The sequence below is a fragment of the Lithobates pipiens genome, unplaced genomic scaffold (assembly GCF_037356315.1).
Source record: "Lithobates pipiens isolate NorthernLeopardFrog02 unplaced genomic scaffold, aLitPip1_a1.2 Scaffold_1, whole genome shotgun sequence".
Classification (NCBI taxonomy): domain Eukaryota; kingdom Metazoa; phylum Chordata; class Amphibia; order Anura; family Ranidae; genus Lithobates; species Lithobates pipiens.
Genome location: NW_027507685.1, coordinates 1,041,800 through 1,113,888, shown reverse-complemented (window position 1 = coordinate 1,113,888; position 72,089 = coordinate 1,041,800). Strand labels below are relative to the sequence as shown.

The window sequence follows — 72,089 nt, the reverse complement described above, 5'->3', positions numbered from 1 at the left end:
TCAGGTACACACAATTCTCAGGTACTCACAATACTCAAGTACACACAATATTCCGATTACTCCCAGCACTCAATAATATACAGTGTCCCCACTACACAGTCAAACTTTTCTGTTAATTATGACTTTGACTGCTCTGTACCTGATATCTAACACTTGCACGGCTTGTCAGCCCCTGCAGTCTCTCGTGGTCAGCCTGCCTGTTCCTGCTCAGTCCGCTCCCCTGTTTGCCTGTCACTCTCCCCCTCTGGTTTGCAGCACCCTAACCTTCCGCTTCCCAGTCGGACCTCGCGGTCCCCTGGTACTGTCCTCCCGCTCCCGATGGCCCGTGCCCACCGCTGCTCCTCTCCGCTCTGCTCAGCTCCTCTGTCCCTCTGCTGATTTGGTTTATTACTTATCCTTTTAATAAATCATTTATACTTTACCTGCATTTTGGTTCACTCTATCTCAGTCCACACATTTCTGGTCGCACTGGTCCCTGACATATTGTCTCTGATCACCACCACAGCAGTACAATGTCACCAGACTAGTACAGGCAGTCAGTGTCCCCAGTCACCGCTGCACCAGTCACAGTGTCCCTGATCACCCCCACACCAGTCCCAGTGTCACCATAATAGTGCACCCAGTCACAGTCTACCCAATCACCACCGCACCAGTTAAAGTATCCCCAACCATCACAGCACCAGTCACAATGTGTCACCAGACCAATGTAAGCCATCAACAGTTTTTTCTGATCACCGCCACGCCATGCAGATAGTGGTCCAGGTCAGGATTCAAAATGTGGAACCCAGCACTCCAAGCTGGGAGTGCTAACCACTGAACCACAGTGCTGGAACAGGATACACATCTGATTCCACCCACCATATCTCTATTATGCAAAGAAAGGATTTTTTTTTCCTTTTATACATAACTTGGTCAACCATTGTCAAATCATTGAGGACATGAAACAAGATTTTTGTCTGGAGTTCCACTTTTAGTTATCTATATGAAGTGAGCCGGTACTGAAAACACATGACAGCTACCATTGCTGACCTCTGAAAATCCCCAATCTAATGTACTGATTGATTTGCTCTATTCACCCAGATAAAGCAACATCTAATCACCCTCTGATGTCTTTCCGATCCCTGGTACAGTTGTCAGTGTGAGGTTTATGTCAGATCTCAGCTGGTTGGTGTCACACTGTGCTGCCTGCATAGCACACACATATCGGGCTGAGTCCTCTGTCTTCACATCACTCATGTACAAGTGTGTAGAGTTTCTTGTCACCTCACATGAGAACTTTCCATCAGCAAATGGAGCTGTATTGGAGAGGCTGCCCTGGTTAGCTTTATGTAGTATGTACTGTAGAGGGGTTCCAGAATAATGGCGGTACCAGTAAAGGTAATAAACTGATGTATATGTGGTGAGATAAGAGCAGGAGAGAGTCACATTTCTTCCTTCTTCTCCAAACACCTGAGGATCTGCCATGGTAATAGTGTCTGCCAAAACCTTCACTGCAAGAGAAGACATTTATGTTATGTGATGTCCAGCTCTTCATCCAACATCTGATATCACAATGGAAACAGGAATACAACTAGACTGCTGCCAGTTCTAAGGACATAGAATTACAAACAACATTAAATACATTCTAACATTATATAAATGTATTTAAAAACATTAAATAAATAAAAGTAAAAAACACTAAATAAATAATCACAAATAAACAATTACAAACTAAATAAAAACAAAAAAGAAATAACATTTAAATTAATAAATTAAAATGACTGTGCTTCAATACATTGCAGATTAATAGTAAACAGCATTACCTGGAGAAAGGGCCAGTATAATAGATATAAAGTAAACAAATTTCTTCATGGCTCACAATAAATTTCTGCAAAGTAAGTGAAAGACATAAACTGTATTATGACAATCTTCCAAAAGAGCGAAAATTGATCTCTGTGCTGACAATTTAGGAATGGACATTGGGTAATGACTGCTGGAAACAAATATATAAAGTATGCAGTAACACACATGTACTGATTTGTTAAATGCTATCTGCATCTCTCAGCTTCTATATACAAAATCCCTTATAGATCTCCTCCCTCCCACCCTTCTGAGAAGTGTGCTAAATCTCACATAATGTTCCAGCTTCTGTATTCATAAGGTATATAAGAAAAAAACAGATGAGCTCCTCTGCCATCTAGTGGCCACTATTGTGTACTCATTTTTATTTAATCGTGATTCATCTGCACCGGCGATACTACTGTATAACCTGGTTTGTTTGAGCTTTTACTTGGTTAAGGGAGCATATAGCTGTGCACCAACCAATAAAAGAATTTAGCAATTGTTGAAATGAATTAAAAATATTTTGGTTTGATAACCTGTTTCAATCGCAGCTGAACCACCGAACAGCTGCTTAGGAAATTCACAGTGAATACGGAAGGGAAATTTGTACCAGACAAGTGTGAACCCGGCCTAGCCATTTCCTCTGGCGTTCTCACCTCTGCTATGTAATATTTCTTTCCCCTCTGAGGAAGGACTCACATAGAGGTAGGGGAGGGCAGATGTCACTGCCCAAGTTTTCTCTCCCCGTAGAATGAAACACAAAATGCAATTTGTTCCTCTGTCAGCTTCTGCTTTGTTAATGCCAAATTCATAGCTGCCAATAGTTGATGGAATGATTGTCCCTCTTTTGGAACCAAAGCGTCTCATACAGGCATTAAATTGTTGTATTTCTTATTTTTTCATAAAGAAAAGAGAGGCATAAATGCATTTATTGGTTTACCTAATCAATTATACATTTCAATTTTCCATGGTCTGCGTGACATGAGGAATGATAGGTGAGTGTTCCTTTTTCCCAATGCCAACATGGCAGCATACTAGTGATATAGCTCCGCCTCTTGACCACTCCCTCAGGACCAGTGAATAGTATAAATAAAAGCATAGTTAGCTGCCACCCCATTCTTTTTTTTTCCTTCATACCTCCACACACCAGTGATGAAGAAAGCAGTGTTATGTCCCCACCTCTACCTCCGTGCAGCATCCGGCTGGGTTGAACCTCTCCCAGTACAAGGTCCCAGGTTTGGGCTGCTAAATACGTTATAGCCTAGGGAGCCCCTTCTGTGGGTCTTGAGGGGGCCTGCAGTGTTTCCTCACTAGGAACGGAATCTGCCATTTACTAAGTGACTGTGGGCAGAGGTGGGGCAGCTATTGCTTTTATTTTGTTTGTTTTTTCCACGTGTGCTATTTAGGGTATGCTGTGCCTTTTTTTTTTTCTTTTGTTCCCGTTTGTCTTTACTTTCTTTTCTTTCCCTCTCAGGTCCCTAGCAGTGGCTCAGTGTTTGTGCCATCCTGGGGGATGGAGCATGTTTTATTTGGCTGCTCCATCCACCCTTTAGGGCCAGAGGGGCTACCCTGTGCTCCTTTTCTTACTAGGGGGCCCTGTGATAACATCATCAGGCCGCGCCAGGTAGAGCATGCTCAATGGCCGGCAGAGGCAATGTCCGACATCTTAAGTGTGGGCAAAAACTTGGTATTTTGCCAGCAAGTGTATAGGTCTGGGGGAGGTCCTTTGCCTTCCCCAGGTCTATTAAAAGGCTTAGTATGCTTAGAATGGCAGGCAGACAACTAAACTCTGTTTTTTAGGCAGACTTCTCTCCTGTGCATTGTCCCCTACAGAAAAACGCAATTTGAGCGCCCTGTGCTGTTTCTCCACAGGTACTACAAAAAAACAAAACAAGAAACAAATTTTTTATTTTCTTTCATCTCAAGTATTTTTATTTTCTTTTGTGTTCTGTAAATACTGTCACTCTCTTCCTAGCTTTGCCTTTTTCAGATGGCCGCCCTACTTTCCCTCCTACTATGTCGCTATTTACTATGTCACTATTTACACAAGACCCTCAACTGTTAAGGTAGGGGACCACCGTATTGGGTAAGTTTGCAGGTTGTTGCAAAAGGAAAAAAAAGAGTGCATTCTTATTGCGGTTTGCCTTGATTCGTTTCAGCCCTGCACGCTCACGCTCTCAAAGATCTAGAGCCAAAGAAGAAAGAGACTCCTCAGGACAGCACAGCCACAGGTACCACTCCCATTCCAAAAGTAAGTAAAAAAAGAGATGGCATTCTTCCTCTTCTCCTGAGCAATAGCAGCGCCCTAATAAAAAGACTCGCTGGGCCCGTGGAGCAGTCTCAATTCCCAACAAGCTAGTGTGCAGGGGCTGCCTGGAAGTTTGCTGTGGACAGACAGCAGGAGACTGCACAAGTGTCAACCTTACTGAAGAAGGTGGCACGAGACTCCATATCTGAGGTCACGTCCATTATTTCAGCCAAAGCAGCCAGGAAGTTTTGATAGAGGATCAACCAGGAATCTCAGCAGGTAGCGCTCCTCATTTCAGCGCTGTCTCAGCAGAGTCTGCACAACAGGCAGAAGACAGCAGTTCCTCTTCGGAGAGCTATCTGGAACAGCGCAGATTTAGCTTCTCCTTGGTGGATCCATATATCCAGGCAATCAAGCAGGCCATTGCATGGGAGGAAGAGGAAGCCCCCAAGAAGGTGAAATCCTATTTTCCTTTCCTCCAAAAGCACCAACCCTTCTTTCCTTTCATGGAGGAATTTAAGGGTGTCATTAAGCAAGAGTGGCAGAACACTGAGAAAAGGTTCTCATTCAATAGGCTGCATAAGCTGTATCCTCTGCAGGAGGCAGATGTAGACTCTCTTGACTCCCCTCTGGCGGTGGATGCAGCAGTCGTCAGGCTGGCCAAGAATGTTACAGCAGCCTGTCGTCCAGCTGTAGTCCTCACCTCGGTGGCCAGTGCCTTGAAGATTTGGATTCAAAATGTTGAGTCAGCCATAAAAGAGGGGGTTCCAAGAGCTTATATTATTCGGTCTCTAGAAGAACTCAAGGTATCATCTGATTTAATCAGTGGAGCGGCTATAGACACAATCAAGTGTTCAGCCAGGGCCATGCTGCACTCCGTCACAGCTAAAAGGGCCCTATGGTTAAAACCTTGGGCCGCTGATGCATCATCAAAACAGATTTGGTGCAAGATCCCTTTTGACGGCAAGACCTTATTCGACAGTAAGATGGAAACAGCCATCTCAAGAATATCAGGGGGCAAGTCAGGCATACTTCCACAGGACGGGAAGCAGAGGTGAGCGAGATATTTTCCTAACTGATCTCATTCCTCCAGGTTCAGGAAGCAGAGATCCAACAGACGAACCAGAGGGTCAGGTGGCGGATGGAAGGGTACCCAATCTACCTTTCTCAGGGCACACAAGCAAAAAGCCATTAAAGTCTTGCAAGAACCGACCAAACCCTTTTTATGGTGTGCAACCCCAGACATTCACAGTAGGATCCAGCCTGGCATGTTTTGCGGATGTCTGGGCAGAGAATTGCACAGATCTATGGGTGAAGGCAACAGTTACCCAGGGCCATTTCTGGCAGTTTCACAGCGCCCCTCCTCTAGATCATTTCTCCCCACCAAGATCCCGGAGGCTCCACAGAAGGCAGCAGTTCTGTTACAATATGTATAAAACTTGCAAGCACAAAAAAACGTGATACAGGTTCCATCTTCAGAAAGATATACTGGGTTTTACTCAACCCTGTTCATGGTCTGCAAAAAGGATGGGAGCTGGCACCCAGTCTTACATTTAAAAAGTCTAAACCACTTTATCCTTCTGCAAAGATTCAAGATGGAATCAATCCACACAATCATCCAGGCAGTACAACCAGGCGACTGGATGCTTTCCTTGGATTTACAGGATGCCTATCTACATGTCCGAATCCTGCCCTCTTTTCTGAAGTATCTCAGGTTTGGACTTGGTCGCACAAACCTGCAATTTACCAGCCTGCCCTTTGTCCCCCAGAACATTTACGAAGGTTCTCATTGCAGTATTATCCCCGCTCAGAGTGCAGGGTCTTCGGGTCCATCATTATTTAGATGCACAGGGAGATCTTTATTGACCCCTTTCACAAGTTTGGGTTGGATGATCAACATCAAGAAGAGCAAGTTTGCCCCAACCCAGCAATTGGTATACCTCGGGGCACTGTTCAATATGACCAATGCCTCAGTCTCCAACCCGCCAGCAAAGGCTTGGCAGGAACAGGGTCCTGAGAGCAGCAGCATCAGCCCACCTGTCAGCATCCACCCACCTGTCAGCATCCCATTGTCTCAGCCTGTTGGGCACCACGTCCTTGTGCATTCCCATGCTCCTCTGGGCACATTGGCACACGTGGCAGTTCAAGCAAGGGTTCCTTGCACAAGTAATAACAGTATCTTTCAGCATGAGGAGGGGCCTACAGTGGTGGCTGAAGGAGACTCTGAAGACTCTGAATAACTCATGCCCCTTAGGTCCATTAGACTGGACCATTGTTACAACAGATGCTACCAAGGTCGGCTGAGGGGCACACTGCAAAGGACAGTCTGTTCAGGGCAGGGGGAGAATCCCAGCCAAAGGCATAATCTCGAATGTACTAGAAGTTTGAACAGCATTCTTGGCTCTCATGGCCTTACAGCACAAGATTCAAGGCAAACCGGTCACAATGCAAATGGAAATCAGGGCAGCAGTTGCTTATATACAATGCCAGGGAGAAACCCACAGCAGCATCTTGCTGAAGGAGGTAGAGCCCGTAATCTCCTGAGCAGAGAATCATGTTCAGACTCTAAGGGCAGTCTATCTCCCTGGGAAGCTGAATCTGCAGGCAGACCGTCTCTCTCACGCATTTCCAGACCACAATGAGTGGGCTCTACACTTTGAGTCTTTACCCAACTGGTTGACGTGGGGCAAACCACAAATGGATCTCTTTGGCCACGCAGCTGTTGGCTAATTGCCAGCTCCTATCTCTCCATAATGACTCTCCTGTTGATATCCTGCTTGCTGTTCCACTACGCTCATCTCTGGCTTCTTGACTTTCTGGCTTGTCTGACTATCTGTTCCGGTTTGGCTATGTTTTGACTACATTAGTTCTATTTACTTTTATCATTAAACAAGTGTGATTTAACTGCACTTCTGTCTAGGTCTGATTCATGGTTTCTGTCATCTTCTCCCAGCAACTGCAAACTCCTGAGATTTCTCTCCTGGTTTCCGCATCCTCAGGCAGAAGGGACGCATGCTCTAGTTGCGCCTTGGAACTGTGCCCTAGCCTAAGCCTTTACCCCTGGTTTCTCTGATAATCAGATTCTTCTTGAGGCTGCTGAAGGAGAACATGATGGTCATGGCAATTCTTCCATTTTGGCCACGGAGACCCCGATTTTCGCTGGCAGCAGTCCATCTCAGCTTACTACAACCAGTACCCAGTGTTCCCACGGCTTCTGATTCAGGGAGATTTCCTGAATCTGTGCATGCACAGATTGGGGATGCAAGCATGGCTGTTCAGAGGAGGAAGCTTGAGAGCCTAGAATGCTCTTCTAGGGTGGTCTCTACTTTATTAAGAGCTAGAAAATCTTCCGCAAATCAAGTATATGCCAAGGTTTGGGACAAGTTTTCAAATTTCCTGGTTTGACGGGAACTGGATCCACCTGCACCTCCATTTTCTTCAGTCAGGATTGAACATGGGCCTGAGCCTTGGCCTTAGCCTAAGCTCACTCAAAGTGCAAGTGTCGGCCATCTCATTAGTGACAAAAATCAAATGGGCTGAAGACCCGCTTATAGTGCAGTTCCTAAAGGCGGTCATTAAAATCAGACCACCTAGGAAGAGACTCTTTCCCCCAATGTGATCTGCCTGTGCTGCTGGACTGGAAGAAAAAAAAAATGAAACGAAAATGAAAAAAAAAGATTTTTTTTGTCAGTGCACTTGTCTAATGCTCTTCATAATCCCAGTGGGAAAACACAAAGGAAAGGAGGCTACCTCAAGAACCTTGGCGAGCTGGATTGTCAAGCTTATTCACAAAGCGTACAGGGCAAGAGGGTGTGAACGCTCTTCAATGGTGACTGCACACTCTACCAGGGTGGCCCTTTCACAGCCTCGTGGGCGGCCCTTTCAACTGTGTCGATGGAGAGCATGTGCAGAGCAGCTTCATGGTCCTCTCAAATACCTACCTAAGGCATTATAGGGTAACTCCAGATGCCTTATCTGTAGACTTCAGGAGAAGAACAATGCAATCTTCTCTTACATCGTAAATAAAACTAAAATTGTTTAAGCAGTACCCGCCCTGTAAGCTAGTTATTTATCACTAGTATGCTGGCATGTTGGCATCAGGAAAATGGAAAATTGTATCAAATACTTACCGTATTTTTCCTTTCCTGACACCAAACCATGGCAGAATACGGACCCACCCTTGTACAGTAAGTTTCGGCATGCGGCTTGTTACAAAGGAAACTATGCCTTTAATTATGCCATTCACTGGTCCTGAGGGAGTGGTCACCAGGCTGAGCTCTATCAGTGGTATGCTGCCATGGTTTGGTGTCAGGAAAGTAAAATTACGGTAAGTTTCTGATACAATTTTCTGTTTTCTATGGTCTGGGTATTCTGAGAAATGACAGGGGAGTGAGTGACCCATTTTTTTCAATCTCCCAAATTGGGAGGTGTACAACTATAAGTGAGCTTGACACACTGGCATGGGGCAATACACATTGCATTACACAGCAGGCGGGAGAAGAATCATGTAGTATTGAACCCAAAACCAAAAATGTAATATATTGCAGCTTACCAATCATTAGATGTGGTGGCTGTTTTCACCTGGTGATCTGGCCGGTGAAACACCTCCTGTATAAGAGTGCCTCCCTCCCTTCTGGATGAATGAGCACAGGGGCACAGCAGACAGGAGCATTGTCGGTCTTGGGGAGGGGAGTATTAGATATACTAGTAGATTTATTTATACTAACATTCAATTAAAACCAAACTCTAGCTTATACTTTATACAGGCATACCCCACGTTTAAGTACCCAATGGGGTTTATTTACTAAAGCTGGAAAGTGCAAAATCAAGGTCACTTCTGCATAGAAACCAATGAGCTTCTAACTCCAGCTTGTTCAATTAAGCTTTGGTGGTAAAACCTGGAAGCTCATTGGTTTCTATGCAGAAGTGAGCCTGATTTTGTACTTTCCAGCTTTAGTAAATAAACCCCATTGTGTACTTAAAAGTGGGGTATGACTGTAATCAGTTACAGAAACCAGTTTTTTTCCATTTTGGATAAAGTTTTTACCTAAATAAATAAAATCTGATAATTGTAGTCCAACCTGCCACCGTTAAATGGTTTGTCTCATCCCTGTAAACTGATACATCTGGAAGAGTGCCTCTTCTTTTGAAAATTAACAGACTTGCTGGCTTGATGACCAGATGAAAATTGAGAAAAAGTCTAAAAAGAGAAAACAAATACAGCCATCACATCTAAGAATTGGCAAGCTGCAGTATAATAAACATTTGCGTTTGGGTTTAATGCTGAATGCAATGCATAATGAAATGCATGAAATTACTGTGAGGTCTCAGATGCCGGTGTTCTGGCAGATAGTGTCCTGCCATCATATAGTGTCCGCCCCGTACTGCGCATGTGCAGTACGGGGCAGAAGAAACTTCGGAAAATCTCCGAAGATGAACGGCGCCTGCACCGTGAGTGGAGGTGGTAGCCCCCCCATCCAAGCGGACACAGGGTTGTAAAAATTAGAGGGCCCCTCGCGGGCAAGCTTCGCTCGCCTTGCTGCGCTCGGCTCTTTTATTCTAACTCTATGTCCACTTGGATGGTGGGGATAGAACCTGGACTCACGGCGCAGGCGCCGTTCATCCTCGGCTATTTTCGGAATCTGTGTGTGCTGTGTACTGCGCATGCGCATTACACAGCGGACACTATCCGATGGGGGACCATATATGATAGGACACTGGCAATTGACAGTGCATGGTTGACACAGCCGAAGGGAGACTGGGGATGCAAAAGTTTTCCTAATTCTGTGCCGTGTTGAATCTGAGGTCTGGTAAGTGGGGAGGCATCAATTTCCTGTTTTGGAAAGGAAGAAGTGAGAATTCCAGCCTGGGAGAGTTTCTTTTGGTGGGGGGGGGTTAAAGAAAGGGGAGTGGGTTTGCTTTTGGAGAAGGGGGGGAAGTTTCTTTTATAGAAGTTTACAGGGGGTGGTTAATGGCAGGGATTTGCTTCTGGGAGGGAGTTTGATTGGATGAAGGGAGATTTTCTTCATAATTAGAAATCTTTGCTGGCGGAGAGTGTTGACTGTGGGAGACTGTATTTTTGCTTGGGGGGGGGGGGGGGGGTCGGTTTGAGGGAGGGAGATATTTTACAGTGGGAATCTTTGCTTGGGGTGAGGGGGGATTTTTTTTTCCTTTAAAATATATATTTTTTTAAATTATACTTACCTAGGTGGATGGAGCTTCGATCCAATGTCGCATCTGTCCCCGGCTGCTTGTAAGACAAACAACAGAGCAATTAAAGACCGCTGATCACTCAGTTCTCAGCCTTCAGTGAGCAAAGAGTGGTGACTGTCAATCCCTGGCTCTGCCCCCCCCTCTCCCCCAAGCTCACTGGAATGCCAGGCTGTGGCGGGGGCAGGAGCGGCTGGCTCATGGTCTCTGCAGCCAACTGAAAGGCTGAGCGAGCTGCTGGTCCAGGCATCTGGGTAAATCCTTACTTTAAAGTTAGAATCTTTCCACAGCCTGGACCTGCTGAGCGATGTCAGCTGACAGCAGGCTATAGCTGGCTGTCAGCTAAAAATGGGTCACAAAAGTGCAGAATGAACTGCGCTCCTCCCCAGGAGTAGTACAACCAAGCTGTATGCCATCCCTTCAGAGCGCTTGCACCAGTGCCATCACAGCTGCTTTCCATGTGCATATCTCATAAACACCATATGGTTAGGAGATATTCACTATACCTACGGATAAGCGTTATTATAGGCTTACTTGTAGGTACAAGTTCAAAAGCTGGGTTTACTACAGTTTAAGACTGAATAAAAGCCAACCATATTGCCCAGGTGCAAAGGACAATTCCTGTGGTGGGCAGCGCACAATATACATATATATATATATATATATTTTTTTTCATCTATTAAAACATTTCATACAATTTCTTAGGACACAGTTTAAGGTTTAAATAAATCACTGAATTTACTGCCTACCACATAAATGTTGCCCCTTGCACCTGCTCACCTTGCATAGTAAGGTTAGCTAATATTCAGTCTTGGATCTCATTCATACATCCTACATGACCATGGGGCAGCAAGTATACTGCAAATACCTTCACCCGGGATCTCAGATGTTTCAATCTCTGCTTAGCCTGTACTCCTGAGTGATGGGCTGAAAAGAGCCAAGGCTGTCTGCTGCTGTAAACCTGTATCTGCAGATACAGTGGTTACCTGCAGGTAGGGAGATACATTTTTGACCTTGGATAAAATCTCTCTGCATCCAGGGTCAGAAATTTGTCCCTAACAGCAGGTTACCACTGTGACCCATGGTTTGTTAGTGTCGCTCGTGCTCAATCGATGTGGGGAGTAATATAGATACCGAATGTGCTTCAGGAGTGCTGGCAAGGGATGGAGCTCATCCCAGCTCCTGTAGCCACTGAAGGGAAGAGAGAAACAAAAATCCCTGGTGCCGCACAGCCACAGAGTCCAATGGTAATGTAGTAATGGGAGAGGCTACCTCAGCCTGGGTTGCTGCCAGGCCACACCCCAATGTGTTTTGCTTTGTCCCCCCAAGCTTAAACACGGAGACCACTGCATGTGCAGATACATGTTAACAGTAGTGGCTCTTTTCAGCCCATCACTCAGGTGAACAGGCCGAGCAGCTGACAAAAATTGGAACATCTGGGATCCTGGCTGTAGGTATTCATGGTATATTTGCCATTCCATAGCCATTTAGAACATATGAATGAGAGCTAAAGCCTGGTTCCAACGGTAAGTTTTTCTCAGTTCAACTCAGCGGGCGGACAAAAAAAAAAAAAAAAAAAACACTAGGGAGCTTAGGAGGAGCTCATTCTACTAATGAGTACACTACAACTGCATGCATTGCATTCTATTCAGTTGAATAGGGAATTTTTGCTATGCTGGATTGCAAGGTCTCATGTCCCCACTCTGCTGTCACATGTTTTTACCGTACCTCCCCCAACATTAAAGTGTAAATGATGCCTTTAAAAGGGGCTGTATAGGTTCGGGTTTTAAAAAAAATAAAAATAAACATGTCATACTTACCTCCACTGTGCAGTTCGTTTTGAACGTGGCCCCAATTCTCGTCTTCTGGAGTCGCTCGGCGACTGTCTTGGCTCCTCCCCGCAAGAGCTAACCCCGCTCTGGGAAGCGCTCTCCCAAGGGGGTTAGCTTGCAGGCACGCTACTGTGTGATACACTCGGCGGCCATTATTTTATGAATATTAAGTCTATTTAATGGCGCACAAAACATTCTGCATTGGGGTTTCATAAACATGAGGTGTATTTTTCCATCTTCTGGTGAAAGAGTGGTAGTGAGGAGGATGTTTATAGATGGGTCTGTAATGTATATGTCACATCAGGGGTAGGCCACCTTTTGAGCACAGTGTGCGAAAAATATTTTCAAAGAAACTGAGCGTGCCAATTTTATAACAAAACAAAAAAAAAAAAAAAACTTCACACTCTCAAATCACATAAATTATTTTTTATAAAAAGGTAAATGCTGTAAACTTTAGTAGTGAGAAATTAACATCCTTCACTCTCACACCTCAGATCAGCCCCAATTCCTGTAACTGCCCTACACATCTGCCCCATTACTGTAATACCCTGCAGATCTGCCCCACCACTGTACCACCCTCCACATCTGCCCCACCACTGTAACTCCCTGTACATCTGCACCACCACTGTACCACCCTCTCATCTCTACAAATGTACCCTCTTTCTCATCTGCCCCACCAATGTACCCTCTCTCATCTGCCCCACCACTGTACTACCCTGCACATCTGCCCCACCATTGTAACCCCCTGCTCATTTGCCCCACCACTGTAACCCCCTGTACATCTGCCCTGCCAATGTTCCCCCTTTCTCAGCTGCCCCACTAATGTACCCCCTTTCTCATCTGCCTCACCACTGTACCTTTATGCACATCTGCTCCACCACTGAACCATCTTATCTGTCCTAACACTGAACTTATCTGCTCATTTGCCCCTCGAATGTACTTCCTGCACATCTGCCCCACCTCTGTACCCCCTGCTCTTCTGCCCCACCACTGTAACACCCTGCTCATGTGTGTCACAATGTACTTCCTTTGCCCTCTGCACATCTGTCCCACCTCTGTACCCCCTGCTCCTCTGCCCCACCACTGTAACCCCATGGTCATCTGTCACACCAATGTACCTCCTTTCTCCTCTGCCCCAACACTGAACCCCCCTGCTCATCTGTCCCACCACTGTAACCCCCTGCTCATCTGCCCCATCACTGTACACCCCTGCTTTTCTGTCCCACTGCTAAAATAGTTAATAGGACACACTTGAACAATTAATTAAAATGATAGGAAATCAAACAGGCTCTTGCACTAAATCTAATTTAAGATCAAACTGATTGCAGAGTATGGTCACCTTTAAAACATCAAGATCTGAAAATATAAAAATGTATTGGGTTTAGAAATACTTCTCAGGTCTTTGTAATGTATTGAAAGTTTTGGGTAGAAAAAGAAAAAAAAAAAATTTATTTCAGTGATATATTAGATAGTGATAGGAATGAGATTAGCATCGGAAGGGTTAATTAACAGAGTACACCTACTAATTGCCTAACATGACACATCCAATGAGATGAAATTAACCAATTGCATTGGGCGTGCGCTATTATCAATGAGAAAACCACAGTTACCCTAGCAGGAGTTGCAGTTTACGTATGCGGGTATTTACTATCGCTATTTGTGCTTCAATGTGCGCCGGTTCGCACGTTCGATTAGTGACTTTTCCGGTGCACCAATTCATGTATGAGCTGGTGCAGTGCCTTCTTAGTAAATCACCCCCATAGGCTTTCATAGAGTTGAGTTTAGGAGCTTTGGCAAAAAAGTGCCAAAAGCTCCTAAACGCAAGTTTAGGAGCTGCTAGTGCTCATGGAGCCTTAGGCAGGCCATAGATTATGCAATTTTCTCTCTTTCAACCACAGGTTGAAGGAAAAAAATTGCTTGATTCTATCATCCACAGAGTCAGTGTTGATGGGGAATCCCTCCTAGTCTGCTACTGCATTCTGACAACAGCAGGTTTCCCAGCTATCAGATAACAAATGATCACTGCTGGCAGTGACTGAACTAAAAAACAAAAAAGGCACGTTCGTTCTACTGAACTCAATCAATAGATTAACTTCAGCACAACCAGCCTGCCCATAGATAGATCATGTGGCCAAATACCAAACAGTTTCCATTGCCTTAAATGCGTTTCCCCTATGTGTTGCACTTAAAGGGAAATGCATAATCGGACAGGTCTGATTTAGATCACAATGTGTGGGCTCTAAACCAATAACTTCTCATCAAGTTCACATTGTAAAATTCAAGATAATCCAATACAGTGGCAGCAAACTAAAACTGGTCAAATGAACACTTTCATCACTTTTTTGTAGTTTGTGTACAGCTAGGGCTACATTACATGTACATACAGGTTATTTAGAAACAAGGTAGTAGTTGTATATGCTTGTAAAATTTACAATAACCACACAAGAGTCATTTTTTTATGAAAAATAATTATAATATCATTCAGAACCATAACGAGAGCAGTAATACATGGGGAGCAGTCAGAAATAAAACATCCAAATAATGGTAAAAATGTAAAATTCTCTGGGGGAAGGGAGGTTGTTTCCCTGAGACCTGAGATTTCTGGGCGTTAATAATACCCTAAATCTGCACTTGCGCCAACTATACACACAGAAAGTATTGCTCCTTCAACGTTGCGGTCATAAAACGTGCATTCTTTCCAGTCCATGCTCTTTAAAACAATACTACTTTTTGAAGACCGACAGTCCTGTTGCCATTAATAAAATCTAAACAGAATGGCATTTCCATTAAATCCGGATACACTTTATTTATTTTTTCCTAAATCCTTCAATGAAACCCTCGGTTTAGATACTAAAAAGAATCTCATCATAATGCCTTTTCTCATGTGGATATAACCGATAAGCAGTTTTACTCCAGCCTAAATAAACCCATAAAAATATCTCATCCCATCACAGGAGAGTCCCCCCTCCCCACCTCCCCATCCCCCATTAAAACCCCCCCACGACATGTCAATCAGATTTGAACTGGTTCCCAGGAGTGGGTTTCCCGGAACAGCTCCCATTCTGCTGTACACGTGGCTTCTTGCGTCCGGAAGCTGGGGGGCGCAGATAGAACAGGAAAAGGTGGCGATAGCATGGATGGCGAACAGCAAATCGAAGAAATCCATCTGGAAAAACAAATTTTACATTTAATAAACATGTTCCAGAATGTGAAATATGTACAATGCAAGAATGGGCCACTTATGTAGTAATAGGGCAAATCTAAAATGGGCAAACTAAGCATTGTTAAAATCTGTATGCCAGAAAAACAGCTATACACATAACAGAATTATAAATTCTTTGGTAAATAAAACAGTACTTCTAGAAATAATGGAATATCAATCTTGTAATCGAGAAGACCCTGTCAAGCAGAGCTTCCAGGATGTGATCTCCACAATAGCAGTACTGCTGTACAGGGGATTAAAAAAGGCCAGTATAAAAGATGCAATTCCTGCCTGTGTCCTGCTGCGGAAATCCCCCTTCATATCCTGTCCTGCAACAGGAAAAGAGGAAATCTCCGCAAAGTGTACGGAATTCCTGTCTACGCCTGCATTTACAATGAGCAGACAGTAAGCAGAGCATATTTCTAGGCATTTTACTATCTTTGAGCAACAAACAAGAACCGGAAGTGGTGTCCCAACTGGAGGATTTCCCCCACTTCATGCTGTGTATTGACTATTTTAAAATTGCGGATTCCCATAATATTCTCTTTCAGTGACAGTAGTCACCGGGACAAAATAAAAGAGTGAACTTCCTTGAAAAAAGAAAAAGAAAAAAAACCTATAACATTGTCCCACTCTATTCAAAACAAAAAAAATAAAAATAAAAAAGGGCTTTGACTTTAATTTCTGTGGTCTTAATCTTAAAGCGGGAGTCCACCGGGACTCCGCGTTTTTTTTTTTTTTTTTTTTTTTTAAAGCCAGCAGCTACAAATACCGCAGCTGCTGACTTTTAAAATAGTGACACTTACCTGTCCAGCGCGCCTGCGATGTCGGCACCCGAAGCCGATCTCTAGGTCGCCTGTCGGGTCCTGCCGCCGCCATCTTGGGTATGGGAATTAGGAAATGGAGCCTTTCGGCTTCATTTCCCGGTTCCCTACTGCGCATGCGCGAATCGCGCTGCGCAATAAGGACGCTCCCCGCTGCCTCTGGGATCTGTGTGTTTCCCAGCAGGCAGCGGGGCACTTGCGGGAAGGGGCGGGCACTTGCGGAAAGGGGCGTAAGTTACGCCCCTTTCCGCAGAGAGCTATCCCGGAAGTGGGTGCAGTTACCTGGATTATCCAGGTAACTGCACCCCCCTCCCCCCCGAAAGGTGCCGATTGTGGCACCGGAGGGGGGGAGGGTTCCGATGAGCGGAAGGTCCACTTTAGGGTGGACCTCCGCTTTAAATCTGATTACAGTGGAACACTAGGCTATACCTTAAACATCCCCCGCCCCCCCAAAAAAAAAACATCTACTCTGACTAACCTGTGTAAGAAAGGAGGGAGGGAACATTTTTAACATTAGTTAGGTTTAGCCTGGAATTCCACTTTAAAGTGGGGTGCCCCCTTAAAAAAAAAAAAAAAAAATTAAAAAGTCAGCAGCTACAAATACTGCAGCTGCTGACTTTTTATAATCAGTCCCCCCCCCCCCCGTTCCCCGCTCACGGCACCGTCATTCTTACTAAAGCCGGGCACCCACTGCACATGTGCTAGTGGCGCAGGGCGCCGTGATACGCCGCACAGTCACCTGGGACACGCAACAGGTCCCAGATGACTGTGCAGTGCGAGGGGAAGTGATGTCACCAGTGCAATGAAGAAGGCAGACTACGAGGGACCCCCTAGCAACAGGCATTTAGAGGCGAGTAAAAAAATTTTTTTTACAATTATTATTATTTCTTTTTTTAAGAATTTTAAACTATTTTTTTTTTTGGTGGCAACACCACTTTAAGTTCCATTTTTAAAGAGAAGCTATAGCAATCAGGTGTTTTTAAAAAAAATGTATACAAAAAATTCAAAAGAGAATAAAATGCAATAAATGTGGAGCAACTGATTTCATCATAAAAAAAAGATTGTAAGCTCCAATGAGCAGGGCCCTCTGATGATTTCTACTGTATTAAAGTGTGTTGTACTTGTGCTGTCTAACCTCAAGTTGTAAAGCACTACGTAAACGGTTGGCACTATATAAATCCTGTATATAATAAATTATTATAATAATAATAATAATAATAAAAAAAGGGGGCTTATGCAAGAGCAGGTTACCACACCACAGTGAAATTAAGTTTTTTGTAATTTTAAACAAAGTTAAAAAAATAAAAAAAGGAATAAACAGTGTGATGCATTAAAACACCATATACATCTTGCGCCAGCTCATTATATGGAGCATAATGCAAGTGGGCTGTGATTGGGCCCTTAAATAGGTTCTTCCATACTGAGACAAAAGCACTATGCTATTATGTACAAAGTGGTAGCTACATAGGAGATTTCCATGTTTAGCAAGTAAATAGAAAACCCATTAATTTGTAGCCTGAAACAGACAAGCAGTGGTTTCCCATCAATCAACTGTTTGCAGGAAAAGCTTTAGCACATTTATGAATCCATACACAGCTGACGTGTATATATTTTCCAAGGGAGAAACTCTGCCAGTCCACCCTAGAAGAGGGGTATTCTTCAGCAGCAGTGTTGTACCATGCTAGCCTTCAACAAAAGAAGAAGTTTTGTATTTAACCACCCAAAAAAGGAAGCTCCGCTTGTTTGCCTCCTCCCCCCCTCTGCAGGAACCTTTTGGGAGGGGGGGGGGGGGGTGTTTAACAGGTACCCGCTCCCACTTCTGGGTAATCTCGCCATGGCAAAGTCACCTGGAAGTTTGGCCCCCTCCTCTTTCCCCCGCCACCAGCCAGTCACAAAGTACCCCGTACATGCGCAGTAGGGAACCAGCTGTGAAGCTGCAAGGCTTCACTGCCACTTTCCCTTATAAGAAATGGCGGTGGCAGCACCCAAGATTTGACTGAAAAACTGGCTGGGGTGAAGACACCGCTGGATTCCTGAACAGGTAAGTGTCCTAATATTAAAAGTCAGCAGCTATAGTATTTGTAGCTGCTGACTTCATTTTGTCTGAGGCTCCTCTTTAAAAGGTAATATAATTTATTTTCTAACTAAACAGAATGTACTGCAAGCTTTCAAGGCATGATGGCCTCTTCTTCAGGTAAGATATAAGATATTGCAACAAAACTAGACCTGCATGCTTGTACTACAGTCTTTCTAGACAGCCAATAACTTCTATATTTAAAAAAACAAAAAAAAAAAACAAACACAGAAAACCCCCTTGGCGGGTGGGACTTTAAAAGTGACTGGAAACATTGATTGTATAATATAAAAAATGTTTATAACAAAAGTAGTCTAGTCATTAAAAAGACTTTGTCATAAAGGACTCCTTCATGACAAAGTCTTTTTAATAACAAGACTACTTTTGTAATAAACATTTTTTATATTATACAATCATTGTTTCCGGTCACTTTTAAAGTCCCACCCGCCAAAAGCGTTTTGTGTGTTTTGTTCTATAATCTTGGGATGTGGTGACCTCAAACATTCGATCCTGCAGATCTTGGAATTTTTTTAAATAGCAAAAAATAAATTTTTTAATAAAAATATTTTAAATGAATCAGGCCAACAGGTGGAACACAACTCCTGGTGTAAATAAAAAAAACAAAAAAAATAAATAAATAAACAAAACAAACACACAACAACATATTGTATTGACAGCTTAAAAGTATGGGAATATTTTATTTTTTTCAGAATCATACTTGCCTAGGTGGATGTAGCATCGGTCCAATGCTGCATCTGTCCCCCGCCATCTCTAAGACTGAGAACCGAGCGATCAAACACTGCCGATCGATCAGTTCTCAGCTCCCTGAGCAGAAAGCTGGTGACTCCTCAGCCACCGCTGTCTGCGCTGCCCCCTGTGCTCATTGGAACGCTGGGGTCTGGAGGGGGTGGGAGAAGCCGGCTCGGGTTCTCAGCAGCTCCCCGAGAGGCTGAGCCAGGTACTGGTCCAGTCATGTGAGTGGATACCATATGGTTGTGATCTTTCCTAAGCCTGCACCAGCTCTATGACATCACCCGTCAGCTGTCTGCTGAAAATGGGTCACAGGAGTGCAGAACAAACTGCTTTCCTGTGATCCACATGAGAAGTACAGCGAAAAGGAGCTTTGGCTATACTTCTCCTTTAATAACTCGAATTTACACACCAAGTGAAATAAACAGAGCTGTTCTGCTGTGCTTTATCTTTAGAAATTCCAAGAGGAAATACGTATACTGTGTCATACACTCAATGCTTATTTGTGAAACAGAGAAAAAAAATATATGTCTCATTACATGGGGACAGGAACACCCTGGAACAGTCCAGTTGGCTTTATCCTGCTTTTGTAGCAGCAAGCAGTAAAACAGAGATCAATGCAGGAGGGCAAGCCCAAAACATCAAACCAAAATTTTCTATTTGTCTGAGCCACTAATTAAAACGTATGCCGGTTCCTAACTAACAGGGTTCTCCCTAAACTGAAAAATAAATAAAATAAAACCAACATGCAGTACTTTTTTAGTGATCTGTCAGCAGTCACTCTTTTTACCCAGCAGCAAGCTCTCAACAGAAAGAGTAGGAGAGACAGCCTAGAAGTCATCTGAGCTATAAAAAGGCCTATATTTTCTTGTCCGCTGGCCACCTTACTAACAGCAAAAGCATGGACCAAGGACAGGAGGCTTTTTTTTTTTACCCGAAGCTCTACAAAGCCTCCAAGCTCCCTCCAAGTCCCAGGTCAGAACTTTTTATGATCTAAGCAAACAGTTTGTTTGAAAACGTGGAGTACTCCACCATGTCTTGGTAAGGAACCTCAAGCCAGTCAGTGTCGGTCAGCAGGCAGATAGACAAACAGACAAAATGTATAAACCTTAAAGAAAAATTTAAAATCATTTCTATTGCTTGCTATTGATGAGTTGCCATCAGAGTAGATACCAGATTATATATTTCTAAATAACCCATCCAAATTAGTACAGCAAACTGAACTCTCTATTGTAAGTATTCCAGGGACAGACAGATTGCAGATTACAAACTGGCTATTATAATCAGGAGCTCCGCTTTCCTGTGATGCGTACACAGGAGGTCATCTTACCTCGATCAAGTCCTGGAGTTTCACGAGGGCATAGCTCAGCATATACTTTGCCACTTTCTGCAGGAGGCGAGCCCACAAGTGAGCGCAGAATGGACGAAAAGCCTTCAGCCGACAGTAGAAAGCAGCCATCAGCATCACAGGTAGAAAACAGCTGCAATAGACAGATGAAATTGAACATGGCGAAAAAATAAATTGCCACGGACGGTAACAGACACCAGATTTTACAATAAATAATTGTTTAATCAATTTTGTGTAGCATCACTTACATCAAATGCCAATTTTGCCAACTCCTCTGCAGAACGTGTAGCATCCTGGGCTGCTAGAACCAACGAAACTTCCCGAAAGTCAATCATTCCACTGGCATCCTAGTGGCAGAGAGATCATTCATTACACACATCCACAATTAAAAGTCTGAAAATGGTTTATTCAAAGAGACCCTGTCAGGTTTCAAATCAAAATGCCAGTTCCCTACAAGAGAAGAAGAAGTGTACTCACCTTTCCAATGGCCCATGATTCCTACCTCCCCTCTGTTCCAGGGCACTCTCTTCGGCAAACAACACTTTTGGTAGTGTTGGATGACGGCGTCTCCCACTTTGTGCTGGTCTCTTCTTCTGACCTCTCCCTCACTGCATAATTTAGCAGAGATGTCAGAAGAAGGCGCCAGCACACAGCAGGAGATACAGGCATCTGACACCCCTGTAAGTTTAGAATACCAGAGAGACTAATTGAGGCTGCAGCAGGAGGTAGAAGACACATGCCACCAGAGAGGTTAGTATATGACCTCTTCTCCTTCAGCAAACTTCTTTGATTTGTTTTACTCATTAAAGAGAAACTGTACTGGCTTTTAGCGAATATTATTTCCATGCATTTTTTAATGCCTATGAACAGATGTTTTAAATGACATAATTATCTGCATATATAATAATGAATACAGGGTGATTTCATTACAGTTTAAGTTGCAGGAAAGATTCCTCCCTGTACAGGAAGCACAAACTGAACAGTTAAACCCACCCCAACTCCTAGGCTGAAATGGTGAGCCAACCTGGCCCTGGGAGAGAGGTGAAACTATGGATCTAGAGACTGTAGTATCTGGTTCCACAAAGCCAGAATGTTAGATTGTAGCAGCCCGGAGTGTTATGTTCAGAACTGAGCATATTATACACCACTTTGAGGAGGTCATCGTCAAGCCTAGAACTCTCATGCAAAAGGACAGATTTGGGCGACTCCTGGACTGCAAAGTCCAAACATGGGATCAGAGAGTCCCAACATTTGTCTTGAAGAAGAAAAATAACTCTGGATTGGAGGCATCTAGAAGACCTAGTTATGCCCACAATGAGTCAGATCCAGATATAACTTCCTAAGGGTCCAATAACTGACCAAAACAACTGAGTCTGAACACAAACATACTATAGCACCGCTCCAGGACTACATCACCTGCCCTGCTGCTCCACTGCCTCTATACATGGATGGATGCAGGCTCTGTTGCAAACAGGAACATAGGAAGAAAAAAAAAAAAGTCTGGATGGCCGCATTCCAATGCAATCTATTTTATTGATGAATAACCATGATCCATACAGCAGACAGTGGTGAACTACAAGGATAAGCTGACGTGTTTCACATCTACATCTGGTGCCTAATTATAGCTAATGAAATTAATGGTGAGCCAACCTGGCCTTGGGAGACAGGTGAAACTGTGGATTTGGAGACTGTAGTATCTGGTTCCACAAAGCCAGAATGTTGAATTGTAGCAGCCCGGGGTGTTATGTTCAGAGTTGGGAGACTCCTGGACTACAAAGTCCAAACATGGGAGCAGAGAGTCCCAACATTTGTCTTGAAGAAGAAAAATAACTCCGGATTGAGCAGCATCTAGAAGACCTAGATACGCCCACAACGAGTCAGATCCAGAGATCCTTCCTAAGGGTGCAAGAACTGACCAAAACAACTAAGAGTCTGAAACGTATTTTGGACCTTGGCTGACAGGTTTTAAATTGATGGTCCACTCAGAAAAAATAAAAATAAATGATTATCCTGTGAACACAGCATCACAGGGGCTAGCAGCTTTAGGAATACTTAAGGCACAGTGGCCAGACCAAAAGGGAAGGGCAACTAACTTGTGGGCCCACAGCAAAACTCAAGTAGCAATAATGCGCAGGCAAGATGTGGACCGGTGAGAGGACAGCAATATGCCCAAAGAATACAGAAGTCCACCAGATGGAAGAAGTGATTGCAAACAAAGAGTGCTCAGTAAATGGTGTAAACGTTTGAGAAAACTCCCTGGAACCTTTCCCAAAATTGAAAAAGTCAACTCTCCAACTGGAAAAGGAATTATGCCAGAGCAGGCTTAGAGCACGGCTGCTTGTTTTCCAGCATGCACATCTGACAGAAGCCAGCCAAATTGGCCGGCTTACACGCGTGATGAATGTCGGGTGTTTTTTTTTTTTTTTTTTTTAAACGGCCGATAATCATCGTGTGTACAGGGTTTAAGGCTTTCCTTGACTGCTTGACCATGAAGCAAAAAGAAGCAGGTGAATCATCAGCAGTACTGGAGGCCAGTTCTCCTGACTTAGGTGCCTCTAAAACAGGAGTGTAAGAAGGGTAAGACAAGTTTTCCCCATTTACCTAAACCTTTGGGAAGGTAAAGTGCCAAAAACATACCGCGCTCTCAGACCACCACCACAGTGCAATCACAAAAAGACACCTTCCACACCGGCTGGACTTACAGACTGCACCTTCCATATTGAGTGCTGCTGCAGTAGGAGCTGCCATTTTCAATACCTCATTATTCAGGATAAAAGGGCTTCTTCCATTTTTCCAAGCTGTCCAACCCGGCAAAAGCGGGCACAGCCAGATGGCATCTACACAGATCGAGAGAATCAAAATGAAGCTTGGGTGGCACATCACACCCAAAAGTGCTTTGTTCACCATACTGAAACCCATGTGACCCTGCCTTGCCACTACTACCAGCAGTTAGGGGAAGTCATCACTCAGACTCCCCAAGGGGAGGAGTAGGAAAGGGCTTACAGACAAGAAGGTTTCAGTACTTGGCCCCCAAAAGGCAAAAAGGAGGGCCAAGATTCCGTAAAAAGCAAGGGATCCCCTCAATCAACAGCCGAAAGTAAAAAGGTCAGAAGGGAAAGCTGCTGGCCCAGAGGTGATATGGTCCATCAAGGAAACAAGCAACTACTTTGCTGCTTCCTAGGACAGCAGCAGGTGGGCTTACAGAAGCTGTAATAGGCTGAAAATTGGGTGGGCGCAGGAGTAACTCCCAGATGGAAACTTGTAACATCACAGATCAACGAACATATTTCCAGGTCACCTGGGTTAATCAAATAACATCCATATGTTCTATTCAAAGTGATCCCAACAAAGTGAAGGAGTACAACATTTTGGGGACACACAAGGCTCCTTCATCAGGCAGGTGATGCTTTGAAGATCCCTGGCATCCTGGCAATATGAATGTTTAACTACAAAACAGGGCACAACAGGAAAGGACTCGCTCGCTCCAGGTGTCAGCTTAGGCTGCTTTACTTCCTCAAAATTCCCCATAGTGAAGTGGTGCAGAGCTAAAATAAGACATATGGGGGGGGGGGGGGGTAGAAGGGGTTTAACTGTTCACCTTGGGTTTCCAGTCTTATCTCAGGTTGCTGTCCTGAAAGGGGATTATGGAAAATGATTATTGTTCCAGTGACAAGTCATAATTGTGCATTTTGCCTCCCTTAGTCCAAGGGAGAGTGAACACCAGGAAAACAGAGAGGATGACTCTCCCTAGTGGGGACACAAAAAGCAATACAAAATCTTCCTATGGCCACCAAAAAATAAAATAAATGTTAGGATTTAAATACACTTGAAGGTTATCCCCAATAGGCTACAGCTAAAACATTTGGTTTTACTGTAGCCAAAACAAGCTTTCCAGTCACTTTTTGTTCAAAGTGTGGCAATGCATAGTATCCACATAGATTATTCTACAACTTTTCATTGGTAGCTGAGTTAGTGCACTTGGATTAATGGATTAAAAAAATACTTAGCTGGGAGTCAGTGCTAACATCTAATACTGTTAATGCTAGTTGCTCGGCTTTTATGCCGACACTCTGGCCTCTTCGAATTAGTCAGATCAGTCACACAGGTAAAGACTTTTGACTTTATTGTAACTTTCCTGATATGCATACAGTATTTGTTCTTGGTCGGTGACTATAAAAAAGTACTGAAGCCAGAGGTTCAGCCTGGCAACAAGTCATTTTCAGATACTAACAGTAGCCTGCATATTTCTTGTATAAAAAGGTTTACTTTAAGGAAAAGTTCAGCTTTCATAAAATGTTACATCCATATTCAGGGTGTAACATGTTATGAATGTTGTGAGCGCTGTGGTAGTTCATTGAGTCATCCAGTCAGATTGTATTGGCTTCCTTGTATGAGGTATAAGCAATCCCATACACCGACAGATCTGCAGGACACCTGCATAGCATCAGTGATCTTCCGATTGCTGGTGCAAGGCTTTACAGGCTCCTACAACAAAAAATAATAAATGCTAAATTTTTTTACCTGCAAAGAAAATGTGCATTTTTTTTTCTTTTTAAACATGAACTTACCCTTTAAAGCCTAAATGACTTTTAATGCTAAACCATATAGGATTTTTTTTTAATCACACTGCAATACTAAAATCTTTACCAAGCACCTTACCTTTGGAAAGTAACTGAAAACTCTGGAAATGACATCAGTCTGGGTGAGCCCCAGCTTCTCCGCCAGTTCTTCTAGTCCCACACGAGAACATACCCCCTCCAAACAGAGATCAATCAACCCCTGGACACTGTCAAATGAGAACCTTTAAAGGACAAGGGAAATTATAATTATGCTCAATATTGACATCACCATGATCCAGTACTTATACCATTTATTTGTATGGGAAACCTTATAAATGTGTAAGGGTTTCTGCAGCAATTTTTTACTAGCTAGAATCATGATCTTAGTTACTTAAAAGTAACTGTAGAGAATTTGTAACTTCACCAGTTCATCAAATCACACTATTAAACAGCATTGTGTGCACACTCAAAAACATAGGGTTTATTGTGCAAGATGTGTGAATGAGCACCTAATACTACCAAACCCAGCAGAAATATTTGTAGGTACTGACCCCAATTTTTGCACCCAGTTGTTCCCAGCCCATTTATTGGGCAACCAGATCTCAGTGAAATTCCTAAATAAGCTTTGACTTTCTGAAGGTTAAAACTTGCATACGGTAAGCACGTTTCTCCTGCCACAATAATTGCTCAGGCTTGGTGAATAACTGGTGCTGAATTGTGGGGAGGTGAATGTAATTTATACTTTCAAGTGAAAGTACCAAGCATGTCTTAGGGCTCTGGGAGACTGCAGTATAGGTAAGTGGAGGAATCGTATTTAGCACTCTGCTACTTTAACTGGCAATTGCGCAACACTGTACACAAATGACATTTATATAATTTTTTGCACACAACTAGAGCTTTCTTTTGGTGGTATTATATGCATAAAAAAAGACTGAAAATTTTGAAAAGGGGAAAAAAATAAATAAAAAAAAAAAATCTAAATCAACAACACTTTCGGTTATAAAACATATCCAATAAAAAAAAAAAACATTAAACTTCTTTATAAAATTTAAAAATGTATTCTGCTACGTCTTTAGTAAACAAAAAAATCCCAATAAGTATTTTTTTGGTTTGTGTGAAAGTGATTGCATCTACAAAACTATGGTATATACTGGAATTTAAACTATAGACACTTTACTGTAATGGTGATGACTGTGATAGGGTGGCAGGCAATAACAGACACTGACTGGGAGGGTCACTGACGCTGCTTGTGACACTAATACAGTGATAATACTCTACACTGACACTGTACTAATGACACTGACTGGGAAGGGGTTAACATCTAGGGGCAATCAAGGGGTTTACTGTGTGCTTAACCATGTGTAATGTGTGCTGCTTTTTTTTCCCCTTTCTGCTCTGGCTGTTTTTTTCTCCCCGATTTTTAGGGAGAAGAAACAACCAGATTGCTGTTCCCTGTACAAGGGTCTATGTTTCTGTAATTGGACACGGCTGATCAGCAGATTTCAGCTGAAATCATTGGCTGAAATCTGCTGCCAAACCCATGCTGCATCAAGTGACAGCACGGGTTGGCAGGTGGCACGCACATTTGCACCCCAAACACAGAAGGAGGCCATGTATGTGCCTGCCCCCTCTACTGTGCCTGCCCCCCTAACACAGTATATTTACTGTGAGCAGTTGGCAGGTGGTTGAAAGGTACCTTCTACAACTGATTCAGCTTAAAACAAAAATATTTTTTTACCAATACAATCAGTAACGTCTAACTTTTTTAAACACTGTATACAGGTTTTTGCTTCAAAGCTATTTTTTAGCCAGTGCACCTATTGACATTCTGAAGCCTACACCCAGTCTAATACAAGTTTAATCTGTCAACATCTTAAGTAATGTGTTATCTGGTAACAGACTTTTCAGTGCAGGCATCACTCACCCAGCCTTCCGTAGGATTTTTCCCAGTTCCCAAAATTTAGGGTCCAATGGCACTTTTAGGTGTCCCAATGGCGTTACTGGTGTATCTCCCATCAACTCATATTCTGTTGCTGGTTTGCCAAGAGCTCTGAAAGTAAAATCACAGAAAGAGTTCCATCATGCATCAAATATAGATGGTAAACCAGCATAGCAATTATAATGGTGAGATGGTTATAAATGTATTGGTCAATTCTACTATATGACAGATGTACCCATCTCCATCTCATTTTCACCCTCGCCGTTTAAATTCAAACACTGGAAAACTGTTTTTCATTTGTAAGCACAGTAAAGATCGGCCTTGTAAGCTTGGTAAAGAATGGACTTGTAAGCTCAGTAAAAAAAAGGCTTTGTAACCTCAGTAAAGAACGGCCTTGTAAGCTCGGAAAAAAATGGCCTTGTAAGCTCAGTAAAGAGCGGCTTTATTATGCAATGGACAATAAGGAGATTTTTTTTAGCTTGTGAACACCAATGCCATGTCCGCATTCTACCCAATGCTATGATGTGGTGCAATGCCAACAAAAATAATTTTGCGTATGTATATTGTTACTTTTATCACTAGTCAAGTCCCCGGTTTCACATTTATGCAACACAACCAACCCTTTCACTCCCAACTCACTTTGCCATGAACTTCTGCATGTTGCTGGCATATAATGCAGGATCCGATTTCTCTTCAGGACTTGGATTGTAAACTGGCAAGAACTAAAATTAAGAAAAATAAATAAATGTATTTGAAGCATCTACATCTGTGGATAGAGTCAGCTTAGAGAAAGTCAAAATAAACAGCAGTTATACACAAAAACAAGATATTTCTTACCTCTATCTCCAGGTTAATGTAAAACTGGGACATTGTAAGCCAGAGGACCTTTAACCTGCAGAAGCAAATGTATGGATTAAAAAATAAATAAAATAAAAAAAAAATGTAAAATAAAAAGAAACAAACAACAGATTTGTTAGGCTGGCTGGTCCTGATGTGTCAACCGTGTTCAAAGGTGACTGATCAAATCATTATCATATGTTGGAAAGACTTTACAATCCCAAGACTACTGTTATGCCAGCCACCCAGACCTTCTAATTTATTGTGATTATTCATTTTATGCCTCACTAGTGATTCAGTTATTAGTGAAAACTGTGACAAATCTTTAAAGTGGTAGTAAAGCCCGCTTGATGATTCTTACCTACAGGTAAGCCTATAATACGTTTAGGAAATATTCGCCCTGGGTGCGGCCAGTTACATCACCGGTACATGTGCTCTGAAGGTACAGAAAACCTCGCCGGACCTTCATGTCAAAAACTAGGGCTCCTGCATGTGCAGGAGTGATGTCATCCCAGCTCCAGCCAATCACATAGCCGGAGTGCATGAACGTGGAAGCAAGACTGAGGGAAGATGTCAGCCCTCTCAGTGGTGACAGCACAGTGCTGGAAGACTTTGTTCCAAGGTAAGCATTTCGTAATGTGCTAGTATGCATTTTTTTTTAACCTCAATCCGACAGAACAATTAGGAGCGGAGACTGCGAGCCAGCCCTTCTCATCCACATCAGCGCCTGACCTCGCAAATGCACTTCTGGAAGCATGGTCAGACATTCCCATAGACACACTCCTAAACCTTGTGGACAGCCTTACCAGAAGAGTTGAAGCTGTTATAGCTGCAAAGGGTGGGCCAACTCAATATTGAACCCTACGGACTAAGACGCCATTAAAGTTCATGTGTGTAAAGGCAGGTGTCCCAATACTTTTGGTAATATAGTGTTATATTGTATTATATCCCCAAAAAGCAAAGCTTTAAACTGGTTCAATTCTAATCCATCCATCCATCCAACAGCAAATTCATACAAGACTATAAACATATCTGTGTGAAGACAACAACTGCAGCAAAATTGCTCACTATACGTGAAATGATCAGGGATAAAAGGTAGATAATAAATATAGAGTGCAATACAATCTCTGAAAAGCAAGGGGGAAAAATATATAGTTTACTTACACGCCATTTCCTTTCCATGTCCAAATTGTTGCAGGCTGCATATTGAGAAAGAAATTAACCAAATGATTAAAAAATAAATAAAATAATGAAAAATGAGAAGAAGCAAAGAGGCTGTCATTTGGTTTTGTAAGGTTGTTACATTGCAGCTGGGAGGTGGGGGGGAGAGAGAGTTTTGGTGGAGACCTCTCACAAGTGGATTCACAGAGAAACATAAGATCTATCTATCTTATCTTATCCTATCTATCTATCTATCTTATCTATCTATCTTATCTATCTATCTTATCTTATCTATCTTATCTTATCTATCTACACATAAAAATGGTTCCAAATATTCCCAACAGCAAGGTTGGCTCCTGCTGCTGTCAATCAAAGTCGGTGAGCCGATGGGGAGAGAGTGGGTAGGGATGAGCCGCAGCATGTCTGAATGAATTGACACACAGAGCAGCGCCTCAACTCAGGTCTCAGGTGGCCCCATAGCAAGCTGCTTGCTGTGGGCCACCTTGAAGCAGGGAGGAGCCAGGATCACTGGCAAGGGACCCCAGAAGAGGAGGATCCTGGCTGCTCTGTGCAAAACCACTGCACAGAGTAAGTAAGCGCAACATTTTTTGTCGTTTCAAAATAACAAAAAAAAATTTCAAAAGCGGAGTTCCACCCATATACAAGTCAGCCGCTACAAAAAGTGAAGCTGCTGACTTTTCATTAATCAGACACTCACCTGTCCAACGGTCCAGCGATGCGGCCAAACAAAGCCCTGATCTCCTCCCCCCCTCCTCCTCTCCATGGGGCCCGCATTCTGACTGTGGGCGTCTGGCTGTGATTGGCTAAGCAATCTTCTGGGACCTGTGACATGTCCCAGAAGATTGCAAGGCAGGAGGAGGGAAGAGGTGAACTATCCTTCCAGGTACCGCGGAGCCCTGCATAAGCCTTACCATTATATGCACAACTGCTCTTTTTTCCTGCATAGCACATTGAATTGTTATATGTAGATACCTAAAATAATTAATATTTGAAAAAAATAAATAAAATGATGATGAGAGAGGGCAACTTACCCAAGCAACGTTACTCACCAGTTTGTTAGGATATCGCATTAGCACTGGCTGAACAGGCACTCCTGCCACAAAGGCACCTGCAGAACACAGGAGTAACCATAGTAAAATATACAGTATGTACAGAAGTATACTCCCATGGGGCAACTGTAGGGTTAGTCCTATTTACCTGGCTTAAATTTTAGTAACACTTGCCCATTGCCATTTGTTCCCTCTGGGAAAAACAAAACCTAAAACAAATAAAAAATAATTATAATAAAAATTAAGGAACAGTTAAAAGTGCCACTAACTATAAAATTACAGGCTGGGTTATGTAAAAGTTTATAAAGCAAGGATGCATGTATTAAAGTCTAAAAAACGAAATATTTAAAATGAGCAAGTTACAGTAAGATCAGTGCTTTATGCTAAAGTTGGCATCCTGGCCACAGAAAAATACTGCCAATGATTATTTTTTTATAGGTTAACTGCTCTCCCCACCCCTAGGGTGCAGCTCATCTTGAAAAATACTTTTCTTCCTCTCTGCTCTCAAACTCTTTACTGTGAGGTCCTATCTGGCATTGCGAAGCCTTTGCAGAAAAAGCCCCTTTTATTCCTATGTATGAGCCATGGTGGCCTCCAACAAGCCAGTTGAGTATGGCTCATCCATATAAATGAATGGGGACATAGTACATGTGCACAATAGAAAGGGTTTCCTCCTGGGATGTATTATTTGCCAAGGCTGTGCTGTGCCAGGCATGACCTCACAGCGAAGATCTCAGGATTGGGAGGAAGGAAAAGTATTTTACCAGGCTGGCTGTGCTCAGGACGCTTTACCGAAGTTGTCCTTTAAGCCTTTTTGATTTCAAAATCAAGTTGAGCCTTGTATTGCCAGCTTAAAGAAAAAGGACAGAAGATGGTTCTATAAAACTTGAATTGAAGGTTCTTAGTGGATAAACAATGGGATGATCTCTACGAGAGAGAAATTAACAATCCACCTGTGGCCACTCCCCACGGGAGGTTGCTCGTCTCTTCACTTCCTCCACCACTTTTTTCCGTGATGCTGGGTCATGTCGGGACACCATAATGGATTGATTGAATCGAAGCAGAGCTAAGGAAAAGATCACAAAACTGTAGCAAACTCAGTTATACATAACAGTTCAAGGCCCCAAATCATATATGCTAAAAAAGCCTACAGAAAATGTAGGCGTCATGGACTCTGCTGCGCACATTATGAAACGGACTTTTTGTGTACATTTATAGCTCTTCAAGTCTACATTTGCTGTCTCATGTCCAGATGTACACGTCATTTTTATTTTAGACTCACTGCAGCATAAGGCCTCATTCACATGGGCGCTTATGGCCCGTACAGGATGAAGAAGTCCTTTGATTATGTGGCTGGAGCTGCATGCAGGTAGCCCATGTTACTCTATGGAGATGCAGAGGCTGTACAGACACAGACACAATATCTAGTTTGACAGGTGTGAAGGTGCGGGTGAGTGGATCTGAATAGATTGGTGAAGCTGCCACTGTGCGTCTGTCAAATTAGGATGTGTGGCTGTGCCTGTACAGCTGCTATGTCCCCATAGAGTAACATAGGCTACCTTCACATAGCTCCAGCATCATAAACAAATGGCTTATTCATGCTGTGGTGGCCACAGCACTGGTGTGAATGAGGCCTAAAAGAGCACAGATGATAAAATACATTTTTACCATGAAAAGCTTGCCTTTTTTTTGTATAGCATTCTTCACACACGTTTCATTCATATATGCTGTGGACAGGTTATGAAAAACCAGGGCAGAGCCCCGGGGACAAGTAGCCAATGGGCACAACTCGCTGAACATGGCAACTATTTGTATTGCAGTTAACATACAGGGGCGCTAATACTAGAGCGCTCTGAATCTGGTGCTGCTGTGCATGGCAGCCAATCAGCTTCTAACTTCAGCTTGTTCAATTAAGCTTTGACGATAAAACCTGCAATCTGATTCGTTTTTAAGCAAGGCTGCACCAGAGTTTACACTCTTCAGTCTTAGTAAATCTCCTCCACAGTGTCTTGAAAAAGTATTCATACCCCTTGAAATTTTCCACATTTTGTTACAACCAAAAACAAATGAATTTTATTGGTATTTTATGTTATAGACCAATACAAACTGGCACATAATTGTGAAGTAGAAGGAAAATAAGCCTAAATGGTTTTCAAATTTTTTTTTTTTTACAAATAAATATCTGAAAAGTGTGGTGTGCATTTGTATTCAGCCACCTTTACTTTGATACCCCCAACTAAAATCTAGTGGAACCAATTGCCTTCAGGAGTCACCCAAATAGTAAATAGAGTCCACCTGTGTGTAATTTAATCTCAGTATAAATACAGGGCATTGGCCAGGAACTTGTCTTGCATACAAACGGCAAGGAATTGTCGGCCAACAAACATGAACATAGTGACGTACTATGTGGTTTTTCAGTTCTTTAGCACCACCCTCTGGGCTCTTTCTGCTAATCTTGTGTTAGTAGAAGTTTGGTCACTTTGCAGGCGCTTCGGCAGCGCTGGCGATTGATTTCAATGGCAGGGGCGGTTTAAGAGTGCTAAATACAGCACTCCAGCACCACCTGAAAGATACTGCCTGCAGGAATTTTTTCTTAGAGCTTTCACACTGGGGCTGCAGAAGAGGCAGTATACAGGTGCTTTAGTGCAAAAGCACCTGTAAAAGGCCTCAGTGTAAAAGTAGCCTAATAGTATATACAGTTTATCTCTTCTGTCTGCCATTCTCAGAGTGGATTGTAGATTTTGCCTCCTAACCATATAGTTGTTTATTTATAATTACCACTGCATAGACATATTTAAGAATGCATTGCCTTTAACTTTATATATTAACTAAATTATACACCACACTTTTTTTAAGGTTATTATCTGATTAATCGATACAATAAATTGGGCAGCAAATAGATTATGAAAATAATCGTTAGTTGCGGGCCTACGTCAAAGCATATTCATGTGTTAGAATGGCCCAGTCAAAGTCCAGACCAAAATCCAATTGAGAATCTGTGACAAGACTTGAAAATTGCTGTTCACAGGTGCTCTCTATCCAATCTGCGAGAGCTTGAGCTATTTTGCAAAGAAGAATGGGCAAAAATGTCACTCTAGATGTGCAAAGCTGGTAGAGACATCCCCAAAAAAGACTTGCAGCTGTAATTGCAGCAAAAGCTGGGTCTACAAAGTATTGACTTAGGGGGGCCCCAATACAAATGTACACCACACTTTTCACATATTTAGGGCTCCTTCACATGGACGTGTCCGTGTACGGAGCCCACTCTGCTCAGCGGAGGATTGCTCCGCCGATCCCCACTGAGCAGGCAGATGACAGGTTGGTCTCTGCACATTGTGCAGGGACCAACCTATCAGAGCGCCGCTCTCCCCTATGGGGGATCAGATGAAGACGGACCCTAGAGTCCGCTGTCACCCAATCCAATGACGGACGGAAAAGTAGGTTTTTCCTCAGTCACAATTTTTCGGATCGGAGCGGGGCGGGTCTATGGAGCGTCCATTCAGGTCCGCCGAAAAAACTGGCAGGCAGACCTGAACGGATCGTCCATGTGAAAGAGGCCTTATTTGTAAAGGTAAAATCCCAATAAAATAAAATACATTCACTTTTGATTGTAACATGACAAAATGTGGAAAATGTCAGGGGTATGAATACTTTTTCAAGGCACTGTAAGCAAATACAGCCTGCTACTTAAAGTATATTACTTTCCAGATACAGGCCAAAGTGCTAAGTCTCTGTAAGCCCCCATTCACATAGGCGCAATTTGACAGGTCAAATCACATGTAAATCAGAGCCTATTGCCCGCAATAGGCGTGTCCCAATCGGTGCGATGCCAACTTTGTGCTGCCCCACAGATTTCCAAAAATAGTTCCTGCACTACTTTTGGCAACTTCGGGGGCGATTTAAATAGACATTTGTGCATGAACCCGCACAAACGTCTTTCAAGTCGCCCGCCGAACTCAAATGTGGCGAGTTCAGATGAACTTGCACGATTTCAAAACAGTTTTCAGTGACTTTTACATAGGACTGAGCACCTGTATACTATAATAATTTGTCAGCCTCTTCTGAAGATTATTGCCAAGTGCTACCTAATTTTGACCAGAGTCACTGATGGTGTAATTGTAGCATCTGTAGACACCACCAGTGCTCAACCAAGGTGCGGCTTCGCTGGTGGCATACAAAATATCAGACTGGCCGAGGAGCAGTAGTAGACAATATGTGGGACTGAATCTTTACCAGTGCTTATGCATTCGCCATTTCAACTTCAGCCGGGCGTTGACCTAGTTATGATTTTAACCCACGACCTGAGTGTTCCTAGCTAGTAGTTCAAACCACTAAACTAAAGTTCAATGCCAGAAAGACAGACAACCACAGTATGGTACAGAGAGGGCGAGGCCAGGAAAAAGGCAGAGATTGGGGTGGTGATGGTTAGACAAGGGTCCATTATTGATCACCAAGTTCTATCAGGATGTCCTTTCTGCATGTTCCACTAGAGGGAATTTACATGGAAAGCCACAAAAGGTGTAATGTCTTAGGTCTGCTAGAGTTTTAATTTAAAAAAAAAAACAAAAAAAAACAAACAAAGCTTCCTCCTATTTAAGTGGACACGGTTTCACACAAGGTCAGGGCTTTCACCTGCGCCCACAATTTTCCATATTAGTAGTGAGTGTCTGGTTATCACGTAAAGACATCTAACCTAGCTAAAGGATGTGTGCACACAGAGCAAGTATGGAAGGGTATGCTCCTTGCCAAATTTGGCAAAAGGATCTCACTAGGGGTGATCAAGGGACACCAGATCTTCACAAGAGCCACTGATGGTGTAGTTAAAGTTTATGCAGCAAACATCTCCAAAATGCAAACCCAAGAGCTAACAACCTGGCCAATGGTATGTACAAAGAGGCCATACACTGAAGTCTATTAGAAACAAAAAGGAACCCGCAGAGCAGACTAGCTGGCTCTTTAGGACCAAAAATATCCAATTAGGATCCACGACAAGCTGACTTGCCCAATTAAAATGATAACGAAAGGCAAAACTTTTATTTTTACGTTTTGAACAGAGTGGAGAAGGATTAGAACACCAGTCAGGTTTCCGTTGCCGTCTGTGCCACCAGTTAGGGAGATTCACCCTCCTTATCAGTCCCATTTATTATTATCATCACTTAAAGTGAAAGTAAATGAAAAGCCTAAATTCTTGCTTTGTTTTCAAAACAGAAATAAATAGTGGGGATATCTTCCAATATGGAACTTTAGTTCTGGTGACAATCAGGGACTCCCTCACTTTAGAGGGAACGTCCCGTTTGGCTATGGGACAGGAAGTGAAGGGAAATCTCTCCAATGGGACACAGATGGCAAAAATAAACCTTACAGATTTAACCCCCCCCCCTTACTCTATCCAAAATGAAAAAAAAAAAAAAAAAATTAAATAGAAATTTGCCTTTAGTTCTATAACTTATTGTAAACATTTGCCAAAGCATGCAACTGCGCCACCTGCACAAGCAACATTCCCACATGCAGGTGCATGGCTGTCAAACCAATGTTGGCATTAGCTTTGCATGCACTAATGAGAAAATGGTTATATCTAACCCTGCAGAATTTATGTCCTAATTTCTTAAGAATCTGGCACAAAACAAAAAAAGTTTTGACTAGGGTTAGGTTTAGAGTGAACCTCACCCAACCTAAAATATTTCCAAGGCAACAACAGTGCCTTGTGGTGCCTGCAAAGTTCGATATTAGTCAACCTCTGTGTTCCTGTGGAGCAGTTTGGATTCTGCTCCCAGTCTGATCCAGAGGAAGGTAAAACAAAACCCTCTGGGCAATTGCTGTTAATTTTCCTAGGAGGGGAAAAATGATGGTAATGCTGCAGCATCCCCCCCCCCCCCCCCGTGGCAGTAGTAGGGAGAAAAAATCCCTGTACTTGCGGTCACTTTTAAAAATCAGCAAGGCTGTGCAGGGCCACATCATTCATTCACATAGCTCTGTGTGTTAATGAACCACAAGCTCACACATCTTTTGCGGCTGTCAGCTTGTAGTTCTCAATTAACTACCACGGTGCTGTGGAGCGCTGTGGTAGTTCCTTGATTCTTCCTGTCAGATTGTATCTGCTTGCCTGTGCAAGATGTACGGGCACACAGATACACTGACAGATCAGCAGGAGACTTGCATGGCACCATCAATCTGCTGATCGCTGGTGCAATGCTTTACAGGGTTTAACCGCAAAAAAATGTGCATTTTTTTTTTTTCTAAAATATTAACTTATCCTTTAAGGATTCTTGCACATGGCTGTACATTAGGACGTATGGCCATGTAGAATAAAATTTGCCTGTTATGGCTCTTGGGTGCTACAGCCGATTAGCCCATTGACATATATTGCAGATTAGGTCATGCCTGGCTATTTATGAGCCACAACAAAAAGGATTTTATTCTACTGTACAGCCACGTGCAATAACCCTTTATTTGTTCCATGCAGAGCTTAAATCCTCTTCTGTGTACACCCTGATTTTATAAAATAAAAAGAAGAAAGTGCTGCGCTAAGATTTGTGATATAAAGTGGCTTGTGCTAATATTATGTAAAGCAATACACATTAAAATGCCAAACCCATATATAGTGCAATTTTAGATCTATATCTAGATCTATACATACACACACACACACACTAAACAGAAAAAAAGTCACTAAAGTAAGTTCATCATTAAACGTAAAAGTCCATAGAAGTAAAAACCTCAGGCGTTATAACTTGAATAAAACAAGTAAGCCAAACAGATACCACATAGTTCAGGGCAAAGACTTCTCTTTTAATCCATTAGATCAACTTGGGCTCGATACCTTTTTGGATTACCATCCACACGCCAATCTTCCCGCTTCTCAGATTAACAGCAATAATTCTCCTGCAGTGCCTTCTGTATTGTGGATCAGAACTCTGATTGAGTCACCTGTAGATGAAGGGTGGAGCCCGCTAGGCCATAATGGGGCATTTATTCTGCTGGCAAGCCCAAATTGATCTGCTGGATTGAAAGATAAGTCTTTGCCCTGAATTATGTGCAGTCTGATTGGCAGATTATAGTTTTGCGGAGCTTATTCTCCTGATGCCTGCTCGACATGGTGCTGTAAGCATTGGATTCTACAAATTTTGGTAAGCGCATTTAAGCCTCTGTGTGGGTGGCAGATATGTACACCATGGTGATCTCTTGAATAGACCTTCAGGGTTTCTCCTATCAATATTCAAGTTAAAAACACCCATGGTTTTAGTGACTTTTTATTCACTGTATACATATCTATCCCTATATATAAGTTTGGTATTTTAAAATGTGGATATGTGTATTGCTTTACATAATATTAGCACAAGTCACTTTATATCACCAATCTTAATGCAGCACTTTCTTCTTTTATACTATTGTACAATGTTGTCAAATTGTAGTGTCTGCAGCTGTTCATTGTAGTTGTCAATATCGCAGTATAATATTATAATCCCTCTGATTTTATAAAACCAGAGATGCCCAAGCTAGTGCACAGATGTATAAGCAGAAAAGCATGGAGATTTCCATAAGAGTTTATTAATTGGCTCACCTCCAATCACAGGGATGTTGAGGTTCTCCACTCGGGACACAACTGATGGGAGGTCACACACCACAGTAACAATGGGGTCAAAGAAGGTGGAGTGAGGGGCCACAACCAGCAGTGGGGCCTCAGAGCTGGAGGCGCGGCGGCCACGGATGGTGATCCAGTGGAAGCCACACATGAAGAACATAGTGCGGCTCAGTGCGTAAATCAAATGATGTAGAATGCTGTGTGCATAAGGGAAGAAGACACGTGGAATGGGGAATGGAAATGGGAGAAATGGAAATAAATGAATGTGCTGTTCTGTATAACGATGACAAATACCTCTAAACATTATCATCACTTCCATAGACTGGCTTTGGACTTACGTGCGCCTATGTCGTATTGACCGGCTCAGCTCTTCTTCCGTCATGCCAGAGACTCGAAGTGCAGCTATTGGCCACATTAGAAACAGAAAGATGGCAGCCAGTAGGAAACGCAAGGGGAATAATATCGGACCCAGGACATAGAACTGTAAAAATACAAAAATAGAAATGATATGCATTAAGAAAATGGCAAGCTTATACATCACTGCAGCATTAAGCAATAAGAATGTGCATGGGATTGGGTATTTTTTGCAACGTGAAGCCCCCGACCCCCCCCCCACCCCATTTGCTAAGCTCTGGAGTCAATGCCCATGCAGACTGCAAAGTCTGCATGGGCATTGACTCCAGAGCTTAGCAAATGGGGTGTGGGGGGGGGGGGGGGCTTCACGTTGCAAAAAATACCCAATCCCATGAAAAGTAAAGTAAGAAATATTCATTCATGTGCAAGAAAAAATGCTGATGGAAATAAGCAGAGCTTCCCCTCATTTACTAAGACTTGGAGCAAATGACCTTGCAGAGTGCAACTGTCCTTGCAAAGTATACAGTCTATTTGCCTTTAGTAAATCAACCCCATCTTCCTTTTATGTAGATCTTCTAATGTTACCTTTGATGATGCCACTAAGCAGCCCACTCACATCTTGCTCACCAGAAGCATTCAATCTTATAGGTTAAACAGCAAGGGAAGAACTAAGGAAGCCAGACAGACTCAGTAAAACAGAAAAAAAAAAAAAAAAAATTCCCTTATAAAATATATAAAACTATTTTGGACATTACAGGAGCATATCATGTCTCCCTTAAGGCAAAAGGCCACATGCCAATTGGTTCTCTAAGGGTCATGAGACTAAAGTGTACATTATGCTTTAACTGCAGTAAGATCAATAATCCTCACATTACACAATCATCTATTTGAAACAAGGATAATTTCCCAAGTGAGGTAATCTTTATATGCCTTACATAAATTGCAACACAAAACTGTTTAAAATAGGTTATGATATAACCCACTCTGCTTTACAATGACATTTTATATCTTGCAGTATTACTGTCCAAATATTATATATATATATATATATATATATATATACACACACACACACTTACACACACACACACAATAGGTTTTGTGTGTAACATGTCTGCATTCATTTACAAAAAAAAAAAAAAAAGATGTTCCGATTTATATATCTCCTTTGATGAAGTCTGCTTTTTCTTAAACCAGACACCCATTAAAAAGATGGTTTGGTGACGGTAAAATGAATTGATGGGATAAATGAGGATGAAGAGGAGGATGTGGCTTCCTACATAGGAAGTGCTGCTCATAGATCAATATAAACATCCTGTTAAATGGATTTCTGGGTCCAAAGCCAGAACATCATGGGACCTAGACACAAGATCAGGCAAGAACTGTACCACTAAACATTCAGCTGGCTCATTTCTCAATCCTGCAGCACCTTAGCCATGTTGTGCAGGGACATGGCTAAGTTCCTATGTTGCATTTATTCTTCCACATATTATGACTGTAAAGCCCCTTTTGCATGGGGTAGACTCTGTCAAGCGGATCTGCCAGCTGAGCAGGCAGATGAGAGCTCTATGCAGAACGGACATGGACACAGCCTGTTGTTCTTTATGGGGCCGTTTAAAAAGGAAATGGGCCTTCTGTCCATTTCTATCCGACTGTCATCCAATTTGGTCCGGCAGACAGATGAGGGGGGGACACATCCACATTCCTCAGTTTTTAGCAGACAGGATCGGATAGGGTGCTGATGGACATTAGTGGACAAGTCCACTCCATAGAGAGCAATGAATGGTCCAATTGGGTCCATCTGAAAAAATTGATAGATGGACCATCAGTGTGAAAGGGGCCTTACAATATATGCATTGAATCCCAAACACTGTTTTAGTAACAAGCAGGGCTGTATTTTTCTGAACTGGTATAGTTAAGTTAAAAAGTGTATGTAAAGGCAAAAAAACTTTTGTTTTTAAAGTTTTTATTCATGTAGGGAAAGGTTAGACCCTCTGTCAAATGTAGTTTTCTTTCCCCCGGGGGGGTTTGAACCTAGTGACCACGGTCAACGAGACATAATAAGTGATGTGAAATGCAAAAAAAACAAACAAACAGCCAGCCATGGGACCAATTTTCAGAGAGTGGTGCTCCTGTAAACAGGCCCTAAACTGGAAAATATCCTTAATTTTGGGAAGATTTCTGCTCACTTTTATTGTGTATTTGAGTCAGGGAATCATGAGAAATCTCCATAATGGGACAAAGCAAAAAATATCTAGACAAAAAAAAAAAAAAAAAGGAAGGACAAATGGTCAGTTTAAGACCTCTTTCACACGGACGATCTGTTCAGGTCCGCCTGTCAGTTTTTTTAGGCGGACCTGAACGGATGCACCATAGACCTCTATGGAGGGACGCTGACATCTGACCTGCTCCGACCCGAAAAAGTGTGACGGAGGAAAAAGCTATTTTCCTATCTGTCTGCGGATCGGATGACAACGGACTCTGCGGTCCGTCCTCATCCGATCCCCCATAGGGGAGAGCGGCCCTCTGACAGGTCTGTCTCTGCACAGTGTACAGACACGGACCTGTCCTCTTCCTGCTCAGCGGGGATCGACGAGAATTGAGCGGCTCTTTCAGGGTGCTTGCCATTTTTAGCACTATAGCGCCTCAGTGTGAAAGTAGCCTAAATACAACCAGTATAATATGCCTAAAGCCTGATTCACACCTATGCATTTTTTTGTGCCTTTTGCATTTTGCAATACAATACATTTAACATGGTTTCCTATGGAACACTTTCTGTAGTACAAATCTGCAAAAAATAAATAAATAAAAAGCACTAGAAATGCATAGGTGTGAATCATGCCTCATACAATCAGTAAAGCTCTAAGGTGTGCTATATGAGCCAGTCTATGATGTGGCTGACATGAAAATGTATCATTAACCCCCCCGCCCCCACTTCAAAAGTAGCACAGCCCCTCTAAAACACATATCCCGGATCAATTTCTTTTAGATGCTTATTAATTGTATCGCCAAAATATTAGGAGTGATTCAACATTTTGCCTTTTTTGTTGAGTTACCATGGGAACAAAAAAGTGGTTAATATACAGTATACGGATATTTATATATAAAAAAATCAGCAAAAGGGACATTCATTACATTTATTGTGAAGTATCCTCATGCTGGTGCCAGCTGTCAAATCTTCAGTCCTCTGTCCCCCTCCCATACTCCAAAACCATATTCGTCCAGTGCTATGGGTGTTAATATGAGCACTGGATCTGTGACATCAGAAACCGGAAGCGACCTGCGTGGACCCTTGAGTTCCTAGCTCTCTCACAGCCCACAGCTACAAGGCCTTTCCAGGGGACTTTTTACACCCTCACATGGGTGGATCTAGGAGGACCCGATCCTCTAAAGCACAGGGATCCTCCCAACCTCCTCCCGGGTCATTTACGACCTTCCGCAGCTATTTTACATCATCTCACATGCCGGCCAGTGGGGTGGACAGGATGGCGCCGGGCGCCTCCACCACATGTGCGTGGACCCCTCCACAGCCGGCATGGCAAGCTCCAGCTCTGCACCAGAGCACACCCGAACACCCATGAACAACATCAGGAAACCATCCAGGTGGGCTTTGTCCCTCTCCATCAGGCAGGTGACAAAACAAGGGTCAGACTTAATTGACTTGGCAAACAGGGATGGACTAGGGTCCTTAATACTAAGCTTGGACGCGGAAAAGGCTTTCGACCGGCTTGGTTGGCCCTTCCTGGTTTGCCACGTTGTATGGGATTTCGGGAACCATTCCGACAAGCCATCTCACACCTTTATACTAACCCTTCATCCAAGTGAAGACCCCCTTCACTCTATCCTCCTCCATCCCAGTCACTAATGGTGCCCGCTCTTACTCCTACTGTTCTGTTGTGTTGCGCTGTGTGTTGAACCCTTGGCAGCATCTATCCGCGGAAACCCAGACATTCGGGGCATACCGGTCAGGGTAGAAGGAGTTTAAGCTGTCACTGTTTGTGGATGACATCATACTTACCATGACTCAGCCCAGGATTTCCTTGCCTAATCTGCACACCAAGCTGGAACCCTATTGGTCTCTCTCGGGTTATAAAATGAATGTGTCCAAATCGGAGGCCCTCCCGATCAACATCCTTGCTGAAGAATTCCACCACCTGCAAACGCGTTTCCCTTATAACTGGAAGATCTCAGCCATGAAATACCTAGGGATTCCCCTTACACCGACTTTCGCCACCCTATACAAAGCAAACGTCCCCCCCCCTTTTTCGCTCTATACATAAAAAATAAAAAAAATGGAAGTCCCACCACATATCCCTCTTGGGGCGTGTGGCTTCGATCAAGAGGACCATTCTCCCTAAACTCCTATACTTTATTCCAAAAACTGCCTATTCCTGTCCCCTATGTGCACTTGAGAACACGCCAAGCAGATCTGATACGCTTTGTTTGGAACTATAAGATATATTTTCCCCCATTCAGTATTAATGGCATCCAGATCCGATGGGGGACTAGCGTTCCCTAACCTGGTAAAATATTACCAAGCGTCCCAAATGTGCGCTATAACCTCCTGGTTCCCCCAACGATCTTATAATAAGTGGACGGAGATTGAAAAAATATGGCTGGCACCCATACACCCGAACAGTTTGCTCTGGAACGCAAATGCGGAGGTGGACCCGAGTAGGCTTCTGGGATCCATATCTCAACTCAGATCGCTCTGGTGAAAACTGTCTCGCAACCATGGGCTCTGCAAGATTCCAGTTCCTTCAACACCAACATTTTTCCTGCTAGGTGTATCACTGCTACAAATTGCCACAAGAAACGACACATCCTTACTGCTGCACGTGGTCTGGTTGCCTTCAACTGGAAGCAGAGCTCCCCACCTTCCCAAGACGCTCTGTACGCCAGAATAAAAGACGTGGAGCTAATGGAAAAAATGACTGCTAGTATACAAAATAGGCTGGAAATGCACGATAAGGTCTGGGAGCTGTGGCATCTTCAGGAGGACCCCTCTTGAGCCGGTGGATGAGCTAATGCGCTAATTTTCCTACCATTCTTTTATTCCCCCCAAATACCCTCTTCTCCCTACCCTTCTTTTTCCTCTTTTCTCACACTCTTACTTTAGAAGATTTTATCAGCTGTGCCATGCTCTATATGTTACCCAACAGTTCAGTTTGGTAAGATCTAGCATGAAGATTGTGCCAAATGTTACTACATTGCTTGAACTGGCTGTATTCATGTTTCAGCATTACTTGGAGCTTACGTTTTTCTGTTCTTGTACTATTCTCTGCTGAGATGACAGATAAAAACTGTTATTTGAAAAAAAAAAAAAAAAAAAAAAAAAACTAAGTGACAAGTATTTCGGACTGATGTAAACAAGCTGTCACTGCCTTATAATATAATCTGATCAACCTAATCTCTGTTATTCCCAGATGCTTTGGAGGCCAGAGGCCCATGCTACAAGGGATGTTTTTCATCCCTTGTGATAGCAATAAAGTTGATATAAAAATAAATAAATAAATAAAAATAAAAAAGGGTACAGTGTTAAAAAAGTAACATTTAAAGTATAACTCCTCTTTTGTTGAGAAAATAAAAACATTCCCCTCTGGGTGAGCAATGTACTTTGCAAGGATTATAACAAATTTTGTTGCAGATTCCTAACTTTTGTTATTCTGAAGAAATCCATGTGCGTTTGTCTGTGCCTCTGTACACAGTGGGTCTAATGGGAGTGGTTTCATAATTGACTGTCAGGTGTGGAGCTACAGGGCACCAAATGAGGAAATCTGCTGGGCCTGCATCCCTTTAGACGTGTTCCTATTGAAAGTATCTATCAAAAAAAAAAAAAAAAATAGTTGCAAGGGATGCCTGAAATCTGACTTTTAGCTTAGGTAGACTTCTGGGAAAAATTGGTGAGCCAATCACACAAGAAGGAAATTATGTTTCTGGGGAGTAGTCAGTACATATTCTGTGTACAGAAAACACCAGGTAGCCACATTGCAATGTATTGGATTGAAAACAAAAAGGTAATTTTTAATAACATTCAAATTACAAAAATGATTACACATGTGTGAAATATCGCTGCAAAACGTGAGCGAGGGCAATAATTTTGGCGCTAGACCTCCTATGCAACTCTAAATTGGTATCCTAAAGGCTTTTAAAGCGCCACCTATGGATAATTTTAGGCACCGTAGTTTATCATCATTCTATGGGCGTGTGCAATTTTAAAGTGTTACGTTTGGTATCCGTTTACTTGGCATGACATCTTTAATTTTTTTTTTTTTTTTTTGGTAAAATGAGTATTACTAATCATTAACAATAATGGTGAAACCCTCTAATGCAGCCTCTCTAAACCTTTTCAACACAGAGGAACCCTTGAAATAGTTCTCCGGTCTCAGGGAACCCCTGCTAAAAATTAGAAATCTACAACTCATGATACATTAATGTGATGGTCAGTGGGAAGAATTACCTCCTTACAGATAGTTAAAAAGATGAATGGTGTCAGTGGGAACTTATCTGAGAGGCAGAATTGCCCAATGCTGAAGGAACCCCTAGCAACCTCTGGAGGAACCCTGGTTAAGAATCACTGCTCTAATGTATGGAGATCTCAAACTTCAATATTAACCACAATACCAGTCTCTGTGATATGCAACGTCACATACAATACACAAACTGAAAATAAGACACACAAATGAAACTTAGCAGGGATGGTGGAAACCCCTACTATAGATATTTGCCATACAAAATTAACTTAAATTACCTCACTGTGGACACATGCAGCTTTCTGTATTCACGTATTGGACTTTTTACTGACAGTCTGTTATTTTTGTTTCACTCTTCTCAACTAAAAAGTCTTAATTTTGTGAGGTTCCCACAATTATTGCACTTTCGATTTTTTATTTGTTTGTTTAGATTGTAATACTGACTTTATTATGTTTTAGTTATAGATATTTGCCATACAAATTAACTTCAAGTGCAATAATTCACATTTATAGGTGGGGTTTCCAGCATCCCTACTACATGTGTTTTACTTTAGAGAGGGATTTCATTGTAAAAAAAAAAATATTAATAGTCAGCAGCTACAAATACTGCAGCTGCTGACTTTTAATAAATGGACACTTACCTGTCTCAGAATCCAGCGATGTTGGCAGCCGAGGCCGATCGATCTCTTGGCTGCTGCCGCCGCCATTCTAGGTGAGGGAATCAGGTAGTGAAGTGTTGCAGCTTCACTTCCCGTTTCCCAACTGTGCATGCGCAAGTTGTGCAGAGCAATAGGAATGATCCGCGCTGTCTCTGGGACCTGTGTGTCCCAGCAGACAGCGCGCAGGGACAGGAAGAGGCATAGACTCCCGTTGGAGTCTATGCCCGGAAGTGGGTGCAAATACCTGTCTTAGGTATCTGCACCCCCCTCCCCCCGAAAAGGTGCCAACTGTGACACCGGAGGGGGGGGGGGGTTCCGATGAGCGGAAGTTCCACTTTAGGATGGAACCCCGCTTTAAGTTTGATCTGTATTATATGTGTAGTAAAACATCACAGCGACTGGTATTGTGGTAATATCGAAGTGTATTGAGAATACCATACATTAGAGGGTTTCACCATTATTAAGTTTGATTGATTCGTAAGGTAGCAGTGCACTTATTTTTTAGTTTTTTATGTTTTATATAACAGTGCTTAGTAGCAAGCCTTTTAAACACACAATATTTTTTATTTTACCCTCACTAGTTTATTGCAAATAGCAGTGCGGTGATTACCGATTATATATTTGGATATTATATTGTGTGTACTAAAATCCATTAAAGTGTATTCCTCCCCCCCAAAAAAAAAAAAAAAATTGTGTTTGAAACAACGCTGTGCAAGTACCATGTGACATAAAAAAAAAAAAAAAAAATTGCAACACCCACCATTTTGTTCTCTAGGGCTTCTGCCTAAAAAAGATATACAATGTTTTAGAGTTCTAAAGTATTTTTCTAGCAAAAAAAAAAAAAAAAAAAAAAAAAAAAATTATATATATATATATATATATATATATATATATATAAAGGTTTACACATGTAGGAGAGGAATGCCAGAATTGGCCTGGGTAGTAAGTGGTTAAGGCTTATGCAAAACCGTAAAAGCAAATATTGCTACTAAACATTGCTGATTCAGAGTTCAGTCACACCAGACAGTTTCAGTGGTCTGCAATGCAGGAAAAAGGCATGGAGAAACAAAAATTTACTAAACCCATTTTGACTACAATGTGTGTTGTGAAAAAGTTCAGCATGTACCATTATTTGCATGCAAAAACACGTAAGAACACGCATTGCTATACGTTTCTTTTGTGAAAGAAAAAAAGTTGTCTTCTCAGCAAAAGCTTCAGAGAAGATTGCAGTTAGTATCATCGTTACTAAGTCAATAAAGATTACCAGGCTTACCAGCAAGGCAACTTCTCTTAATGACATGCACATTATACATACAGTACAGTTCAACTGGGGTAAGCTGCATGCTGAATTTAAAAGATGAACTCACATGTAAAAGACACAAATCAATAAATGTATTTATTATATGTAAGCAGTGAAAGTGCTTGAATCTGACCTGGTGTCAGCCTTATGCTATCCCTGTACATCAGGGCTAGAGTAGGAGGAAGAAGCCACAGCAGAAGTATCCAGTTTGTGTACCGAGAAGAAGCATGCTGACAGGAGGAGAAAGCAGAGTGACAGAGAGATGGGCTCATCACTGTGCAGCCCAGCCAGAGGTTGGGGGCAGGTCCAGGACAACCTGGGCTCAAAGGAAGTGGGTTGAATGATGCTGGTCATCAGACCGAGGGCATCTTGTGGCAGAAAAGAAGTACTGCAGGGAAAAGCACTGGGTTATAGAATTAAAACTGTGTGTATTACCATCTACAAAAAAAAAAAAAACTCTAATGTGTTTCAACAGCAGGCATTTTACAGTGCACAAATGTGCCTCCATATGACCACATGATACGTAGGTTTTACATTGTGATGCCATTTATTGATTGCAAAGCAATGCATTTATAGTACAGAGCAGAAAAATGCACACAGCGTTGATAAAAATGCTGAACGGGCAGTATGTTTTTTGTGCAATAAGTTGCTCTGCCAGCCTTTTAAAAATGCATGAAAACGCTTTAGTGACATTCATGGCTGCGACAAAATCCATTGCTTTCAATAGCCTGCTTACTTCAAAGCACTGCAAAGTATTAGGAAAAGGCCCTGCATGTTGTCCCTTGGGTGCATTGACCTGCTTTTACCATTCCAGTCATATATGATCAAAGGCAGAGACATTTGCATAGCCATTGATAATAAAAAAAAAAAAAAAAAAAGTGGAAATTAATTTCCATTAACGAACTAGCTCTAGGAGCTTTTCTGAACTTTCAGAGGCAAGGGAGGGAATTTGGTGTCAAACACTGCACAGCTAAGGGAGAAGAGCAGAGAGTAATACGAGTCCTCAGTGGAGGTAATGGATACCCCTCTACACAAGGGAATAACATCTCTACATAGGGAAACATGCAGAGCCATGGCTGTCAATCACAGGCTGTGCGCTGGAGCTCTCCTCCCTTATCCTATTTACTTGGGGAGGGCACAACTAGTCAGAAATGACTCATGCAGATAGAGGAATGAGGCAGCAGGCAGAAAGCACTCTTTAGACTGAGGCAAGTACATACTACAGAAGGATAGGCATTGTTAATTTTTCAGGTCAAAGGTTTACAACCACTTTAATCACTGGGAATAGAAGGTGCTGGTCCAGTAGAGCCTAACTGTTAGACAGCTTTCTTTCTGGATTCAGGATGCAGCAGAGTTAAATGTAAATGATCTTTTATTTGAGACTTAAAGCAGAACTATAGGCAAAAAAAAATAAAAAAATTTATATATATATATATATATATATATTATATTATATTATATTATATTATATTATATTATATTATATTATATTATATTATATTATATTATATTATATTATATTATATTATATTATATTATATATATAATATATATATATATATATATATATATATATATATATATATATATATATATATATATATATATATATATATATATATATATATATATATATATATATATATATATATATTTTTTTTTTTTTTTTGGATTGAGCAAGAGAGTATTATAACCCATTTGATTTTGATTTTTTTTCCCCGCCATCTGTGTCCCATTGCGGAGATTTCCCTTCACTTCCTGTCTCACAGCCAAACATGAATGGAGAGGAAATCCTTACAAATTAAGGGAATTCTTTGGGGACCTCCAGGTCACCAGAACTAGTGTCCCATTGGAAGATTTCCCCTCTATTACTTTTCTGGGGAGAACCCAAAATTTGTGATTTGCTTTGACTTTCTTTGATATTGGTAAACAGGACAAATGAAGAGGGGGAATCTCCCTAATGCGGGAAACTGGCAGGGGTTAGATTCACCTTCTTCCTATTCAAAACGAAAAAGAAAAAAAAAAAAAAAAAAAAAAAAGTTTTGCCTTTAGTTGTACTTTAAGCCAGTACATAACAGCAATGATCTTTTTAGCTGTAAAGCCCCATACACATGGTCGGACATTCCGACCACAAAATCCGTCGGATTTTGTCCGAAACTTGTCTTGCATACACATTGTCACACAAAGTTGTCGGAAAATCCGATCGTTTGGAACGAGGTGAAGTACAAAATGTACGATGGGACTATGTAGAGGCCAGTAGCCAATAGCTTAAATCCCGCTCTCAAACTTTTTCCGTCGTAAATTCCGACAGAAAAAAGTCCGATAGAGCCCACACACGATCGGATTTTCCGAGAACATAATCCGATGTGACTTTTTCCATCGGAATTTCCGACCGTTTGTATGGGGCATTAGGGTAGCTTCTAACCACTGAAAGGTGGAATTCTTCCCAATGACCATGAATATAAAAAAGGAGTAAAAAAGGTTAAAGTGATAGTAAACCCCACTTGGTAATTTTTACCTACAGGTAAGCCTATAATAAGACTTACCTGTAGATAAAATGAATATCTCCTAAACGTGCGCTATTTAGGAGATATTGCCCCTGCATGCAGCCAGTGACATCACTAGAGCATGCACTTTGAAGGCCCGTAATACCTTGCCAGAGCTTCATGCCGAAACCGAGGGCTCCCGCACGCATGAGTGACGTCATTACATAGTCAAAAGGGAGCGAACCCAGAAGAAAGACAAGGGAAACATGCGAGCCTTCTTAGCGGTGACAGTACAGAGCTGGAGGGCTTAGTTCCAAGGTGAGTATTTCATGATGTGCTAGTATGCGATGCATACTAGCACAATATGCCAGTCATTGCCTTGCAGTTTGTTTGTTCTTTTGTTTTCTTTCAACATTCAAGGTTTACAACCACTTTAAGGAAGGATATAAATAGTATACGATCCATAGCTCTAATAAAGTCCTCACGATGACGGGACGCTGGGAATAAACACTTGCCTCCCTTTTTATATGTCTGCCCAGAGCCAAGTCATGACAATTAATCCGGTTTTTGGGTTTGCCAAGGAAACTCATTTGCACATTGAGGACAGACAGGTATCAGGAGGGAGGAGCAGAAATGTCGTACAGCACGTTTGCCCGTATTTATAGAATGGCCAGACAACATATATTGCTTTTCTGGCTGCATATAGCATTATTCTGTAGGATTAGATAGACTCATCTAATTATATTGGGCTAGTTCTGGAAAACCACTTATCTGCATAATGAAGGAGATCCCATTTTCAAAAACAAAGCAAACAAGATTGGAATTATATAAAAAAAATAAAAAGTAATTTTTTTACCAGTAGAAAATAGGATATAAAAGAATTTATTAGAGAGTCTTTGGTCACCTGAAGATAATATGAAGGAGCGGATTTTAGAGACCAATTCACCACATACACTGGGCCTTTGTCTCGTCATCCATGTTCAGTAAAGATTACAAAAGAATAAACTCTCATTTTAATGTGTTTCCTCTGAAAATTAGGAAATCTAAAAGGATCTCTTCTGAAGAAAAAAAAAAAAACGCCTCCATCATTAGCCACTTTAGTCAGAGGAGGCTGAACCAAAAGATCCCATGAATGATGTCCATTCATTTGTAATGATTGATGTCAATAAGGAGCTGCATTAATCTGGGAACCACTCTGAAGGAAACCTCTGTTAAGAGAGCTATGCAGGCTGTCGCAGCTTACATTTTAAAACGCTGAATGCCTGCCACTCTCTGGATTTTATACTTTAATTCATTGACCGGAAACAGGCATGAGATAACCAAACTTAGGGTGAAGTCAATCCTACCAATTGGTCAATCCCTAATTAATCGGGACGGCCGATTATTGCGGGCCGATATCAGCATTTTCCCGAAAAATTCAGTATCCGTCACAAACTAGACCAATATTACTGATATTGGTCTCCATGGGCCGTGGCCATCATTTTGGGGCCCAAAAGCCTGCAGACCCAGTGTGGCACATGCACACAACGCCATTACACCTCCGCACACTGGACCTAACATTCTGAGGCCGACAGGCCTCCCTTGCCTCGACACACGGGCAGACACGCCAGCCGCCAGTCACCCAAGCGCCCCCCCACAGCAAGGTGCAAGGCCACCGAGGCCAGCCAGCAGCCACTCACCCACAGCATGGTACCAGGCCAGCCAGCCACCAACCACAGCAAGGAGCAAGGTGCCAGGCCAGCCAGCAGCCACCCACACACAGCAAGGTGCCAGCCAGCCATCAGCCACCGACAGCAAGGTGCCAGCCAGCAGTTTTCATGCAGGTATGGTGTGAACAAGCCCTTAATTTTAATAAACATTAATATGTTGAGTTTATACCAGATTTGTGCATAAAATTGTTATTATTTATGAGACATTTAAATGTACATCTTAAAAAGACACAACATACAGGGATATGGGAAAACATTATAGACACTGATACACATGCACCCACACAGGTTGAACTGGGTGGACTATTGTCTTTTTTGGCCTTACCTACTATGTAATATATATAATATTGGCCAACGGCAGGAGAAGTGGCAGGAGAAATGGCCAAAATATCGGTATCGTATCGGCACCAAAAAAAAAAAAAAAAAAAAAAAAAAAAAAAAAAAAAAAAAACCTCAGACTCCATTCACACTTATGCAACTTTGATGTCCAAAGTCTTATGACAAGTTGCATAACAACTCGCAACCCATTCTTTTCAATGGCACCTGTTCAAATTGGTGAGACTTAAATTCGCAGCAACTTTGAAAAAGTTCCTGCACTACTCTGATGTGACTTTTGATGCAACTTTGATCCAGAGTGTAAAATTGTATCAAAGTTGTGCTGGTGCTCCAGAGTCGCACGAGTGTGAATGGAGCCTTAATGCAAACGAGATTTCACAATCACTTTATCCCTGGCCACACAGGTGCATCCTGGGAAGTGCCTTTCTCTTCAGATGACATGCACTATTACATGTTCCAGGAGGCAGACCCAGAGTTCCAAGAAGTAAAGTGAGATGGATTCATCTGCCTTTAGTGAAAATTGTGGGATAAATAGGAAGGGGGAAGGGGAAAGAAAAAAAAAAAAAAAAAAAAACACACATAATATTAATATTATATAAAGAGCTCAGTGGCTGTACTTCTCCTGTGGATCACAGGAGTGCAGTTCGTTCTGCACTCCTGTGATCCATTTTCAGCTGAAGCCCCCTGCCAGCTGGGGGGGGGGGGGGGGGGGGAACAAAAATCCTGAACTTCTCTTCTTTAAAAAAAAAAAAAAAAAAAAAAAAGAAGAAGGAGAAGTTCAGGATTTTTGTTCCCTTTTTTTTAAAGGTACACAAAGAACACAAAGCCTGTAATTATAAAAAAAATAACAGTTTGTAGATTGCCATTAATAAACATTTATTAAAGTGGTTGTAAACGCTTACATATACCCAGTGAAGTGAAAAGCCTCAGATGATACACAGAGATGAAACAAATCCCCCTACATTTTGCTTGTTTATCTGCAGTCTTCTCTTCCCTTACACCCCTTCAAAAAGGGCAAAAAAGTGTTAAAATCCTCCTTCGTCTTTTAGTATCACAGATGAAGGGGCGGAGAGGCTACAGTTACAGTGGGCAAGAGCTGATTGGAGGAAAGGAACCCACCCCTCTCCACACAGCAGCACAACTGTGTTGTGAATAGGCAAGCTGCTGAGCTATTACCCCCCCTCCCCTTCTTTCCCGCTGACACAAATTTTATTTCATGTGTGGAAGAAATTTCTCAGAAGTGACTCATGCTGATAATAGAGGAACGAAGCACCAGAGAAAAACAACACTCAGAGCTTTGGAGAGAGATAAGTAACTGAGGTTTACAACCACTGTACAGTGCCTTTGCTGTAATTTTTAGGAGAAGGGAGAAGTTCCTCTTTAAGGCATGAATGGAATAATCGTGCAGTATGTGAAGTCTGAAGTTTTAATCTGCATACTCATCCCAAAATGTGTGTGTGTGTGTGTGTGTATATATTCCATAGGGTGGATGGGACAGCAGGGTAACTGCCATTTTCAAAGGATGACCACGGCAGCCTACATATTTCCTTCGGAGAATTTGTTTTGTGACATCTGTTGATAATCAACCAACAGTCTAATTATTTCTAGTTTCGATGTCCTTTACAATTAAGATTAGATAATATTCCAAAATAAAATAAAACTGAAAAACTAAAAACATTTCATCATTAGACTTTTAGGACACCCAAAACATGAGGGCCTCCGATTGTTCTCCAATAACCATTTTTCCATTTGACATACATGTGTTGTGTTGATTCTGTGCCACCCCCCCCCCCCCCCATAACACCATCATCGTTCACATCATAGAGAACGTAATCCCTGTAAAGGGTACCATAAAAAGTGCCTTCATAAAAAACAAAGTACCTGGAGCAGAGGATACTGTATATGGCACAAAGCAATAGAATGCAGGTTTGCTTTGATGGGCTCCTACTTCTGCAGAGCCTTGTAAAAGGTCTTTTTGGAATCTTATACCCTTTTCAGTCCTGCCTATCGAAATCTGGCATTCGTCCCATTACCTTGGAAAATTCTCAGATGACTAGACAGTTTGCCAACAAACGAGAAGGGGGAATGTATAGTCTTTCAAGGAGAAAGCTAATCAGCTCGATGTAAATTATCGTCCTGCTCTGCAGCACTGCACAATAGATGTGCTTTTCAGCCCTTTTTATATGATGTGAAACTATAGACTGAATGACCAATTAAAACAATGCCCACCCTATGCGAGTGATATTTTGGCAGTTGTTAAGAGAGACCAAGTAACTACCGAGAGCTCCTCACTTGTGGCTAACCTACAAATCTCTATTTTAATGGTGATCATTTTCTAATTTTAATAGAATTACAAATATATAGAAAAGAAAGCTTGTAAAAAAAAAAAAAAAATAAATAAAAAAAGGAAGGGGTTGACGCCATATACAAATATACTATAAAACAATGCAAATAAATAAAAAAGGGAAGAATGTAGGCCTCTTTTGCACGGGTGGACTTTTTGTCAGTTTTTTGACTGATAAAAAATGCACAGCAATAGACCCCAACGGGTGGATGGACGTAAACGGACTTGCTTCTGCCTACATCTGCCCACCCCTGGGTCCGTTCTGGTCCAAACTAATAAAGTTTACGTTTGAGTTGGCTTTTACTGACGGGACCAGAGGTGGACCACCCACCTGTAGGTATTACATGGGTCTGTTTTTTTTTTCCCACGGACAGCCCTTATTAAAAAAAAAAAAAAAAAAAAAAAAAAAAAACACGGTTCAAGCACTGCCAATACTGATGCTATTCAGTATATGTTTTCCTTTTGTATTAGTATCACTGGTTCCCACAAAGTGTCAGTTAGTGTCAGACCATCTACCGCAATATCGCAGTCCTGCTATAAGTCGCTGATCGCCACCATTACTAGTATTAAAAAGAATTCCAGTATATATCCCATAGCTTGTAGGCATTAGAATTTTTGCGCACACCAATCAATATACGCTTATTGGGATTTTATTTTATTTTTTTTTACAAAAAATATGTAGCAGAACACACATTGGCCTACGTGTATGAAGAAATTAGATTTTTAAACATTTTATTCGATATATTTTGTATCAGAAGTTCAAAAAAAATTTTTTTTTTTGTTTATAGTGCAAAACATAAAAAACCCAGGGGAGGTAATCAAATACCACAAAAATAAAGCTCTATTTGTTGGGGGGGGGGAAGGACATAAAATTTAATTTGGGTACAGCGTTGCATGACCGCGCAATTGTCAGTTAAAGTAACGCAGTGCTGTTTTGCAAAAAATGGCCTTGTGATGAGGGGTCAAGTGGTTATGCTATCCAATACATCTTTGTATGCAATGACAAAACACCTGTGCAATATCACATTATGTAACCAGAAGCTCAGAGCTGCTACATGATCAGCATTTTATCAGCACTTTACAGCTTTAGTATAATAAACAGGACAAGCGATAAGCAATCAAGGGTTACTTATAGATTGATAAGAATTACTCTCCATTGCTGTAAATAAGGCAGGCGAAAAAAAAAAAAATTTTAAAAAAAACAAACAACACACACACACACACACACACACACACACACACACACACAAGAAATGAAAAAAAAAAATAATAATAATAATAATAATAATAATATTTTGAAGTTAAATATGATGGTCCTTTATGATAAAATATTCAGCATTAATGACAAACGTTGGCATCCTTCAAACTTCTCTACCAAACTCTGAATTTCCAGCCTGCAGCTCACTGGAGTTCGGTTTGAAGGACACCCAAGCTTATATCTATTCAATTTATACAAAAATATACCTTACACCAAAAAAAATAAATACATACTAATGCAGCCACCACATCAAAGGATTAGGTGCCATATATTTTTGGAGTAGATACAATTCAAAGTGAAAGTGAGTAGATGCAATTCAAAGTGAAAAAGGCACAATTGTTATTTCTTAAAAATAACAAACGTCATACTTTCCTGCTCTGTGTATTGGTTTTGCACAGAGCAGTCCCAATCCTTCTCTTCTCAGATCACCCCCCCCCCCCCCGCCGGGTGATTCCTGGATGGGGGCACGCATGCATGCTCGCTCCCGAGCTGGCTGTGTGTCCATTGATACACACAGCATGTCTTGCTCCCCCGCTCTCTCCTCACTAGCTGTGATTGACAGAAGCAGGACCTCCTGCTGTTTGCTCTCTCTCCTCTTAAGTACATCGCTGAATTGAGATTGGGCTCAAGTAAGTATAAAAAAAAATTTAAAAAAAAGAAGAGTGGCTGGGGAACTGCATGCAGAAATTTTAAATGCAAGGAATGCATTGAAATGATACTGAATAAACACAGTTTAACTACTTGTAGATATACTGCGGCAGGGTGGCCGCTCTGCTGATTGTTTGCCGGCACCCGGTGATCGGCTCCGGACATTACCGAAGAGAGTCCTGTGTAGGTAAACAAACTAAGGGCTCCCCTCTGACAACAACAGTGTACTGTTTGTCTTCCTGGAAAAAAATAAAATAATAATAATAATTTAATCGCCACCATTACTAGTAAAAATAAATGAATAAATAAAAATGCCATAAAACTATCCCCTTTCTTGTAAATGCTATAACTTTTGCGCAAACCAATCAATAAAACGCTTATTGCCATTTTTTTTACCAAAAACATGCAGAAGAATACGTATGGGTCTCAACTGAGGGGAAAAAAAAAAAAAAAAAAAAATTAAAAAATGTTGTTTTTATATATATTTTTGGGGGATAATTATTATAGCAAAATGTAAAAAATAATGAGTTTTTTCCTTCAAAATTGACGCTTTTTTTTTGTTTATAGCGCAAAAAATAAACTACAGGAGGTGATCAACTACCACAAAAAAAAAATTTTGTTTGGGAGCAACGTCGCACGACCGCGCAATTGTCAGTTAAATCGTCGCAGTGCCGAATCCGAAAAAGTGTTCTGGTCTTTGTCCAGCAAAATGGTCCGGGGTTTAAGTGGTTAAAAGGTTAAATATAAAAAACCCTTCTGCCTTTAGAACTGCTTTAATTTCAGGAGTGACAAGATGGTACAACAAGGGATTTCTATTACAAAACTCTCCTAGGGTCCGTTTGTTTAAAAAGTTCCCAGCCATCCTAACAAACGGCTTTTAGCTTGTCAAGCATTCATTTAAGAACGGCCTGGTAATGAAGAAGATCTGTAATGGAAATCTATTTATAGCTCAATTCTGAGGATAGTACAAACAAAATGACTGATCAGGTGATCTGCTCAGGGTAAAAGGCTGCTTGTGTGCTGCAGATTTACCGCAGATCATATAGCCGCAAGGATCTGGATTTATAAATGGTTCTTTCTTCAGTGGGGCACTCATCCAAACAAATGCCTCTGCCAGGCACTGCAGCTTAATGCAAATATCTGCAGAAAGTTAAGTGTATAGCAAATAATGTATATAACAAGGAGGCTAGCCAGCCATCAAATTATATATAGATAGTTCCAGGAGGTATAAATTTTATACAAAAATTTTTTATATTTATATATATATATATATATATACATACATACACACACACAGGATCTCTCGGAAACCCATTGCACCCAATTTCTGCTTGTTATGAACACTATATACACTGTTATTTGTATAAAGGAGATGATAGATGCCAGAACTGCTCATGTTTCCGTGGTTACTAATTAGCAGTTAGTGTGGTTAGGCCTCTTTACACAGACTCACAAACATTACTGTCTTCTCGTCACCAGGCGCTGGGACAGAAGCCATGCTAAAAAAGGTGAACCAGATCTCTCCTAATACTGGTCAATCCTGGAAAAGCTAAATATAAATAGATATATACCTTTTCTAAGATTGACCAGAATTAGGAGAGATCTGGTTCAACTTTGCTATATTATATATATTTGTTTTATTTAAATCACAATCACACACACACACACACACACACACACACACACCCATTTCACAAAAGTGAGTACATCCCTCAAATGTTTGTAAATATTTTATTATTTCTTCAGTGTTGTCACATGAAAAGATATGACACTTTGCTACAATGTAAAGTAGAGAGTGTACAGCTTGTATAAATTTGCTGTCCCCTCAAAATAACTCACACAGTCATTAATGTCTAAACCACTGGCAACAAAAGTGAGTACACCCCTAAGGGAAAATTTCCAAATTGGGCCCAATTAGCCATTTTCCCCTCCCCAGTGTTATGCAACTCAGTGTTACAAGGTCTCAGGTGTGAATGGGGTGCAAGTGTGTTAAATTTGGTGTTATCTCTCTCTTTCACTCTCACTCTCTCATACTGGTCACTGGAAGTTCTACATAGCAACTCACGGCAAAGAACTCTGAGGATCTGAAAAAAGAAATGTTGCTCTACATAAAGATGCCCTAGGCTATAAGAAGATTGCCAAGACCCTGAAACTGAGCTGCAGCACGGTGGCCAAGACCATACAGCGGTTTAACAGGACAGGTTCCACTCAGAACAGGCCTCACCATGGTTGACCAAAGAAGTAAACTGCACATGCTCAGCATCAGATCCAGAGGTTGTCTTTGGAAAATAGATGTATGAGTGCTGCCAGCATTGCTGTAGAGGTTGAAGGGGTGGGGGGGGGGGGGGGGGTCAGCCTGTCAGTGCTCAGACCATACACCACAAGCTGCATCAAATTGGTCTGCATAGCTGTCATCCCAGAAGGAAGCACAAGAAAGCCCACAAACAGTTTGCTGAAGACAAGCAGACTAAGGACATGGCTTACTGGAGCCATGCCCTGTGGTGTAATGAGACCAAGATAAACGTATTTGGTTCAGATAGTTTCAAGAATGTGTGGCAGGTGAGGAGTACAAAGACAAGTGTGTCTGGCCTACAGTCAAGCATGGTGGTGGGAGTGTCATGGTTTGGAGCTGCATGAGTGCTGCCGGCACTGGGGAGCTACATTTCATTGAGGGAACCATGAATGCCAACATGTACTGTGACACTGAAGCAGAGCATGATCCCCTCCCTTCGGAGACTGGACCGCAGTATTCCAACAGGATAGCGACCCCAAACACACCTCCAAGATGACCACTGCCTTGCTAAAGAAGCTGAGAGTAAAGGTGATGGACTGGCCAAGCATGTCTCCAGACATAAACCCTATTAAGCATCTGTGGGGCATCCTCAAACGGAAGGTGGAGGAGCACAAGGTCTCTAACATTCACCAACTCTGTGATACCGTCATGGAAGAGTGGAAGAGGACTCCAGTGGCAACTTGTGAAGCTCTAGTGAACTCCATACCCAAGACGGTTTAGGCAGTGCTGGAAAATAATGGTGGCCACACAAAATATTAACACGTTGGGCTCAATTTGGACATTTTCACTTAGGGGTGTACTCACTTTTGTTGCCAGCGGGTTAGACATTATTGGCTGTGTGTTGAGTTATTTTGAGGGGGACAGCAAATTGACACTGTTATACAAGCTGTACACTCACTACTTTACATTGTAGCAAAGTGTTATTTCTTCAGTGTTGTCACATGAAAAGAGAAGAAAATATTTACAAAAATGTGAGGGGTGTACTCACGTGTGTGTTTGTGTATAAATCTATCTCAAACAAACAATGTCATCTTTCAGGTGTGAGAAAAACTATGTGAAGTAGATTTCAGCATAAATGTGATCTGACCTCACTCTAAGCCATGGTAATAAAAGATAACAACAATAATGATAACAAACATAATAGTATATGCAACAATCAGAAAAGCATCACAAACACATTGTAAACAAATGTCAAAAGTGTCCCAAATCTATTTTCATTCTAAATTTGTGTACAAGGGTGCTTCTTTCTCCCATTTACACAAGCTCTAGCAATGCTATATCTTTACTGAATAGTAAGTCAAGGACTATAAAGTACATGAATACTTTATATTTAGCAGCTAGTGGAACTTCCTTTACTGGCAAAAGTCCAAACACTTTAGCTGCACATTATTCGAGCAGAAAGTAGTCTACTGTTTTCAGTACATGCATATTTTTGCATGACTTTTTTGCATTACATATGATAGATCACAGTATTTCATTTTGATTGAGACTACGGGAAATAGGCACATAAAAAAGGTAAGCAGAAGATTAGGCACCTTTATTACCAATAGACCTTGTTCTGCCATGTGTCTGCGTGTGGAGGAAGCCATCATCATCATCCATCATCCCCACCACCACCACCATCGTCGTCATCCAGGATTTATATAGCGCCAAGAGGTTGCACAGCGCTTTACAACATTAGGGCAAATAGTACAGTTACAATACAATACAGGAGGAATCACAATGCCCTGCTCTTTAGAGCTTACAAGCTAAAAAGGTAGGGTCAAGTTCAGAGATGTCTCCTGATGGTTGGTGAGCTGAGGATTTATGGAGGAATATTTAAGAAGCAGCAGAAGAGGTGTAGAAAACACAAATCCATATAACAATTTAAGCTCGGAGATCCTTTTACTGCAGGTCCTCGTGTACAGCTTTCTCTCCAGCAAGGAAAACAGTGAGAAGCAAAGTGATGACATCCCCAAAAAGAATCACTCCAGTATAGTGGAAATAGAAGCCACATGCACAGTGCTGTAAAATCACATTGCAGATAGATAGATAGATAGATAGAGATATCTATCTATCTATCTATCTATCTATCTATCTATATACACACACACACACACACACACACACATATATATACACACACACACACACACACACATACACACACACACACACACACACAGTCAGTAGAAGGATATAAGGAATAGTGACCCCATTATTGGTATTAGTGGGTGGAATAGTCCCCAATTATTTATATCAGTGGGAGGAATTATTCCTCATTGCTGGTGTCAATGGAAGGAATAGTGCCATATTGCTAGTGTCAGTGGGAAGAATAGTGCCCCATCACTGGTTTCAGTGGAAGGAAAAATGCCCCATTGTTGGTGTAAGCAAGGGGAATGGTTCTTCACTGTTGGTGTCAGGGGAAGGAATGGTACCTCCTTGTTGGAGTAGTGCCCCAAGGGCCAGATATAAGCAAGCAAAGGGCTGAATTTGGCCCAAAGGCCGCAGTTTTGAGACCACTGATTTAGTCTCAAGGTGCATTGAAAACTATATTAACTTATCCTATTCTTTGATAGAGCAGGCTCCATCATTGTTCTCTTGTACCCGAAGCTCCAGGCTGTTGCAGTACCTTAGAGTCATCACGCTCAATACATGGCTATTAACCCTGCATTGTACACAGAAGAGGGCCCCACTGCACGAGTTGATTTTGTAGAATTCCTGGAGTTTATCTCCAAAAAAGGTAAATCTTTCAGACTATTGCGTAGGCACAATTAACCCTTTCATGACTAAGCCTATTTTTGGAATTTGGTGTTTACAAGTTAAAATCCATATTTTTTGCTAGAAAATTACTTGCAACCCCCAAACATTATATATATTTTTTTAGCAGAGGCTCTAGAGAATAAAACGGCGATTGTTGCAATATTTTATGTCACACGGTATTTGCGCAGTGGTGTTTTAAACACAACTTTTTGGTAAAAGGGACACTTTCATGAATAAAAAAAAAAAAAAAAAAAAAAAAAAAAACTGTAAAATTAGCCCAATTTTTTTGCGTAATGTGAAAGATAATGTTACGCCGAGTAAATAGATACCAAACATGTCACACTTTATAATTGCGCGCACTTGTAGATTGACGACAAAGTACGGTACCTAAAAATCTCAATAGGCGACGCTTTGAAAATTTTTTACGGTTACCAGGTTAGCGTTACAGAGGAGGTCTACTGCTAGAATTATTGCTCTCGCTCTGACGATCGCGGCGATACCTCACATGTGTGATTTGAACACCGTTTACATACGCGGGCGCGACTTCCGTATGCGTTTTCTTTGCTTCGCGAGCTCGCGGGGACGGCGGGCGCTTTGAAATTTTTTTTTTATTTTTTTATTTATTTTATTTATTTTAAAACGACTAAATTGTTTTTAAAAAAAAATAAAAAATTTGATCACTTTTATTGCTGTCACAAGGAATGTAAACATCCCTTGTGACAGTAATAGGTGGTGACAGGTACTCTTTATGGAGGGAATCGGGGGTCTAAAAGACCCCCCACCCCTCCTTTACACTTCAATGTATTCAGATCGCCGAAAACGGCGATTCTGAATACCGGATATTTTTTTAAAACCGGCGCCATTGGCAGCCGAGTAAACGGGAAGTGACGTCATGACGTCGCTTCCGTGTTTACGATGAGGAGACTGGAACGAAGCCGATTACGGCTTCGTTCCAGTTCCTCCGCAGCAGCCGGAGGCGTCGGACCACTGATCGGTGCTCCCGATCGAGCGGGAGCACCGGTAACAGCGGCGAGAGGCGGCGGGAGGGGGCTACGTCCCCTCCCGCTCCTCCGGCATAACAGCCGAGCGGCTTTTAGCCGCATCGGTTGTTATGGCTGGAAAGCCAATCGCCCGCTGTAAAAAACGGTACCGGGATGATGCCTGCAGGTGCGGGCATCATCCCGGTATACCCCCCGGAAGCCGAGTACGCAGATCTGCGTACGCTCGGCGGGAAAGGGTTAATGTCTCTAGATGCTCCCTATAAGAGTGCAAAGATTCACTTTTTGAGTTCCACTTATAAATCCCCCCATTAGAGCTTCTGTTATGAAATACTCCTGCGATTTGGGTTCCTGTCATTTTATATGGGTCAACTTCTCACGTTTTAGATCAGACAGTCACACTAACATTCTACTTAACAGTTACTACTTGGCATTCAACGACTGTAAGATGTTGAGGCCCCAAGGCAGTAAAGGGCTCCCTCCATCTAGCTTTAGAACTGCGATAAATCAGGTAGCATTTTTTTTTTTTGTGAAAGGCGTGGGTTTCTCATGCATTTAGATGTTATGAAATACAAAAGATAGATCCTTCAGATTCTTGGCTTTCACCCCAAAACCCACCACACATTACAATCAGATTGTAGAATCTCCTTTACATCTATTGACAAGGATATAGTGCAAGGAACTGCCTGACTGTACAACAAAAATGATTTTGTTGTTTAGGTAGCTCCTTAGCTTTGGTAAATGTCCAGTTGAATGTATAACGATTGTATGGTCATACAGTAGCTTGTATGGTGACCCTAAGATTCGTTGTCACATCTTTGGCAACTGTACAACATACCCTTCAAAGATTTTCTGGCAAAGTTTATTCTATCAGTTTGATCTAGGCAATGTCACTCTGCCTTTCTGTGGGACCCTCAGATATTCCAGTAAAGGTTAAAGTTTGAAACACGGGAAGAGTTCACATCTGCGATGAACTCTCTTAGCAACTGGGAGTTTTCAGGTCAGGCTTCATGGGGTAGGTAAATGGCCTACACCTATACCAATGGCATTATTCATGATCCTATGATCAAAGCTGCACTGCTTGTATTTATCTATAGGGCAGCACAGTGGTGTAGTGGTTAGCACTCTCACCTAGCAGTAAGAAGGGTCGCTGGTTCAAATCCCAACCACGACACTACCTGCCTGGAGTTTGCATGTTCTCCCTGTGCCTGCGTGGGTTTCCTCCGGGTACTCCGGTTTCCTCCCACAATCCAAAGACATGCAGGTAGGATAATTGGCTTCAGTCAAAAAAATTGGCCATAGTATATGAATGGGGATCTTCAATTGTGGCTCCTTAAGGGTAGGGACCGATGTGAGTGTGCAATGTACAGGGATAGGGACAATTGTAGACACTCAGGTTGAACTTGATGGACTGGTGTCTTTATTCAACCTTACTAACTATGAAACTATGAAACTATGAAACTATACCAATGGCATTATTCATGATCCTATGATCAAAGCTGCACTGCTTGTATTTATCTATAGACATCCCTTATCTACATAGGTAGTTTTTACGTAAAGATGAACTATGCCTTTAAAATCCTAAAAACAAGAATAAAAAGTCCATGGACAATTTACTATAGATGATCTAAAAGCTCAGTCTATCAAACAAGCATTTCCATACAGCAGGACAAGATAAAGTTTCATGCAAATATAAGAATTAATGCCAAAACCTTGACTGCAATAGCGAAAAGGGTACCCTGCACTATATGAATGAAATGTCACACATCTGCATAGTAATGCTTCTCTATGCCACAGAAGGGCTGCAGTGAAAAGGAAACACAACTATTGACATTTGGAATGTTGATGATAGAGAGATATATATATATATATATACACACACACACACACACACACACACACACAAATATGAGAAGGGTAGAGGACAAGCAGTCTTGCATGTATGTATAATTATGTGTGTGCCCCCCTTCCCTATGTATGCATAGATATGAGAAGGGCAGAGAACCCGCAGTCTTGCCATGCACATTGTGCCCCCTACTCTGCAATGTATACATAGATTAATTCTGAGAAAAGCAAAGGACAAGTACAATTAGTGTGTCCCCTTCCCTAAATAGATCTCAGAAGGGTCTTGCCATGCTCTGTGTGCCCCCTTCCTTCCTACAATGTATAAATAAATATGTAGATATGAGTAGTGCAGAGGACCAGTACAATCAGTTTGCCCCCTTCCCTGCAACGTATGTATAAGTTTATAGATCACACACATGCACACAGTATCTCACAAAAGTGAGTACACCCCTCAAATTTGTGTAAATATTTTATTATATATCTTTTTCATATGTAACACTGAAGAAATCACACTTTGCTAATATGTAAAGAGTGTACAGCTTGTACAACAGTGTAAATTTGCTGTCCCCTAAAAAAAAAAAAAAAAAAATACACAGCCATTAATGTCTAAACCTCTGGCAACACCCCTAAGTGAAAATGTCCAAATTGGGCCCAATTAGACATTTTCTCTCCCCGGTGTCATGTGACTCGTTAGTGGTACAAGGTCTCAGGTGTGAATGGGGATCAGGTGTGTTAAATTTGGCGTTATCGCTCTCACTCTCTCATACTGGTCACTGGAAGTTCAACATGGCACCTCATGGCAAAGAACTCTCTGAGGATCTGAAAAAAAAGAATTGTTGCTCTACATAAAGATGGCCTAGGCTATAAGAAGATTGCCAAAACGTGTAGAAACAGAACGAAACTCTGGATAGCCGCACTCTGGATTGTGTAAAAATTAGATGCCTTTATTTCTTCAAAATGCAAGTGCAAAACTTCATTGAACAAAACGTCACAGCAAAAAGGGAACAAAAAAGATTGCCAAAACCCTGAAACTGAGCTGCAGCATGGTGGCCAAGACCATACAGTGGTTTAACAGGACAGGTTCCACTCAGAACAGGGCTCCCCATGGTCGACCAAGAAGTTGAGTGCGCGTGCTCAGCGTCATATACAGAGGTTGTCTTTGGGAAATAGACGTATGAGTGCTGCCAGCATTGCTGCAGAGGTTGAAGGGGTGGGGGGGGTCAGCCTGTCGGTGCTCAGACCATACACCACACACTGCATGAGGAGTACAAAGACAAGTGTGTCTTGCCTATAGTCCAGCATGGTGGTTGGAATGTCATGGTCTGGGGCTGCATGAGTGCTGCCAGCACTGGGGAGTTATAGTTCATTGAGGGAACCATGAATGCCAACATGACATACTGAAGCAGAGCATGATCCCCTCCCTACAGAGAATGAGTCGCAGGGCAGTATTCTAACATAATGACCCCAAACACACCTCCAAGATCACCACTGCCTTGCCAAAGAAGCTGAGAGTAAAGGTGATGGACTGACTAAGCATGTCTGCAGACCTAAACCCTATTGAGCATCTGTTGGGCATCCTCAAACGGAAGGTGGAGGAGTGCCAGGACTCCAACATTCACCAGCTCTGTGATGTCGTCATGATGTTGTCATAGAGGAGTGGTAGAGGACTCCAGTGGCAACCCGTGAAGCTCTGGTGATCTCCATGCCCAAGAGGGTTAAGGCAGTGCTGGAAAAAAATGGTGGCCACACAAAATATTGACACTTTTGAGCCCAATTTGGACATTTTCACCTAGGGGTGTACTCACTTTTGTTGCCAGCGGTTTACACATTAATGGCTGTGTGTTGAGTTATTTTGAGGGGATAGGAAATTTACACTGTTATACAAGCTGTACACTCACTACTTTGCTACAATGTAAAATGTCATTTCTTTAGCAATGTCACATGAAAAGATATTTGATGAGACCAAAATTGAGCTTTTTGGTCACAACCATAAAAGGCTTCATTTGGAGAGGCGTGAACAAGGCCTATGATGAAAGGTACACCATTCCTACTGTGAAAAACAGAGGTGGATCGCTGATGTTCTGGGGATGTGTGAGCTATAAAAAGGCACAAGAAATTTGGTCAAAATTGTTGGCAAGATGAACGCAGTATGTTATCAAAAAATACTGGAGGAACATTTGCATTCATCAGCCAGGAAGCTGCGCATGGGACGTACTTGGACATTTCAACATGACGATGATCCAAAACACAAGGCCAAGTCAACCTGTCATTGGTTGCAGTAGAATAAAGTGAAGGTCCTGGACTGGCCATCTCAGTCTCCTGACCTCAATATCATTGAGCCCCTCTGGGGAGATCTCAAACATGCAGTTCATGCAGGACAGCCCAAGAATTTACAGGAACTGGAGGCTTTTTGCCAAGAGGAATGGGCAGCTTTACCATCTGAGAAGATAGAGAGCCTCATCCACAAATACCACCAAAGAATTCAAGCTGTCATTGATGTTAAAGGGGGCAATACAGGGTATTAAGAACTCGGGTATGTAAACTTTTGAACAGGGTCAATTGGGTAGTTTCTGTTTTCATTATGTTTTAAAGGGTTTGTAAAGGTTTAAATGCATTAAGGTGAAAAAACACTTGGCAGTGCCGGCCCCCAGCCCCCCCCCCTCCCTTTTACATACCTGAACCCTTGGACACGCCGTCTCTCAGCTAGGGGGTTCTCGGCTGTTGATTGGATAGACGCAGCCATTGACACCGAATGCTGGACTCCGGAGCGCAACCTCAAGGTAACCCCCCCAGGAAAGCGCTTCTCCCAGGGGGTTATCTAATGCAGGAAGGAGCCGAGAGAGCTGCAGAGGGACCCCAGAAGAGCAGGTTCAGGGCCACTCTGTGCAAAACGAGCTGCACAGTGGAGGTAAGTATAACATGTTTGTTGTTTTTTTTTTTGTTTTTTTTTAAAGGAACCTTTAGTATCACTTTTAAAAGAGTAAACACAGTTGATTTATAATAAATGGCTTCAGCCAAACACTAACCATGAGTGGAAGAAAAGTGTTTGTGTTTATCATTCATATCTCACATCACATCTCTGAAAAAATGGCCAAGAAATCATAAATTGTATGTAAACTTATGAACACAATTGTAAATATTATAGTAGCAGGGTCCTGCCAGGCTCAGTGTGCCCCTTCCCTGCAATGTATATACAGATATATTATGGTAGCAGGGTCCTGGCATGCACAATGTATATACAGATATATAATGGTAGCAGGGTCCTGGCATGCTCAGTGTGCCCCTTCCCTGCAATGTATATACAGATATATATATATATTATGGTAGCAGGGTCCTGGCATGCTCAGTGTGCCCCTTCCCTGCAATGTATATACAGATATATATATATATATTATGGTAGCAGGGTCCTGGCATGCTCAGTGTGCCCCTTCCCTGCAATGTATATACAGATATATATATATTATGGTAGCAGGGTCCTGGCATGCTCAGTGTGCCCCTTCCATGTAATGTATATACAGATATATATATATTATGGTAGTAGGGTCCTGGCATGCTCAGTGTGCCCCTTCCCTGCAATGTATATACAGATATATATATATTATGGTAGTAGGGTCCTGGCATGCTCAGTGTGCCCCTTCCCTGCAATGTATATACAGATATATATATATTATGGTAGCAGGGTCCTGGCATGCTCAGTGTGCCCCTTCCCTGCAATGTATATACAGATATATATATATATATTATGGTAGCAGGGTCCTGGCATGCTCAGTGTGCCCCTTCCCTGCAATATATATATATATATATATATATATATATATATATATATATATATATATATATATATATATTATGGTAGCAGGGTCCTAGCATGCTCAGTGTACCCCTTCCCTGCAATGTATATACAGAGATATATATTATGGTAGCAGGGTCCTGGCATGCTCAGTGTGCCCCTTCGATGTAATGTATATATTATAGTAGCAGGGTCCTGGCATGCTCAGTGTGCCCCTTCCATGTAATGTATATATTATAGTAGCAGGGTCCTGGCATGCTCAGTGTGCCCCTTCCCTGCAGTGCTGCTCTCCCATCCTCCTCCCACTGCAGCCTTCCCCTGGCAGTGCCCAGTTGCAGTGATCGGCCATGAAGGGGTAGTGAGCCCAGCAGTCCCATCCTCCAGCCTGTGTTGATATTCTTACCCGGAATTTCTGCCAGAAGCCCTCTGGGTGGAACTCGTGCAGGAAGGGGTTAAACGGGGTGACCCCGACATCTTGGTCCTCGGCGGGGTCCCCGTGCTCAGGTACATGGTCCCCACTCATGACTGTCAGGCTGGGATGAGGACTGAGCTGGGCCTGGCTGGGGAAGGCTGTGACTCGGAGGATGGGGGGAGGAGCCAAGCCGCCCCTTTGCTCCACTATTAACTCTACGTGTGCCGGCCGTCACTGATCCCAGCACACAGCATACAGGGAGGACTAGATCTACCAGTTTGTGTACTGGGAGAACACCCAGTAATGACTGGTTAGGTAGGTATGTACTGGTGTCTTCATATCTGCACCTTCTGCTCTGTTCATATACACACATTAAGGTGCCTAGAAACATTTTTGGTGGCACACTCTGAGGAATTGAAAATGTTGTTGGCGTTCATTCACACTTGTGGCAACTTTGCTGCCCATCTGAAAAACATTTCCTATAATGGGCAGGCAGTTGGGAGGCAATATGTTACACTACCATGAAAAGGTTGCACCCATAGGGGTGCACACAGGGTGTGCTGAGTGTGCCTGGGCACATCCTAATCACTTAGTGTGCATTAGCATTATCGCTCTGTGTAACAGCAGGGAGTTGAGAAAGATCTCCCTTTTACCAGCTCTGCCCCCATAATAGAAGAGCTTACGCACTTCTCTTTCAATGTGCCCAGCCATATACATACACACACGTTTGTTTTAGCTTTGGGGTGCACACCCCAATACAATAGGCTACGCACACCTATGCTTGCACCACCGTCAGCTTTTTTTTTTTGCATTCACCCAATTCACACGTGGTATCATCTGCCACATTTCCATTAATATAAAAAAAACAGAGCCAAGGGCGAACATGCCCCCGCCCCCAGGAAGTATGAACATCATGTGTCAGCATGTTTACATCCTAAGCATCATTTTCCCCTCCTCCCAGGACAAATTCACCCCCCCCCCTACTGAATTTCCCCCTCCCAGCACAAAAATATGACCCCCCCACTCAAATTTTCTCTCTCTTAAATACCCCCCCCCAAAAAAAATTCTCCTAGCACAATTCCTCTACCCCTCAAATTTCCCCTCCAAATACACATCCTCTCCTCCCACTCCAAATCCCCCCTCCTAGTACAAATCCTCCCCCCACATTTCCCCTCCTAGCACAAATATGCCCTGATCATCCCCACTAGCGCAAATCCCCCCCCCCCCCCAAAAAAATTCTAGCACCCCCCCCCCCATTTCCCTTCCTAGAACAAGTATTACCCTCTGCTGCCCCCAAGATTCCCCCACCCAACACAAATCCCCTCCTCCTGATCTCCTTATGGTGCCCCCCACCTCTCATGCTATAACAGTGCCCACATATAACTAACACATATCAAACAGACCACCCTCCCCATAGCACAGACCACCCTCCCTGCCCCTTGTCAGTACAGACCCCACCCAGTATAGAATACCCTCCCCCCTCCACAGAACAGATGTCCTTCCAGGCCCTTCTCAGTACATCACCCCCATAGCAAGGACCGCCTCCCAAGCCATTCTCAATACAGACCTCCCAGTACAGACCAACCACCCCCACAGCACAGGCCCTCTCCCAGGCAGTTCTCAGTAGAGACCCTACCACCAGTAAAGACTGTCCCCACAGCACAGACCCTCTCCCAGGCTGTTCTCGGTATAGCCCCTCCAGAACAGACCACCCCACAGCATAGACCATCATTGCTGGCCCTACTAGGTAGAGACCCCCAGTTCAGGCCACCCTCTCAGTACAGAACCCCAGCACACACCCCCCACCCCACATCACCCCCCTGCTAGCTCTTTCCCAGTACAGACCCCTCGGTGCAGACCACCCCTACAGCACAGACCACCCTCCCAGCCCCTTTTCAGTACAGAACCCCTCAGCCAATACCCGCCCCCTACAAAACAGACCCTCTCCCAGGCCATTCTCAGTACAGACCCCCCAGAACAGACCGCCCCCACAGCATAGACCATCCTCCCAGGCCCTTCTAGGTAGAGACCCCCCCAGTACAGGCCACCCCTCGAGCAGCACAGATCCCCCACACCCCTTTCTCAGTACAGAACCCCAACACACACACACACACACCCTCTGCCCCCCAGTACAGACCACCCCCACAGCACAGACCCTCTCCCAGGCTGTTCTCACTATAGCCCCTCCAGAACAGACCACCCCCACAGCATAGACCATCATTCCTGGCCCTACTAGGTAGAGATCCCCAGTTCAGGCCACCCTCCAAAAGCACAGACCCCCCCTCCCAGCCTCTTCTCAGTACAGAACCCCAGCACACGCCCCCCACCCCACATCACAGACACCCTCCCAGACCCTTATCATTACATATCCCCCTAGTATACCTCCCACAGCACAGATAACCCCCCCTGCTAGCTCTTTCTCAGTACAGACCCCTCGGTGCAGACCACCCCTACAGCACATACCACCCTCTCAGCCCCTTTTCAGTACAGAACCCCTCAGTTAATACCCCCCCCCACAGAACAGATGCTCTCTCATGCCATTCTCAATATAGACCCCCACAGTACAGACTACCCCCATAGCACAGACCCTCTCCCAGGCCATTCTCAGTACAGACCCCCCAGAACAGACCACCCCCACTGCATAGACCATCCTCCCAGGCTCTTCTAGGTAGAGACCCCCCAGTACAGGCCACCCCTCTAACAGAACCCTAGCACACACACACCCCCCCCCCCTCTGCCCCCCAGTCCCCCCAGTACAGGCCACTCCCCGAACAGCACAGATCACCTCCCCGCTAGCCCTTTCTCAGTAGAGACCCCCAGTACAGGCCACCCTTACAGCACAAACCCCCCTCCCAGTCGCTTCCAGGTACAATCCCCCAGCATAGACCACCCCCACAGCAGAGAACCCCCACCTCCTCACAACCCTTTTTCAGTACAGACTCCTCATTACAGAGGTTAACCATCTATTTTACCACTTCTCCTGGCTGCCCGAGTGAACAAGCCTTTATATCCGAAAATGGGAAATGACCCCCCCCCCCCCCCCACATTCTTTGCGAGCATGCCTTACAACGTAGTGGATGTGTTCTGTGGGTGCCAATACTGGAAAACAATGTCCTGGCAGAGGGGAATTCTCCATCCACTTGTTTGTGTGGATGGAGGAATCTTTACGTTTTCTTTTGTTCAGCCTGCAAGCTAAAAAAATTAAAAAACTAAGTGTATGGCCAGCTTTAGATTTTGGGGCTATGCTTGAACTGACAATGCAAAGATGGTGGCTTCTTTGTGCCTAGTACAATCCTTATCAATGTCAATCAAAGGGAAAGGGATGGGGGGCTGAGCAAAGCTGGTATTTTTCTGGGGCAGCAGTGACAAACTTGGCACCCCAGATGTTTTGGAACTACATTTCCCATAATGCTCATGCAGTGTATGTGGGAAATGTAGGCCTAGGGCAGTGATGGTGAACCTTGGCACCCCAGATGTTTTGGAACTACATTTCCCATGATGCTCTCGCACTCTGCAGTGTAGGTGAGCATCATGGGAAATGTAGTTTCAAAACATGTGGAGTGCCAAGGTTTGCCATCACTGGCCTAGGGCTTCATTCTACCCTAAATCGGACCTTCACCAATGAATAGCGCTACCTCTCATCTTTCTCCTCCTCTTCCACCAATTAATATTTTTTTTTGTAACAATAAAATATTGTCTTTGTTTTGCATAGTTCCTCTTCATGATTTCTAGCCTCGGTGAGACTGAGGCAGAGACAGCTGCTCCCTCCTGGGATGTTTTATGATAGCGACCAATGCCATAGCTGCAGATGCATGGGATCTCATTTGAAGATTGTAGCGTGAGAGCAGCACCTCGAAGGAGAACGTATGGACTGTTATGAAAGTTTTAATTTTATGAAATTTTACATAGGCAGGGTAAAGTCCTCTGTAAGCTGCCTCTCCTGTTGACATCATTTATTTATTACAGGCATTTATATAAAGCCTGCAATTTTACACAGCGCTTTACATATTGTACATTTACATAACTTCCTGCCCTTGAGGAGCTTATAATGGACTTCCATTTCTTTAAAAATAGTTAGGCAAACGTGCTGAAATCTTGATGATACCACTGTGTTCCTTAACTACATGGTCCATTCTCACTGTGACATTGCAGTAATACATGCCTTACCACAGCAATGCATATTAAAGTGGCTCTAAATGCATTCTATGCATGAAGGTAAAAAACTTTCTGTGCGCAGCAGCTTCCCCCAGCCCCCCAATCTTTATCTGAGCCCTCTCCGATCCAGCAATGTGCATGGGAGGGCTGTATGGGGACTGTCCCTCTCTCATTGGCTGAGACGGCAGCAGGAGCCCATTGGCTCCTACTGCTGTCATTCACAGCCAGTGAGCCAATTAAGAGAGAGCGGGGGGCAGGCTGAGCTGCGGTTCTATGTGTATTATGAACGCATAGAGCAGCGGCCCAGGAGGGAGCAAACAGCAGTGCTCCCAGGGCAAGCGGCTTTCTCTGGAGGACACTGCTCGAGGGGGGGAGCCACTGTCATTTGAATGACAACATAAGCCACGCCAAGTAATCTCAGGAGTAAGATCATTACAGATTCTTCAGTGTAGGTGATACCTTTTCCTCCACTGTGTCCCGTCCAACTACTAGACACAATTAGGACATGGACAGTCAGATCATGCCTAAATCTGGCTGATTTTTCACGGATCTGTTATGGCACACAAATGTTAAAACTCCTAAATTCATTTTTAGACACTAGCGGCGACCAAAAATTCTTCCCTGCTCATTACAGCATATCCTTATGGAAAACACCCCCTTTTGGGTGTGTGGCAGTTTGATCTACAGGAGCTTGTGAGGGAGGTATATTCTCCACTGACACTTCTATTCCTAACTGAATTATCGCATTCGAGTTGGTGAAAGGCTCTTAGCGGCGATCCAACTTACAACTTTGAAAATAATAAGCTTGGTTTAGTCCCTGAAGAAGATAA

The 72,089-nt window shown here is 42.6% G+C and overlaps 1 protein-coding gene across 1 annotated transcript; it reads right to left on the bottom strand.

Annotated features, from left to right (window-relative positions):
* Positions 1 to 14,563: 14,563 nt before the first annotated feature.
* Positions 14,564 to 67,269, bottom strand: LPCAT4 (lysophosphatidylcholine acyltransferase 4). Its single transcript, XM_077462110.1, has 14 exons — positions 67,096 to 67,269; positions 37,796 to 37,938; positions 37,437 to 37,654; positions 30,829 to 30,941; positions 30,024 to 30,084; positions 29,876 to 29,934; positions 28,809 to 28,843; positions 27,645 to 27,699; positions 27,447 to 27,529; positions 26,793 to 26,918; positions 24,969 to 25,110; positions 20,558 to 20,656; positions 20,292 to 20,442; positions 14,564 to 15,277 (listed from the first exon to the last, which is right to left on the bottom strand). The coding sequence occupies exons 1-14, from the start codon at positions 67,213 to 67,215 to the stop codon at positions 15,120 to 15,122; spliced, it is 1,563 nt and encodes a 520-aa protein (XP_077318236.1). The 5' UTR covers positions 67,216 to 67,269; the 3' UTR covers positions 14,564 to 15,119.
* Positions 67,270 to 72,089: the final 4,820 nt, after the last annotated feature.

Coding starts and splice junctions, on each gene's coding strand:
- LPCAT4 (XM_077462110.1), bottom strand. CDS start 67,215: ATGAGTGGGGACCATGTACCTGAGCACGGGGACCCCGCCGAGGACCAA. Junction 37,939..67,095: donor GCTTCTGGCAGAAATTCCGG/GTAAGAATATCA, acceptor GTATTTTTACAG/TTCTATGTCCTGGGTCCGAT. Junction 15,278..20,291: donor AACTCCAGGACTTGATCGAG/GTAAGATGACCT, acceptor TTGTTTTTCCAG/ATGGATTTCTTCGATTTGCT.